This window comes from Lissotriton helveticus, chromosome 5_1 (genome assembly GCF_964261635.1).
Source record: "Lissotriton helveticus chromosome 5_1, aLisHel1.1, whole genome shotgun sequence".
NCBI classification, from domain to species: domain Eukaryota; kingdom Metazoa; phylum Chordata; class Amphibia; order Caudata; family Salamandridae; genus Lissotriton; species Lissotriton helveticus.
The window spans coordinates 232,205,650-232,277,738 of NC_136065.1; positions in this window are offsets into that span (position 1 = coordinate 232,205,650).

A 72,089-nucleotide genomic window follows, 5' to 3' on the forward strand; every position below is an offset into this window, starting at 1 on the left:
AGAATATACGATTTTGGGTTTTGTAAAAACATAAGATTAATGGAACAATAGTGAGGAATTGCCTGGACCCTGAATATACATTTTTTTAAATAAGGGTAGTGTAACACCATATAAGAAAGCTGGTGTCATGTTGTAGATAGGCTTGCCTAATTTGAGGTATTTCCAATAAACACAGTTTTTTTAATAATAAATTCAAAGTCCGGTACAAACATTGGAGTAAATATATAGAATCTAGTATAATATCAAATACATATGTAATTATATGAACACACGTGAGCTATATGAGATTAATTGTATGTATTTATTTTTAGATTTATTTTATGAAGATTCGATGTTTTTATTGTTCTGTCCTGAGGAAGGTGTTTGTACATACGAAAAAGACACCGAAACGCGTCGACATAAGGACCAAGTTTTTATATTGCTGTGATTGTATTTGATTTATTTGAACTGTAATAATTATGTTACCTAGGAGTTTGTGAAACGAACATTATTTGATGTATTTTGGAAAAGAAGATATTAGCTGTGTTTCACTTATATGAAATATTTTCATGTAAAAAATGTTTACTTTTGGAATAGTATAAACATATAGATGTTTTTAATTGCACCAAGTAAAATGTGTTGGACTATATCCAAATCAAATCATGTTTTTTAAAATAAAATAATGGAAGGATATGATTCCACGTGTTGAGACATATGTATTTCTATAACTAGATTTCTAATGGTTTATTGTATATTGTTGTGATCAATCATACCATAATTGAACAACACAGAAAGGAAAAATGTTGTTTATTACTATCTGTAAAGGGACCACTCTTTCTGTTTCCGACTCTTGTTTTATATTAATTATTATTTGTAGGGACCAGAGGTCACTACCTTCACTCTGCAATACCTCAAATCCTTCTACTTGCTTAAAGTACCAAGCATTTATAAAAGCATAATCGACGGGAATAGCACACTCCTTGAACTGTGTATTAAGGTGAGTACAGTGAATGGATATGAACCACGACAATGTGAATCAGACCCACCCTGAAATGTATAAGACTCTGAATCGAAGGTCTACGGACACAGCGAATTGTGTGTTTCACACATGCTGAAAACCACCTCACCCTAGCAGCCAATCACAATGCATTACAATGAAGCTGCAGAGTTCATAATTGAAACTGGCTCAGCTTTGAGCTAGTCACAAATCAGACATGGTTTTCAATGTAAGAAGTACCTAATTAAAATGTGGGTGTTGAAGGAAGCACAAATTATAATAAAGGTGACTGTCCATCTAAATATTTTACAGATTACATGTTGCATGCAAAATTTGCATTTTGTGAAGTTTGAAACACACCTACATTTCATTCTATGTATAATAAAGCTGCAACATTCTCCTGCTTTTCCTCCACCTATGCCCATAGTTTTCTCTCACAAGTGTTAGTTGGCACTAGTGTCTCACAGGAATTTTGTATGCGAGTGAGCATACTTTTCCTCAGAAACTATTTTGCGTTGGTATCTCAAGAGTATTTGCACACTAGTGTGTTCCATGCTTAGTTTTTCCTATTGAGTAACTCAAGATAAATTACACTTCCATTCCAACTATTTGCAAAAGAGGCAACTTTCAAGTAGATGCACTCCTGCACAAAGAAAAAGCTACTCCAAGTGGTTTGAGTGAGGAAAAAATACGCAACCCCGCACACCCCTAGTGGAAAGGAACAAAAATTATTTTATGAGGGGGATAGGGGAGTAGGTTGTTTGGCTCAAGAAAATACTGGCTGCCATTATTACTTTGCGAGAAACAATATATGCAAGGACACTGGAGTAAGCTGATTGGCTCAAGTGAATACTGGCTCAAAACTTCCTAGAAAAGTGCAAGGTTAGACTGAGGATAAGACATTAAACTATTGTCAGTTTTCTGATATTTTCTAAGTTTGTTTAGTTTTGCAAATCGTATTGTCAGAATCTGGATACTATTAAAGAGATTATTTGTGTATATTTGATGCATATTAGGCAATGCATTGCATAGAGATGGTTACTCATTACAAATGACTTCGTAGTCAAATACTTTTCACATCTAATTCCATGTAATCTTTCTAACATTGTATATTGTAAAGAGAAAAGCCCACCTGCTAGAAAAGGTATTGTTCCTTAAGGCAGGGACTTATCAATCTTGTTTACAGACTTAAGGCAACAAAATTATAAACAACTATGATTTCAACAATTGATAACATACCAACATAGATGAAAGGAGAATCAACTGTATATGGATATATTTTACAAAATAGACATCATTTTTAATGATGATAATATGAGAACAATCATTTTATTAAAATGACAGGGTCCAATACAAACTCAATCATTCATCTTCATTCATACGACAAAGAAACTAGTGTACGTGAAAATGTGCAACTTTTCTACATTTCAAATAATTGCAATGATAATAATTCCAAATTTGAATGAGGAAAAGGCAGCGTGGCACACTTGTAATAATCTCTTGCATTTGTCGTGCGTTTCGGCACTGAGCTGTGCCTCCGTCAGGATAATGGGCCACAGTAGATCAAGGTTGGTTTCTTGTATCTAATAATTTGGCGATTAATGCGATCCTTTTTGATGCTGATGGCTGTAAGGCACTTCTTGCCTGATGTTCAGAGTTAAAAATATACTCACATGGCCATTGCAGTGTTCGGAGGAACCCTCTATTTGGAAACAGAATCTGACACACAAATAAATGTGTGCATTTTCGGATACACATATCAGAATTCATATAAAGGACATTATCTTCAGTGGATTCCAGGTCTGTCCGTAATCAGGGACACAAAGTTAGAAAATATAAATTGCAGAACAACACCTTGCTCCAGAATATTTTCAACTCAGTATATTTTTCATTTTCCATTTTCATTTTCCACTCTTCCAACATTGCCTGAAAAGCGGGGAAATTCCAGAATCTTGGCGAGGGAGTGTGGTGGTTCCCCTCTTAAAAAACAGGCCCAAGAATGAATCCTGCAAATTATAGACAAATAGCTCTTGTCGACGCCACTGTTAATATCTTTGCTGCTTGCGTTTTGGAACACTTAAAAGACTGGGCTTTTTCGAGAAAAGTGATACCCATGCATCAGGCTGGGTTTCGCCCAAAGCATTCTACATTGGACAATAATGCTGTGTTCCAAACAGTGCTTGATAAGTTTGTTAAGTAAAATGCTCAAATTTTATATTGTGCTTTTATTGATTTTTCAACGGCGTTCGATAGTGTAGATAGATTGACACTATGGAGGAAATTGGCTAATATGGGGATTCCCAAAGATATCTTAACAATATTAATCTCCTATTAACACATCAACATGGTGCAGAGTCCAAATGGGGGGAGAAAAAGGCCTAACCAAACCTATCCCTTCGCGGAACTGGCTGAAACAGGGATGCTTATTAGCTCCCCTACTATTCTCCATCTACATTAGCGATCTCCAGGGGTGTCTTTCTCAAGTTAAATATTACCCTCCTAAATTAGCTCAAGTTGATATACTCTATTTGATGCATGCCGATGATATTGTTATACTCGATCAGACCCGATAGGCCTGCAAAGAACCCTGAATTAATTAAATCATTATGCAACTGAAATTTTCTGGTGCCAAATATTACGAAAACTAAAGCACTCCCGTTCAGTGGCAGAACAAAGCCTTTACCTTATATTTGGTCTTTAGGAGGCAAACTGATAGAGACAGTAAGAGAGTATGTTTATTTGGGTTGTATTTTTACTTCTAATCTACAAGATACAGCCCACCTCCAACACCTGAGTCGGAAGGCAGAATCTCACATTGGGGTTTTACAGAGACTGTACCTCTCCACGGGAAATAGACACTTTACACCAATGTTGGCGGTTTATGGCGTGAAAATCCCTCCTATTTTATCAAATGCCATGGAATACACACAAATTAAAACATGGCAATCTATAAAGGCAAAGGAAGGGCCCATACTCCAAAAATTGTTAAAAGTGTCACAGTCGGTACCAGTTCAAGCCCTACATCTTGAGCTATCGGTAACGGGAATCTCAGCCAGAGTAATTTCAAATATTTTTAGGTGGGCGTAAAATTTATTACATGCAGCGCCAGACACCTTAAGACATCTGTTAAAATTGGAGACTTTTAGAGAGGAAGCGTCTGGGTATACTTTTAATAGGAATATGGTAAAAGCCTTTGAGGTTTCTCGATGCACGGTTGCACCTTTACAGGAGTGGTCCCCAGCACACTTGAAATTGTTTTTAAAACATCTGGCCCCTAGAATCAATTATGAATCCGATAAAGAACATTGCATTCAATTGAAGCGTTCTAAAGTGTCTTCAGAACAAATAGAATTTAAAACCTATGCTCCCTATCTGCGTTTTCATCGGAGTAAGGCGCTGTATCCTACTCTTATGTTTGAGTATACTCCCTTTAGCAATATTTTTAGCTAGCTAGGAAGGTACAAATAACCCCAAAGGCTTATTTGAATTATGCAAAGGTGGCCAGCAAGATTTGCTTCACATTTTACTAATATGTCCCAATGTGAGTATAGTAGCGGCACGACAACGTTATATAATTCCAATCCAATTAAAGTATTATGCATTCTTGGCCCAATATCTAATTACATTGTGCAACTCTCCTGTTAATTAATTTGTTTGCCATAACTTGTTTAAGATTTCAAAAAGCTTTCTGGAGCTGTTCTATGTTAAAATCAGAAGATTTTATCTTATCTTATCTTTATTGAATGTTGTATGGGTAGGTGATAGAATATTGCTACTGTACCATCTTATAGTGGGTTTTAAAAGCAAGTTTTTCATCTTAATAATTTTAAGATTATTAATAATAATTGTAATTCTGTATTTGTTGATCTCAGTTGAAGTCTGGATCAAAATAATTTTTTTTACTGATTTGTTTTTTTATACATATGCTAAATGTTTGTTTAGAAATGGTTTTAGAATGTTTGTTTCATGGAAATTACAAATAAACTTTTTATTTATTGGCTTACCTGAAAAGCCAACTGAAGATATCAATTTCAATTTTAGATGGAATGGATTTGAAAACCCCAAAAATAACTTTTGCAAAGCATTCCAAGAACAGGTTAAACACAGTTCAACTGATTGCTTAACTGTATAACAATTGTGTCAAAAGAAGCTAAAGAGTTTGTGGGACAACTTTGCCAAAAGGAACTCTATCTCAAGCACACAGAATGGAACATGCCCGCTAAGAGATTATGTTTTGATTGAGTTTTATTTATTATAGCCCCACCTGGTTTGTCATGGAAGTTGCCAGTGCGCCTTCACAACACTCCATAGTGCGTCCAAACATCCATGATTACCTTGTAGTGTCTACACCTCCTCCATCAGTAAGCCTGCAACAGAACATTAAGAAGCGCCTGATATGTCACTGCAATTAATAGGATGGCAAGGAGAATATTCTTTATTTCTTCTTGGCTTCTTGAACGACAAGAAGCTGGTAATGAGCACATTTAACTTTTTCTATCCTTTTTTACCCACAGCATTGTAACTAGAGGTGGACTAAGTCATCAGCATCTCATGAGTCACACTCACATTTGTCACACTGGACATTGCCCCACTACATATGTTATACATCTGTGTCTTGGATGCTAGCCCAACGAAAGAATACCTAGAGCCTCCTACCTGGATGGTCTACCACTACCAGAAACGCTTAAAATGTCTGCCTGTCAATCACTGATTTCCCTCCAGGGTTTCCCCTTCAGCTTCACAATGAATTTCTGCCATTCTGCCACTTACGTTCTTTCACTTTAAATGAAGCTATTCTTTTTCTGATTGTAGGTCGTCATTAATGCCTCCTGTTAGACCTGTCAGCCCTTTGGGTGGTCCCTCCTATTTATTTATTTATATTTGTCCCCTTTTTGCCTTCCAATTCCTTTCATTTTTATGTCCACTTGACTTTTTTGGTGTTGTCCTAGGGGTTAGGTGCGTCCTTGTCCCTCTCAATTCTTTTTAGGCCTAGATGTCCCCCTTTATCACGAAAATGTAGTCCTACAAAATGGTGGCTGGTAACTGCCACAACTGACTACCTCAGGAACTGGCGCCATAGGAAAGTATGGGAAAAGCTCCAGAACCTTCCAGCTGGTTCTAGCAGCCTGAGGCCAGCCTATATAAGGATCAGAAACAGGGCGGCCATTTTGAGGAGTGACCAGAGAGCCTTAGAGAACCTAGTGAGGAGTGAAGCATTAGTGTGGGGAGGCAAGTGCATTGTTAGGAGATAGACTGTCCCTTGGTTCAGCTGTCCTACCTTGCTGACGTAGCCCCCTATCTACTGACTGAGCCCTGGCAGCATTACATCGTTTATAGGCTCCTAAAGTCATTAAGCCTCCTTCTTTAGGACGAAGATAACTGGCTGGGGAAGACACAGGGGACAGGTCCTGACTTAAAAGGAGATTTTTCTGCCTTTGTTTTTCCCCCTTTCTTCTGAGTGACCCCGCCTGAACTTCTCGCTTTGAAATTGTGGAGTTAGAAACATCTTCGCTCCTTTTCTGAGAGACTACCTGGTCATAGGGAAATAGACCTACCCGGTAGCTATTGGGGTCAGCGGGGCGGTGAGCTTGGCAGCTAGCAGTGCGGAGAACAGCAAGGGCAGGCGAGCGGGTTTCCGGAAGGAGAGAGGCGTGTAATTGAAGGAGGCCGGCCTGCGTCGTTCCCACCCCATCTGACGAACGTGAGGAGGGCGGGACACGGAGCGGTGATCTGTGAGGAACGCCGAGAAGACGCGGCGCAGCTCCGACCCCATCAGTTGCTTGGCATCCTGCAGCGCTGGGGGCGGAATCAACACGGAGCCAGGATACCGGTGAATTGAGGCAGCAGGAACGAGTGTGAGACCGGGACAAGCCTCCAACCCCACGGTAAGACCGAGAAGTGGAGAGCGGGGCCCCCGGGTCTGAGAGGGCTTCATAACCGGCTTCAGAGAAGTGGAGGGAGGGGAGAGCCTGCCGAACCCGACTGTAAAGACCACATTCACTTCCTAACAGACAACGGGAAGGGCCAGTAAACCGTCAATGGGCTTGGGGCAATTTCTCTTCCCTCTGTTTTGGCAATTAAATAAACCAGACGCAATGAATATGTGACATCATAACTGTCCAGTCGTACCTACATGGAAAGGCTGCCTGTAGGAAAGCATTCCACGGGGTGAAGGGTAAATTGCAGTTTAAGGAGAACGGGGTTACTACTGTAAGGCCAAACAATTGGTGCTGACCAATGGAACTGTGAAATTCTGCACTTTCAGTCTGGACAGAGCAAACTAAAAGGCTGGTTGTGGACAAAAGAATATTCCGTTTGATGGTTTTCAGAGCTCCATCCCCATAAGTCCTGGTTTTACTGCACTATTCGTAGAACTGATGCCTGTAACTTCAGGCTCAATATTGCATTGAGATCACATGGTTAATAAACAGCCTAGCCTAATTGTAAGGGGGATCTAAACTTGCTGAATACCAGACCTATGAAATATATATATTTCTTGTTTAAGGTGAAGGTGTTGTTACAGAACTCACCTATCAAGGAGAAGGGGAGAGAAGTGTCATTAATGCTTTATGAAACTGTCCTGTTGTCAAGAATTATATGTGGAGCTATTTATGTGCTGAAACTAAAGTCTGCTAAGTAACAAAGAGAAAGTAGAGAATTTTTATAAAGCAAACCGTATTTTTCCAACCTGGTGTAGAGTCATTCTTTTTCTAGTGGATGTGCACTGAGTTACTGTTGATGGTGTGATGCAAGCTGTGTGCAATTTGCCTCTGAGTTTAGTCTTAACTACTCTGTGCTAAGCTAACCTATGTAGTCTGGTAACCCCAGGTCTAACACCTCCTCACTGTGTTTGTCAATTAGGAAACTGGCCTGGGGTGGAATTTCTTTTGGTGGAATACTATAGTAACTCCTTGCTTTCCTCCAAGTTGATCCTTCTGAATGCTGTGTTGGACATTAAAATGAAAGTAGGAAATTATTGATGTAACTGTACCAATTTTTGTAGAGGCTACTACGACACCGTATCAGACATCTCACTGACTCGTTCAAAGTCTAAGACTGGCAATAAAATTTTAAAAAAACTAGCATATCCTATTTCACCCACCAATTCTCTTAGCACTAATGTCTTGTTTACCAAAGGCTGAAAAATATCTATTGATCCTCCTTCCACCTCATAGAGCATGATTTTCGATGGTGGAAATACCCCCCTTCTTCCAAGATGAGCGTCTTCCCAATCTGACTTCTCTTTAATTAATCACAGTGCTTACAAGAAATTTGTAAACGGTATACCTCCAACACGCTGTGTAAGGGTTGGGTTGATAGATATTTCCTCTTATTCCACAGTGCAATAATAAAGCATTTTATAAAGCTCATTGTTACACCCAAACGATATGCCCACCGGAGACCTAACCTGACCAGAAAAGGAGGGGAACAAGAGGAATCACACTACTGGACTGTTTCAGCTGACTTAAACAAACATGTTTTACGTCCTCTATGAAAAGTCTATTCCACTGGTTTGACTCAGGTGCATTTGGAGGGAATTCTATGTCTTAGCCGCAAATTGGCTAAAAGAATAGGTCCCTAGCCTGACCCTCTGAACCGGAGGTACCCTCACTCATTGTTTTGCATATTAATTACTGCTCAAATGTAACATATTTTCTACTCTATTATGAACTTCAAAGAAATGTGTGTGTGTAGTAGGACCAGGTCAGTTGACAAATAACACAGTGTAACAGGGCATCAGTGAGTTGCTGTGGGCATCATTGTAAAAAAATAATTGAAATCACCCTTTCAACTATGATCACTTTAAGAGCTGTGTGTGAACCCTACTTACCCTCCCTTCATTGCTCTCTGCAGGCTTCCTTTCCAACATGTTATTTAGAAAGGAAGGTTAATTTCAAAGGTCTTCAAGCATTTACAAACAGCGCAAGTGATTATTATTATTTTATAAAATCCCTCTATTTTAGCTTCAGGTATAAAGTGTTAATATTTTGTGGGGTTGAGAATATCCAGAAAAAAAGGAATGAATTGTGACTACTGGTTTGGGAACAACTACAAGGCATGTGGTATGGTGGACACAGATGATCCGAACTGCCAGAGGTCATTAATGCTCAATACAGCATGCGGCCACCACTGGGGCCCCTCGGGGAGAAGATCCGTCCGGGAGACACTGACTTATGCTGATAGTTTGGGAGTGGCGATCCGGAGCAGAGCTACCGAGCGGCCATTCTGTGCGTGCGCCTTTCTGTGCTTGTTCAAAGCATGTGTTTCTGTGCATGGTTTAGTTGGAATGTATGTACGTTTCATTTCACTTGTTTTTTGGGTGTCACAAGTCATCGACTGTGTTCTGTAGTTGCCCTGATAAGTCTGTTTTGATTGCGGCTTATGTTTTACCTCATCTTTACCTTTGTTGAGTCATGTTATGCTTTTGTTGTTTCCTTTAGATGGAGGTCTACGTAAAAACATCGTCCTCAAGCTAAATGACACTTTAAGCACATGTCTCCCCTCTCGCTGGCACATGCCCTCCACGTTGAACCTCACAAACACCTAATGCAATCCCTGACATTTTAGTCTCCAGCACTTTGCATGATGGGATGTTTTGAGTCTCGGCTTACAAGTATAAAAGCGAAAAAGCATGTCTGGAACTGCAGTTTGCGATGTCTTAAAATTGGGACAGGTTGACGGTATTTCAGATAATGTCAGCCCACTAGACCGCTGTGCATTCTGAATCTAGCATCCTAGCCACCCATGGAGGCTGCCATTATGCCTTTCTTGGAAGCTCCTGACTCGCTCTGTTCCATCCTGCTCCTTCCTTGGGCCCTGGCACTCCTCCTTTTGCTCTTCTAAGCAGTTGTTGCCATTGCTCCCTAACAGCCCTGAATGCTCCTGTTTTGACTGGGTGGTCGATAATGTGGTGCCCAGTTGTATAGAAGGGATGCGTTAGTAGGCGCTGACTCATCTTTTTTTTTGTAATGGCCTTCTGGCATTTGTTTGGGGGGAAAACAGGTTTTATTTGTCATGGTTCACATTAAACTGCATAGCTCTGCATCCCGGAGACTACTGCACACATCAATTATGCAAAAAAGAGTGACATTGAAATTTCTGAAAATGAATGAACCACATTAGAACAAACCCCCTCCCCAAACCCCCCCCGATTGCGCTCACATCACCAGAGATAAGTAGAATACCTCAGGAGCAATACAACAAGCACTTCAGCCACCCAACACAGTCCGGAGTTCACACACCCATCAATCCGGCAAGCGAACATCCCCCTCCGGCGACGGATCTAAATCTAGTCCCCGGTAGTCTGCCCACCTTTTCCAAATTTTATAGTGCTTGCGGGGGCACCCCCTAGCAATGAAGACCAGTTGCTCGAGCCCCATACAAAAATCAATCCCGTTTCTCCAGGCAGCCAGTGACGGGGCCAGGGGTGCCTTCCAAACTCTGGCAATATCCCTTTTTGCCAACATGAGACCTAGTAACAGGAGGTGACGCTTATACCTATTGCCCCCAATTCCCTCTAGAACATGTAGCAGGGCCAGGCACGGCTGTAGGGAAGCTCCCAGCCCAATACCTCAGACAAGCAGGAGAACACCCCTCTCCCGAAGCGAGACAGTGAAGGGAAACTCCAGACTGTATGCAAAAGTGCACCCTCCTCCCGCCGACAGCGGAGACACTCGGGTGCTCCGATCATTCCTGCCCTCCACCACCGTACTCTGGTGAAATACACTATGTCCAGATATTTGAATTGTATCAACTGCAGGCGCGTGGCTATTGCCGCCTAGCGGGATTGCTAAAGCCTCTGCCCAGTCCTCCTCCTCCAGTTCACCTACATCCTCCTCCCATGCTGTCTTTAGCCTCTGCAGATTCGTGGAGCAGTGAATTACCAATGTCTGGTATATGCGAGATAACTTGCGGTCTGGTAGTTCCCCCATAAAGACCTTCGCTTCTATGGGGCTAAAATCGGGGAGAGACTCCAGACCCACCAGACTGGGTAACAGAGCATGTCGGAACTGCAAGTAGCGGAAGAACTGGGAATGTGGCATCCCATATTCGTCCTGCAACTCCTGGAACGATTTAAGTGTCAGGTCTGTCATAACGTCCCACAGGTCCGAAATACCTATAGAGTCCCATCCCCGGAAGCCCTGCAAGGCCGCCAACTAGGGCAAACGCCCATTGCCCCAAAGAGGAGTCTCCCGGGTGAAGACATTCCACCACCCCATCCTGCCCTGGACCTGCCTCCATATATGGAACACCACTTGTGTTGCCGGGGGCAGAAGCTTCCGAAGGGGTGCCGAATATAATAGCGTGTGCAGAGAGTTGGTGCCCATAAGCTGCCGTTCAACTGCATAGGCTGGGTCCCCACTGTCCCCGTACCACCACTCATTGAGGACCAACAAATGTGCAGCTTGGTAATAGGAGAGAACATCCGAGGTAGCAAGACTACCGGTGCAGGTAGATACAAAACAGCTACGTAGGGCCACCCTAACCGCGCCCCCTTCCCACAAGAACCCCTTCCAGTGTTGAGTTCACCTGCCGGAACCATCGAGGTGAAATCTGAAAGGGATGACTCTGTAATTGATATAGGAGACGGAGAAGCGCCACCATCTTGAAGATGGCCGACCTACCGTATATAGTCAAAGGCATGCGGGACCACACCTTAATGTCTTCCCGCGTTCCATCCCACACCGGGACCAGATTGCGTTCCCTGGACACTGCCAGTATGTCTGACAAAAAAAAGAAAATACTTTGGCCCCCCCGTCGCCAGTTGAAGGTATGAGGCCCATGATCCCACTCTCGATGCCCCCCCAGAACCCACAGCGTGGACTTGCATGGATTCATGTACAATCCAGAGGTCTTCCTGAAGATTTGTAGGATACGCAACAGCCGTGGCCCGACCTGTCCAGCGCAGTAAGAAAGAACAAGACATCATCTGCGTAAAGTACTATTTTCTCCGTGACGCCAGGCGCCCACTCAAACCCCCGAAGTTGGGCATCAATGCGCACCCAGGCCGCCAGCGGCTCCATGGCTAATGCAAAAAGATAAGGGGAGAGAGGGCAGGCCCTGGTGTGTGCCCCGCCGGATGGAGAACGAGCGAGAAATCGCCCCTCCCACCCGCACAGAAGCCGTTAGATCAGTGTAGAGCAGTTGCAAATAGGCCTGAAAGCGCGGGCCGAGATTAAGTTTCTTCAACAGAGCAAACAAGTACACCCAGCTCAGGAAATAGAAGGCTCTATCCATGTCGGCCAGCAGTAACGCTGCTGGCACCCCAAGCTGCCCACTGGCCGATACAGCAACATGTGCCAGGAAGCCAGTTGAAGTCAATCGACCATCCGATTGGTCAGCGTCATTAGAGCTGACCCGCCTCCTTCCCCATTTAAATGCCCCCTCAGCGCGGACGCGTGCAGCGAATCTCGGCAACACGATTGTCTTTTAAAACTGCAGCGCTAGTGCTTGGGGTACTGAATAGAATTGTACTGAGCTGACTAAGGAATTTTAAGAGTCAGCGTGTTTTTTTAAACTATTGCTTTTCTAGTTTTTAACTGTGACTGTGTTTACTTGCGTTTTGCACACTGCTCATCGTTCTGGTGCTGGTCCCCGGTCCGTCACGGTGTGTGCGGTTGAGCGGAGGGACAGGAAGCCAGTTGAAGTCAATCAACCATCCGATTGGCCAGCATCATTAGAGCTGACCCGCCTCCTTCCCCATTTAAATCCCCCTTCTGCGCGGATGAGCTCAGCGGCGCGCCGGCGGCGCGCCAAAGGCACGCCAAAGGCAAGCCCGTTTGTGCCCATCCGCGCCTGGACGCCACCCGCCGCCCGGACCCCCGCAAAAATTGTCTAAAAATATTAGGGTAAGTTGTCCTTCATAACAATGCTATGTTACATCGGTGATAAACTAAAATCTTTGAACACCTCAAAGACACCTTATATGGGGATGGCTGCCCAGATGATTCAGTCCTCTGACCACTGCCTCTAAGCCGGAGACTATCAATACACTGGCCATGGAAAGGAAGGAGAATGACAAACCATTCACTGCGGTATATCTTAATACACGATCCATACCCCAACACGCTCTTGAGTTATGGAGTTTTTTAGATGCCGAAAAATCTGACATTTGTGTCTTCACCGAGACGTGGTTCCATTGTCAGACCTCATCGGACATAGCAACCGCTTTCCCCCCAGAGTACTATTTAATTAGGTTGGATAGAGAAGTGAGCAGAGGCGAAGGCATAGCAGTAGTGGCCAAAGCCCCCATAGCGATTAAGTTGCTGGAATCTTTCTCCAACTCAATTGCTGAAATCATGATTGTTAATATCAAAACTTCCAGTACTGAAACATGGCGAGATGCCTTAGTTTACAGACTCCCTGGTCCGAAAACCAAATTTGTCAACCATCTTTTAGAAGTAATAGTTTCTCATGTATTAGCAACTGAAAATTTTATTTTGCTGGGGGATTTCAACTATCATGCCGAACTTCTGTCTGACCCCGAAACAAGCCATTTAATTGGAACAATGGAAACCTTAGGTTTGACCCAAAGGGTAATTGGCCCGACGCATCAAGCTGGTCATACATTAGATCTAATCTTCACTAATTCATCTAAAATGAGCAATGCGCTCCTCATGATATGGACGGACCATTATCTTTTAAAGTTCAGTCTCCCTAGACATGCCTTGGTCAAATCAGAAAGCAATAAAAGAGTACTCATACGACCATGGCGCAAACTGACTTCAGAAGTTTTTCTAACCCATTTTAAACCTCCAACAGATCAGGTGATTTCAGTGGAACAAATGGTAATTAACTTAGAAACCTCTATCCTACAAACCCTGGATGAGGTTATTCCTAAGACGAACGTTAATGTGAAAACCAATGCATCCCCATGGTTCACCGCTGCTCTAAAATTGATAAGCAATCTAGTCGAGCAGCCGAACGTCAATGGCGAAAAACTAAAAAGGAGGAGGATCAAAAGAATTATAAATTACTGCATTCACTTCATGTAAAAAATATCAAAACGGCCAAAAAGACCTATCTAACTTTGCGGATAAACAATGCAGCCCATTCAAGTAAAGAACTACATAAAATATTAAAAGAATTCACTTCGCTTCGGGCCGAACAGTCTCTTTTCGTCCCCACTCAAGAATGGGTTGAATCAATGTCTGTTTTCTTTGACAATAAAATTAAATCAATTTATTTCCTCCTTCCCGAACACTGACTCATGTCAACACCAGCAAAATAATAACTTACTGGTGAAACCTCTTCTGGCTGATCTTAAGGATACTCCCTGCTTAATTGAATTTGACCCTATAACTGTCACTGAAGTACTAAGGGCCTAAAAAAAAGAAAATGAGGCTCCCCTATGGACCCTTTCCCTTCCCGCCTCTGCACTAAAATTACGCCAGTACTGGCTAACTCTCTTATGAAAATTTTCAACACTTCACTAGAGCAAGCCATTGTACCGCCCAAATGGAAACATGCGCAAGTTAAGCCTATCTTAAAAAAAAACTCAAATGACCCTACCCTACCGGTCCATTACCGGCCTATTTCCTTACTGCCCTATTTAGGGAAAGTATTGGAATATTTATTTAATAAGCGGCTTAAATCCTTTATAGAGTCACACGGGATACTGGATCCTTCACAATCCGGTTTCCATGCTGCTCATGGTACAGAGACAGCGGTCATCGAGATTGTAGACCATTGTACGATGGGGGTTCGGCTCGTACACCCATCGTACATGGGGTACGGCTCGAACACCGATGGTACAATGGGGGTACGGCTTGTACACCGATCGTACATGGGGTACAGCTCATACACCGATCGTACAATGGGGGTACGGCTCGTACACCCATCGTACATGGGGTACGGCTCATACACCGATCGTACAATGGGGGTACGGCTCGTACACCCATCGTACAATGGGAGTACGGCTCGTACACGAGCCGTACACCGATTGTACAATGGGGGTACGGCTCGTACACCCCATGATCGCAGGGGTACGGTGCATACCCCTGCGATCATGGGGGATACGGACCGTACGGTGTGTATGTGTTTGTGTGCTTTTCCGTACAACTCGTCCTTACCTGACGTGGACCGTACGAATCGCGTCCTCATACCCCGGTCCGGATCGTACTCGTCGGGTCGTACGGCATGTGTACGAGTCGTACGGTATGTGTACGAGTCGTACGGTTCACGGTTTCAGCCTTGCAATACGTACGGATCGCAACGATTCAGACGGATTCACAGAATACGGATCGTACTTCGCGACTCGGACAGACGGGTACGATTCGTACGGAGAGGGCTCCGGATACAAATCGTATGGACGTTTTTTTCCCCGAATCGGAATCGACCCCTCTGTGTACAAGCCCCCTGGGGACAAATATGTAATCTAACCTTGAGAAGGAATTATGTGTCGTAGAGACGTCTCGCATTAGTTAAATGCAGAGCTATTGGCTTTGCAAATGGAAAAGTAATACAGCAGGCAAACAACTTTTGTCATTTAAATTATTTTTTTTTATTGACTATTGTAGTAATGGCAGCACACTGCACGGCGTTCCGCCATTGTTACAAAGGGGAAAACATGAAAAAATAAGTTGTGTAACCCAGAATGCAAAGAAAACCAGTCTGAATGTTGACAAGACACCTAATAAATTATTTTTTTTTTTAATTTTATTTGCCCTTTTTTAATAGATTTGAAGGTTAGGCCAGCAAAATCCTTTGTCTGAGTCGTTACTTTGTGATACTTCAAACGTCCATGGTAGGCGCCAAAATTATGTCTTGTTTCTAAGTCTATGATCGTCCTGGTTTTTGGTTCTAAATATCACCCTAATCTTGGTGCACTCGAGTACCAGTTAACACAAACAAAGTGAGTATACCTGTTTTTTCACTGCCTGGGTATGAGGTGCCTCTGTGGGTGGCCCTTGTCATCCACACAGAATACTAGAAAGTAGTGTTACAAAGTACAGCATATTATATAAAAATGATCCTCAAGTAATTTATCTACCACCTACGTTCTACAGGAGGATCCCCATCCAGTACTGCGCCTTTTATCATTACTGTTTAGTTATCAAATTGATTCATTAGTTATCTTCTGCATATCAAACATTTTCCTATCACTGTTATTAATGGGAATACCCTGGATACAATGTAGTATCCACCCCTTTAACCACTTACCCTCCCACCCCCCCCCGTAAAATGATTTTATCTAGTTATCTCAAAGGAGAGGATGTGGTGTAGTGGCCAGAGCTGCTGAATCGGGAGCTGGGGATCTCGGTTCAAGTCTTGGCATCAGCGCAACATCCTGTGATTCTGGGCAAATTGCTTAATCTCCCCGTGCCCACGGAGAGCGTCTGGACACTCTCACTGTTGATAAGCCGCACTATATAAATCTACAAACTTCCTGCCTACACAGTGATCCTGTTTTAGTTTGTCATAAATACTTGCAACGTGTATATTATTTATTCCTCATCTGCATGTATATACATTTTTTAATTTTGCTTAAAATGTATCAAACAAAAAAAGTAAGTCTCAGCTCATAAAAAAAACATCTACAGCCATACTACTTTGTGCCATCATTCTGTAGTGAAATGGTTCATTAAATATTCAAGCAAAACAATCTACCTACTTATTTTGAGAGATTTTTGAGAGTGGCTGTACGTCAACAATTAACTTACCACTCTGGCTGGGTTCAATTGACCAAAGTCTTCAAACACTAGGCAACAGTTTATTTTAATATACCACACCCATACCACACCCACAATATACATACAAATTCATACTCTATCATTCTCACTCATACCACATATATGAGCATAATAAAATAAATCTAGAAACATGCTAAAAATTCAAGTTCCCGAATGACATGGATATAAAACATGTTCGCCCCACAAAGATCTTAATCTCTGAGCTCACAAAATTCTAAGGCTTATTTTGCAGTATGCATTCAGAGATAAGGAGAAAACAACATGGATAGATGAATATTACATGTATAGATTAATAATTCTACTACAGTGGGGACAAAATAATCCAAGACCGGAACTTATTGCAGCGCCGACTGGCGTTTCGGTGAGACCACCCCTTCTCTGGGTATCACCTTCTTCAGGGCGCATGTGAACCTTTAGAAAAAAAATTGAGAATGGGATGTGTCTGAAATGGACATAACAAAAGTAAACAAAGATTTGTTTTTAAATGTAAATGACAGTTCCATAAGCATATAGGTACATATACAAAATATAAACATAATCAATTGCCTACACTTAAGAAGACAATGGTCAAATAGCACCGAGGGTACAAAATAGTGATAATAAGTAATGACAATGGAATTAAAATTGAGAACAAGTGCACACAGATAAAGATAACGTGGGGCACATACTCAGAAAAATAAATGAAGATTGCAAGTCTAACACAAATAAAGAACAAGTGAAATGAGAATGTGGTTGAAAACCCCTACACTTACTCCCCTCCAGATAGTAGCCCATGGAAAAGAGATTTGCAAACATTGCATACCTGTTTTTAAGAGCTAGAAATGCGATATGCCTTGAGGAGCCTCCTGATCCGAGAGAACAATAGAAACTAATCACCGATGATTCTGGCCTGAGTGGAGATATAAATAGATGTCAAAAATAGGCCTCATTGTTAAAGACAAAGTAATACTTAAAAAGACTTCAGGCGTAACGTCTATAGACTATGCTGATGCAGTGCTGAGATTCACCACAGCACTGCATCAGCACAGCACCACCTCAGAATCAGTGCTCCGCCACGAGCGCACCACCAGGCCCGGACTGGTCGTTGTGGGCACCGGGCAATCCCCCGGTCGGCGGGCCGGTTTTGGGCCCTGGGGGCCGTTTTTGTTGCAGAGCCGTTTTTGCAGCATAGCTGCAAAATCGGCCCTGTAACAAAATTGGCTGAAAAGCGGCCCTGGCAAAGCGCTCGCCCCCCTCCCGCCCGGGGGGCGGGGGGCCGGCCGAGCACTTTGCCAGGGCCGGTTTTGGTTCCCAGTCCGGCCCTGCGCACCACCACCTCCACAGCAACTGAGCGCCGACCCAGCACCACCTCAGCATCACTCATCACCGACTCAACATCCCTCAGCACTACCAGAGCATCATTCAGTACAACCTCAGCACCAGCGCAGCACCTCCATTGGTGACAGTGCAACTTGTAATTGGAAGAACAGTTTGCGCTCTGCAATTACTGTTCCCTTCAGTAGCCGTTACTCACTACTTTTGGTGTTAGAGGCATTTTTTTTGTTTGTTTTATATAGTGCTAAGTCATCACAAGGGCTTTGCAGCGTTTTACATGGGCACCAGTTAATTTATCCAAGGTTACATTAGTGTTTTTGTAGACACTGTGTAATTAAGGGCCACATGTATTAAGCAACTTTGCATTGGTAATACAAAAAAGGCTTTTCCCATGCATGAAACCCTATTTTGTTACCAAATCGCAAAATGGGTTTGCAATTCAGTATTTGGAAGGGGCCTGTTTAGGGCGTCTCTTCCAAATATCGAATCGTTACGATATGTATGAATGTTTTGTGACTCGTGAATGCAGTCACAAAACATGTGCATTTTACCACCTACTTCAAGTTGGTGGTAACCCATTCGCAAATAAAAAGGGGTCCCCAAGGGACCCATTCCACTTTGAGAATGGTCACGAAAATGTTTTTTATAGCAGGCAGTGGTCTCACGGACCACTGCCTGTTCCTAAAAAATGAAAAGAAAACTTTTCATTTTTCTTTTTTAAACGGAACCGGTTTTCTTTTAAGGAAAACGGTCTCCAATAAAAAATAAAAAAAAAGATTGTTTTATTTAACAGCTATCATGGACATGGTGGTCCAGCAGGCCACCATCCCCTTGATTTGAGCAATTCTTAGGGGGTCACAAATTGCGACCTACCTCATTAATATTCATGAAATGAGTCAATTTGTGACCCCATAGGAATTGCTAAACGAAACTCTTAAAGTTTCATAGCAATTATCTAATTGTGATTTGCAGAAATTCACAATTAGGTGATCGCTATTCCTAATGCTGATACATGTGGCCCGAAGTGTTTTTAAGGCCATTTCGCAATAGCCTTCTGAACTAACAAAATAACCCCTATTACAGGGTGTGCCATGCCATAAGCGCTCATAATTTAGCATTGGAGAGGCTTTTGGGTTATTTGCCTTTTTTTATGTCTCGGCTAGACAGCACTTGTACTAGCTCTTCGAAGCATGGTGTATCTACTTTGTTGCCTTCAGCTAGCCCATAGGCTTCCCATTTGTTGGCTCCATCATTGCTCTTATATTCTTTCTACCATTTTCCATGGCATGCATTTGTCATGCCTCTTCCTGGGCTTAGCTGTCCCCAAGAGCAGTGACCAAGTTCTAGTACCCCTCAACACCTCCCATCTTATGACCATTTCAGAAACTCCTTTTTAATTTCTGTAAGGCCCGTCCTCAGAAGCTCTTGTGTTTTCACTGGCTCCTAGGCTCTAAGCGCCGTTTCAGTAAGCAGGGCTGTAAATCATCTTATCTCGTCACGTTTGCTGAATATTTAAAGAGCAAGATAATCTGTTATCAGAGGGTGCCCTTCCTTCATTTTAACTTGGTATTTACTGACACCCAACACAACACAATTCCACAACACTCAATTCACCAGCACACAATTCCAATACACTAAATCTCACATAATTACTATCCACATAATTCCACCTAATACAACACTACATAATCCCACTACACACCACATATATCCACTATACCCTATAACACATGAGTAAAAAGCATTTAGAATGCCAATAGCTCTAACTCTCACAGATGAGAGACCTATTGCATTTCCAATGCTTGCTAATACACGTCACCCCTAGGGCAGGCTCTAAACAGCCCATAGGCCAGGATGCAGTATATTTCAAAAATGGCCATGTACTTTTTTTGACATGTAATGAAACACTCTTATATTGAGAGCAGGACATGTCTTGTTTCTAAAGATTTGTAATTTGAAAGATTTTTTATTAGTGAAGTCACATTTTAAGTCACTAGTCTGAAAATGCCACTTTTAGAAAGTTGGCATTTTCTTGCCCCTACTATTTGGTGCCTGTAGCCGGTATCCTGGGTCACACGTCTCGGTGTAGTTGGGAGTTGATCTTTTGTGTATTGCTCCCAGAGAGTGAGACAAAGGGAGACTAGGTGTTGGCAGGATGAGCCATCGCTATCTTGGCAGGGGGCTGAGCTGTCACCTTCCTCACTTGCACATAACAAAGACTCTGCCCAGGACACTCACAAAGGACTTCACAGTAGACTTTTGAGCCCCCAGACGACCTGGGGGTAGGGCAAGGAGGCAGGAAATTTGAGATACCTCTGCAGGGGGAGGATTGTAGACACTTCTCCCGCTTCAAAGCAGGCACCAGGTATAAATAGTGGACGCTCATACCCATATCTTCAGTAAGCCCAGGCGCAAATTTAAATATGCTGGTGTAATCAGAGGACTTTCATTAATTCTGAATTACTTTTAAATGCAAATTTACCAAAACGAACGCAATGTTAACTCGCTGCGTAATTGCGTGTAATTTGGGGGAAACAATCCTAACACAAATGCACATTTAGTGACCACAAGCGTCCGCTTGAGCTCGCTTACCACGTGTGAGCTGCTGCATTTAGCGCTATTTGTTAACACAAAATGCATGCTTGTCTGTGCATTTTGAGCTAAGAGAATAGAGTTAGACTCAGGCAGTAACTTGAGGGGAAAACTCTGCCCCAACAACACAGTTGGCACTATTTCTTAGCGCAACATGCCTTCTGGCAACATTTTTGGGAGTGGGACATTTTTTGGTCAGAAAATAGAGCTAAATACTGAAGGTAAATTGGGTGAAAATTCGTCCCTAAGAGCAGCGTTAGCAAGGGCAAGCCGCTGCTCACGCTTGCTATTTGCGTTCTGTTGCATTTAGCTCTATTTCTTAGCACAAAATGCATTCTTGTGCCCATTTTGGACGTGAGGAGGCATTTTTGCCTTAAAAAAGGAAGCTGAACTCAGAATTACTCTTCTTGGGTAATTAAGCTTAATCTCATGGAATTCTCAGGTAATACGCTGAATTGCGCAAGGTATGACCAACCCTACTATTCAATAAAGTTCTGGACCTGTAGAAAACTCAGAAGAAGAACTGCTGTGCTGCTGCAAGAAGGACAGCCCTATTGCCCTGCTACTTTGCTGCCCTGCTGCTCTGCCACCAAAGAGAGCAGGACTGGATCTGCATATTAAACCCAGGACCACCAGAGTGACTATGAGGGCTAGTCGGCTGGATTCCTGATCAGAACATTAGGGATAGTGAAGGCTTCAATCATCTGACGATTGCCCCTGGACACTGCCTGGTGTGAGTCCTAACCCCCCCAAGTAGTGTCCCTCCTGTCCCAGACACTTGGAAGTGGGGCTAAATGTGCTTTTCCATCCCAGATGTGGTCTCTACCAGAACCAATGCAGAGTGATGCAAACCCAATGCAACTCTTCACAGTGCCTCTTTGGAACCGAGGCAGTTTCACACAGACCTGATACAATCCCACTTCAAAGCTCTTGCAGCTCATCCGAACCACGGCTGCCCAATGCTATTTTCAACACGGACCTCACAGTTCTTCATCATACCCTACACAGACTGAAGCAACCTCGACACAAGCCCGCATTGCAGCCCTCGCAGCTCACCGGAACCGCCGAAGCATGAAGCATCCTCATAGCGGACCTTGCATCACTCCTTAGGACCGCCCATGCACAGCACAATACTCCGTATCCCAGAATTAAGGTATGTTACTCTGCAGAACTAACTTGGTCCCGTACCTGGCATTTGATCCATCGCGGTCGGCTCGAACATGCAACCAGAAAACTACAGTTGGCGCTTTGTGTTTTTAAGCATTATTTTTACCTAAAGCTTTAAAATGTCATATCTCGGGTTCTAATGATGGGAATTTTGTCATTTTGGGGTCAAATAATGTATTATATTTTACAGTATTGTTCTAAATTGGTGTAGGATTTTTTTGTGTGTGACATTTTCACTTTATTGCTATTTAAGTGCTGCATAAATACTTTACACATTGCCTCTAAGTTTAGCCTGACTGTCATTTGGCCACGCTCCCAGAGGGTTAAGGACAGGATAATTTGGGGTTTGCTTGTCTTACAGCCTGACAAGAATTGTGGTTGCTGCTTGAGAAGGGCTTCACACCACCCCCCAAACAATAACCCAATTTTTCACAATGAGTCATCCTGGCAGAAAGACTGTGTAGGAATCTGACACAAGGGCTGCCTACCTTTATCATCCCCAAAAAGTTTGGAGTCTTGAGATGGGGAGGGAAGAACTTTCCAGGCCCTCACGTGGGGGGCAGGACACAAAGTATGGCACCAGGTATAAATCTTATAGAGCTATTCCTTAGAACACTCCTCAACGAATGGACATGACAGAAGGTCTGCCTTGCTGCCACAAAAAAAACTGCCCTACAGCTTGAGGTTGGCCTTGATGCTTAAGTAAGAAGACTTGACCTGCTTACCTTCATCTCAGGCTAACCTGAGTGAGTCCAAGGATCAGTTGACTGACCCTGTGTGAGTTACAGGGGCACAACAAGTCCCAGGGGCCTCTCTGCCACTGCCCAACTAAACTTCTGCAACAGAACCTGCCTGGACCTACAACTGCACCTGCCCCAACCCTGGTGGCCTCTGCAAGAGTGGCTTCCTAAACCCCAAGAGATGCACCCAGGGCCTGGACCCTTGGCAGGCATCAGTTTGAGCTCCTCCCAAAAATAAAGTGCCATCCTGAAGTTTCTGCTCTTTGCAACTGTGAACGGAAAGTTTGTGCCAAAACTCTGCTGCACGCAATGACAGCCAATGCAAAGCTCTAGAGAGACCTACTGTTTGCGCAACAGTGGCTGCCAGCAATGACCAGCATGCAAGAACTGCACTCCACGCTAAATCAATGATACCCTGCTGTGACTGCGAACATGAGGCTCCAATATTGACTGTCCGCAAAACCTGACTTGGTTTTTGCACTACAGAAATGACCGTGTACAATGCAAAGCTTTCGCTTCATGCTACAGCAACGACTATCTACGACACTCCCCCTGCTTCTCAAGATCCACCATCATGGCGAATGGAACTCTTTGCGCTGGATTTTCATAGGTAACTTTTCAGCTGAACTAACCTACTTTCTGTATCCGACCCATGCTCCTTTTCGATTGGTCTGAACTTGTGACTTGTCCCCAGGTCTAGCATGAGCACATGACGATGAGTGGGCCTGTGTGGTTTTATGTGCTTTTTTCTTTGAAAATTTTGAAAATGCATATCTCTAACTCTACAAACTGGATTGTTGTTGTTCTGGTATAATTGTATCTATTACACTTTACTATAGGCATCCACCCCTCTCAACGATTAACCATTTCTTACACTATGCTAATACATGCCTGTCCTGGATATGAATGTTATTTATGAAAAATATTTTATATTCACAAAATGATGCATATGTTTCTTCCTATGCTCATGAAATCTCATCCTTTGTAATTAATTACTTTTAATGTATGTCGGTATGTTTTAGAAATTGGGTGTCTAGTTTTCAAAGGTATGCACACTGTCCAAGCAGGAACCACAATCCTAGTCAACGTAAGTCATAAACACACCCTATATTAACCTGTGCTCACCATCTGGTAGCATGACACTGAGCAGTCAGGCTTAACTTAAGAGGCAATGTGTAAAGCATTTGTGCAACATGTCAAACAGTAAAACAATGAAAACACCACGCAAAAAGATTCCACACCAAGTTAGAACAATGTCTCTTAATTCAATAAATAAAACAAGATCAAAACAACAAAAACACAATAATTTGAAGTTGAAATATGAAGTATTAAAGATTAAATGTAAACATAGCACTTAAAAACATTAGGTGCGTTTTGAGATATCTGGTAGTGCTGGTCCAGAACATAGTCAAAGGTTCAGGCCGACCGTGATGGAGCGCAGGCCGGATAGAGGGATCCACAAAGCCAGCTGAACAAAAGTACCTTGATATTTGTTGTGCAGCTGAGTGAAGCATTTCTGTTAATTTTCTCCATGCAATGATGGTGATGTGCCAGTTGGAAGATAAAATGCCGGTTCCGAGATGCGATGGTTCCAATGCTGATGTGCTGGGTTTTTCCACGCATTTGAGGGGTTGCGCTTGATCTCTCTGCAGTGGCAGCGATACTGTGGTTCTGGAGCACTGGTTCCGATGGTGATGTGCTGGGTCCAAGTGTGATACGCCAGTCCTGGTCCCGCAGCAGCAGTGATGCACCAATTCTGGTCTTGAAGCAGAGTATGCGTTGGTCCTGCTGGGTCAAGCACCTGTGTCCAGCTCTAATGGACCAGGCACAGGCGCAGGGTGGAAGACAGTTATGTCCCTGACTCTTCAAATCTGGAGGCTAGTTAGCTAACCCTTGGAGTAAATCTAGGTTCAGGTGATGTGGATACAATCTTTATCCAGTCAGACAGAGCAGCAGACAGCAGGGTGGCAATCCTTAAGCACAACATTTATTTTTCTTGGCTGAGGTTTCAGGTCCAGAATTGTACTGCGTTGTTAGCGTCAGAAGTATAATACTTTTATTGAAATGTGTATTTGAAGTAGGGGTGACTTCAAAAAATGGTCTTTAAAATGCACAGAGGTCCTCCCTTCCTTAACCCTGGACGTAGTGGGCGTAGCGGGGCTACGCGGAGGTCCATGGAGTTACAAACAAACTCTGTGGAACTCCGTGGGCTATGCTACCCCGCCCGCCTCCACCCCCTATTAAGAAGTAAGTTAACAGTAATTAAAAATAAACTCAAAACCACTTACCTCTTTACTGTGGCATCCCCGGGCTGCCCTCCTCCTCTTCCTTGCTGTACCGTTAATGCTTAAGAGAAATGTGCATGTTCCTTTTGTATGTGACTGACTAGTGGGAATACAGGAAATCTAGCTGTCACCCAGCCCAGCCAGTAAACACAGACAGGCAACAAGCAGAATAATGCCTAACTTTCTAAAAGTGACAAGTTTGTAATAGCAACACAATAATCCAACTTTGCAGTTAAATAGGATTTATCGTTACCATTCCAGATGTACTAAACATGACAGATCCACCTTCTCTCTATTAGGAATTGCAGCTTTTTAAATGTAATAAGCATTCTCCAATGATAAACTATGAGAGGGGCAGACCCCTCTGTAGTGAGAAATGGAGTTTGGGAGTGTTCACTATCAAAACAGGTAAAACTTAAAAGTATATAGCTTTTGATTACCTGGCACCCTGCCCCTTGTGCTACCTAGAGCCAACCTTTGAAATAATGACGTATATGTAATAAATGGGGAGTTGCAGGCTTGGCAAAGGCTTTTCACCCCTTGATCGCGGCGCAAATTCCGCCGTGGTGCTGGGAATATAATGAGTGGGCGGGGTATGGACGGGCGGGGGCTGTCCTCCGCACACACCCGTTGTGACGTCCAACGCATGCAAGTGGTTAAATACCAAGTTGAAGTTGCAGTGCAAAATGCACACAGGCTCTGTAATGCCAGGCCTCAGACATGTTTAAGGGCTACTTGAGTGGGTGATGCCAGCAGTGCTGCAGCCTTTCTAGTAACTTTTAGTATACAGGCCCTGGGCACATGTAGTGCACTTTACTTGGGACTTATAATTAAATTAAATGTGACAATTGTGGATACTTCAGTCAAACCATGTTTAGGAAAGGGAGCACATTCTCTTTAGCACAGGTTAGTAGTGGTAAAGTGCTAAGAGTGCTAAAGCCAACAAAGAGGAATCACTAAAATATCAGACAAGTCAAGCACAAAGTTTGATGGAGGACTACCCTAAGGCGGTCAGGTCTAACAGTATGTATGTATTTTTCATGCTTGTGTTCCTCATTTTATTCATTTCTCATTGTGATTCCATTTGTTAAGTTTAGTCATATACCACCATAATATTGTTGGAGGAAAATTCATGGGTATGGCGTGTTCTGGATGAAAAAGAAGATCTGTGCCTGAAACAAAAGAACATTTGATCAAGGGATAGTCAAGTTCAAGAACAATCTCGGACTTAAGATTCCGCTTTTTTTTGGGCTGGACCAGGGGTGGGCAGAGTTTGTGGAGTACAAGGAAAAGCCTTGGACTGGATCATCTCGTTCCTCGCCGGAAGAACCCAGAGAGTCCGACTCCCCCCATTCAAATCAGAGGCCACCGAAGTCATCTGCGGAGTCCCACAAAGATCATCCCTCAGTCCCACCCTCTTCAACGTTTACATGAGTCCCCTCGCACCCATCGCGCGACAACATAACCTCAACATTATCTCCTACGCCGACGACACCCAGCTGATCCTTTCCCTCACCAAAGACCCTAACACCGCCAAAACCAATCTTCATGAAGGCATGAAAGAAGTAGCCGAATGGATGAAAAACAGCCGCCTAAAACTTAACTCAGACAAAACGGAAGTTCTCATCCTAGGATCTTCACATTCTGCCTGGGATGACTCTTGGTGGCCATTGGCCCTGGGCACTGCACCCATACCCACAGACCACGCACGCAACCTGGGCGTCATCCTAGACTCCTCCCTCTCGATGACCAGACAAGCTAACGCCGTCTCATCCTCTTGCTTCAACGTACTCCGCATGCTCAAAAAAATCTTCCGTTGGATCCCCAACGAAACAAGAAAGACGGTCACCCACGCACTGGTCACTAGCCGACTGGACTATGGAAACACCCTCTACGCCGGAACCACAGCCAAATTACAGAAAAAACTCCAACGCATCCAAAACGCATCTGCCAGACTCATACTAGACATCCCACGCCAAGCTCACATTACCGGCCACTTGAAAGACCTCCACTGGCTTCCCGTCAACAAGAGAATAACGTTCCGTCTCCTCACCCACGCTCACAAGGCCCTCTACAAACTAGGACCCGAATGCCTCAACACACGACTGACCTTCTACACACCCACCCGCCAACTAAGATCCTCCAACCAAGCGCTTGCCACAGTTCCGCGCATCCACAAATCCACCATGGGAGGAAGATCCTTCTCCTACCTGGCAGCCAAGACCTAGAACTCTCTCCCCACTCACCTCCGCCTCACACAGAACCACATTTCCTTCAGAAAGGAACTTAAAACCTGGCTATTCGATAAATAATGCACCCCCTCCCACGAGCGCCTTGAGACCCTATGGGTGAGTAGTGCGCTATACAAATTTCTGAACTTGAACTTGAACTTGAGTTGCACTACACTGAATTCTGTGGAGTTGCCTAAAAACTCAGTGGAATTCTATGGAGGTTTGCTCTGCCTACGTGTAACACTGAGCTTCGACCCCGCTTTTTGCACTCACCTCTCAGTGTTGCCTCCTCTCCTGAAAGGGGTGCCTCACTGGCCAAGAAGATGGATGCAGGTGGTTCAGTGCTACATCGGGCTCTCGGACCCAAGGGACCCACTTCCACTGCCCCCTGCGGGGCTCCCCAATGATTACCAACTGCTACGTACCTTTTCCCTCCTGAGGCGGAAGCCGGGAGGTCTCCCTTCTTTTCTTTGCCACTTTTTTAGCTGTGTGTATTTTACTTTGTGTTTCAGTGATTTTAATACTGTGTGCATTTTAGGAGCGCGCCTGATGTACTAGCGTGCTGCTCCTTTCAGTGAGACTTCCTAGCGCTTTTAAGTGGTTCGCCTGATCCCTTCTTCTTGCCTGGGTTGTCAGACCGCCCTCGGCCGAGTATTGACGCCGAGGGCTGGGATCTGTTTTGGGCCGCCATCTTGGGGGTAGGACTCTCCGCCCTCGCGCTCTAGTAGCGCTACAAAAGGGATTCCTGCCTTTCAGTCGGGGATTACCAACCGCTACGTACCTTTTCCCTCCTGAGGCGGAAGCCGGGAGGTCTCCCTTCTTTTCTTTGCCACTTTTTTAGCTGTGTGTATTTTACTTTGTGTTTCAGTGATTTTAATACTGTGTGCATTTTAGCAGCGCGCCTGATGTACTAGCGTGCTGCTCCTTTCAGTGAGACTTCCTAGCGCTTTTAAGCGCTTCGCCTGCTCCCTTCTTCTTGCCTGGGTTGTCAGACCGCCCTCGGCCGAGTATTGACGCCGAGGGCTGGGATCTGTTTCGGGCCGCCATCTTGGGGGTAGGACTCTCCGCCCTCGCGCTCTAGTAGCGCTACATAAAGCTCCTCCTTCCCTCCACGCAGCGGACGCGTACTGCGGACGCGCCGGATCTGCGCCTGAGTCGCGCCAGAGTCCTGCCCGTCTGCGCCCGTCAGCAGCCCGGAGGCGTGTGGCGTGGCAGGTTCTCTTGGTCGCTACTTCTCTCTCCCCTGCATTAATATGCTGTCGTACACATCCAAGGAGCTCCACTCCTTGCGCTCTGTCGAGGTCTCCTGCCACTCTGTTTTTCCTGGTCGTTACAGGGGCAAACATAAATGCCCAGGCTGTAAGTGGCATCTTACCAGTGTGCTCCCTACCACTTCCCACACGAAGGAGTGTAGCACTAAACATCTTTGTTTACTCCTCAATACTAGGTCGTTGCACAGACATACTCAGGAGATTTTTGATCTCCTTTCTACAAACAACCCCACTTGTCTTATGCTCACTGAGACTTGGCTTAATGATACATCGCATCCGGACATAGCGGCAGCCATTCCATCTGAGTACATCATGTATAGACAAGATAGAGCTAAGGGAAGAGGGGGAGGAGTCGCCCTGGTCGTAAAAAAATCTTTCACGTGTGCAGTCGTGCCCACGCAGACCATCACGGGTGCCGAATCCCTTGCCTTTACCCTGTCATTATCACCTCAACAAACTGTGAAGGGTCTCGTAGTATATAGGCCTCCGGGTCCTGTGGGGTCTTTTTTTGAGGATCTCCAGCAGGTCTTGTCTATACTAGTCCTGAGATCGGAACAGTGCTTACTGGCGGGAGATTTTAACTTCCACATGGAAGATCAGCAGGCTCAGGATGTCGTTAAGTTGCTAGATATTACGTCTGCTCTGGGCCTGCTCCCCTATCTCTCCGGCCCGACCCATGACAAAGGTCACACATTAGATCAGGTTTTCTCCACCTCACCAATTGTGGTTACTGCTCTCTTGCCGGTACTGTGGTCCGATCACCATCTAGCTCATTTTCAAATATCTGGCACTGAGAAACCATCTATTAGGGCCTCCAGACAATTGGGAAGTAATTACAGGGCGTATCATCGGGTATCTCCCGACATGTTAGCTCAGGCCCTGGTGAACCATCCTCCTTCCGTCACGGGTGATCTGGAGCTTGACCTGGATACCCTGCAGTCCTGGCTCTTAGCTAGATTGAATGAGCTAGCCCCTTTACAGCCACCTAGATCTGATACCAATCGGTCCTCGGCCCCCTGGTTTACGGCAGAGGTCGCCCATTCCCGCAGACAATGTAAAGTCGCCGAACGCGCATGGAGGGCCCAATATGACGCTGAGGCAAAACGGACCTACAAATCCATGATGAAATCTTATCATGCTTTAATTGTGCAGGTTAAGAAGTGCTACTTTGCTAAAAAAAATTGAGGAAGCAGCTAACTCCTGTAAGGAAATCTTTTTGATCGTGCGAGAATTTACTACCCCGTGTCCGATCTCAGATCAGGAGGCTCCGGATGAGAACTGGGCGGACACTATTGCTAATTTTTTCACGACCAAAATTAGACAGATTCAGGATTCCTTTTCTCCGAGACCGACAGCGGATCCTTTGATCCTGTCTAATGAGATAGCTCACCAGCCTATCTCTGGTCCGGCTCTGGTGGACTTCCCGCCTCTTACAATTGCTTCATCTTTAGCTTTGATGAGGAACCTGAAATCTGGCTCACCATGTGATCCCTGCCCGGCAAATTTTTTAGCTAGAATGGCAGATGTTGTGAACCCTTTAGCCAATCCTATTCTCAACCTTTCCCTTAGTCAGGGAGTTCTGCCACTTTCCTGGAAACAGGCTATGGTGATTCCTCTCCTCAAAAAGCCCAACCTTGCCCTAGAAGTCCCGTCCAACTATCGACCAATTTCGCTCCTTCCAGCACTGACTAAAATCCTGGAGAAGCACGTCCATAGCGTGCTTTCCAACTTCCTGGAGTCAAATGAGCTTCTCCACGCGTCTCAATCGGGCTTTCGACCCAACTTAAGTACCGAGACGGCGCTTTTGGAAGTCTCAGAGATTGTAAAGGAGGTGCTGGATGACGGAGGCAGGGTGATGTTAGTCATGTTAGACCTGTCGGCGGCTTTTGACACCGTCCCCCATGAGGATCTCCTCATAAGACTTCATGACATCGGTCTTGGGGGGACGGTGCCCAATTGGTTTTGCTCCTTCTTAGCCAACCGCCGACAAACGGTCTGGGCCCCTCCTGGATCTGCCGAAATGCCGCCATTGGGAGTCGGAGTTCCTCAGGGCTCAGTACTGAGCCCTACTTTATTTAACATCCTCATGACCCCTCTGGCGACTTTGGTGGAGTCCTACGGGGCCCAGATCGTCTCATATGCTGACGACACCCAGCTTCTCTTCTCCTGCCGTAAGAGCGAAGAATTCGATGGGGAAAGTATCCGTGAGTGCCTTGGGGCTGTTTTCAACTGGTTCCATCTGAACAGCCTCAAGTGCAACTCGGATAAATCAGAGATACTTTTCTTTGGATGTCCCTTGGAACCGGACTGGCATGGTTGGTGGCCTGCCGACAAGTTCCCTCCAGGTCAGGCTTCTAATTGGGCTAAGAACCTGGGAATCAAAATCGACAATGAGCTTACGCTCAAATCCCAGGTGGCAACCCTTACAGGAACTTGTTTTGGCATCCTCCGGATGCTTCGAAAGTTTTTCCCTTTGTTGTCCCAGGAACACCGGAGAATAGTTGTACAGGCCCTCATTGGATCCAGATTGGATTATGCTAACATTCTGTATCTGGGTCTCCCAGAATACCTTTTACAGCGTATGCAGGTGACCCAGAATGCTGCAGCACGAGCTATTTTTGGCCTGCATCGCCGAGCCAGTGCCTCAAACCTGCTGCAATCCCTCCATTGGCTTCCCATACGGAAGAGGATAATGTTCAAGGCTTTGACATTAGCCCACAAAGCACTGCATGCCACGGGTGCAAAATACCTACAGAAGAGGCTGGACTTTTACCGGCCGACGCGATCCTTAAGATCGGAGTCCCTAGCACTGGCGGCAGTTCCACGTATAAAGAGGGCACGTCTGGGAGGGCGGTCCTTTAGATTCCTGGCCCCTCAGTTGTGGAATTCATTACCCTTGTCTTTACGGTCCACATCCAATCTGCTGGCCTTTAGGAAGGGTCTTAAGACTTGGTTATTCTCTGATTAGAGCTCTGCTATCCTTATCCTCTGTTTTAGCTTTCTGTGTTGTTATGTTTTTCAGTCTCTTTTCTGGGTCTGGAGCACAAAGCGCCGGGACACTCCTTTGGAGTAGCCGTTGCGCTATACAAGACACATTAATAACATAACATAACATAACATGCGTGGGGTACAGTGCTTGACATGGTGCAAGCAGCAGGAGAAGCAGCCGCACACACTCGCTAATCTACTAGGGCACAGCATGCACAATACACATCACTCACCCAGCAACCACCACATTGCAGTCACATGTGCGGAAAGAAATTAGAGCAGCCTGGTAGGCAGGTATGATGTCTGTTGGGGACAGGGGCTGGTACATTTTCGGTTTGGAGGGACCTGCCGAGGCACTTACAGAGGGCTATGTCCACTAGCTCTCACGGTCCTCAAAGCTCACCACCACGGCACACTGAACCAGTGAAGTGCCCTAAGACACCGGTATTTCAATGGCAGTTTTTTAAGCGTTTCCTTATTTTTTTTACCGGGTTTCTCATAAAGATACTGGAAATGTTAGTAGAACAGTGGCTGAGTGGGCATCCTTTAATGAGAAGAAGCCCGCTGCCAGCGGCCTTCAGGCCCTTCTGGAAGTCCACACTGAACATGTTGACCGCCTCGCGGCACATACCCAGCATGTCCTCGGAAATAAGTGTACTCAGGATGTCCCCAGTGAACTCTCAGGTCGTCACCTTGGCAGGGCCGAGCTGGGGGGCAGAGTTCACAGCCGTGGGGGCTGATTTCGTTCATGGAGACCTGCGGGTACTTCGAAATTATTACAGCAAAACAAATTTTGTTCAGTACACGCAGGATCCTAACAACGAAATCTGCCCTCAGGTCAGCGGCATTCCATAACGCCCGGTAGCCAGTCCGCCCTGCACCTTGGCATTGATCCTGGATGTTAAAACACCAAGTGCAGCACTTGGGACAATCGAGGCTTGGGCAGGCTGGGGGTGGGATCAGTGGAGGTATTTACTCTGTGAGATGCAGTTTATCTATGAACGAATGAGACCACTTAAATGTGCCCGAACCCTCTCTGGTGAGGGGGCGTACATTCCTGTTGTACTGAGAGCAGTACTGATCTGTCATAGGGACAGGTCTATTCCAAGTTAAGCACTGTTGCTCCTGTGATTTCAGAGTGCACACGCCTGTGAGCAGTGAAGATGGATAGATGCTCAAACAACAAATGCATGCCTTTCAACTCCGTAGACGCACTACCACCGAGAAACAGTTTCTTATTACAAAACCAGACATGTTGCACAAAATGCAGGCGAAGCAGCTTCAGTTGTGGCACCTTTGAAACTCTCACCCCTGGCGTCTGAGCAGAATGTATGCTAGATTTTCAGGTAAAAAGTAAATTGGCTGACGGGGTGTGATGGTTGCCCATTTGGAGGTCTCAGAGCGGTACTGACTCGAGCACTGGCTAGGTATCGGTGGTGCAGATTGTGTAGTGGTACCAGGGCCCAGAGGGCAGAGAGGCCCACTGAACCCTGATTACAGCTAAATTTGACTTCTCAAGCAAGCAGTTAGGGGTTAATTTCCATTGATTGCAACCAAGGTCATGGCACCCCATCGATGCCACTAGACTGGGAAGGAAGCCTGAGGGGACCGGCAACACAAGCAGGATGGTGATGCAGCGAGCCATGGTACCTGGTGACACAGCAGCAGAGGCTCGCAGCCTCGTGTTCCCACAGTGGAGCAGCACTGCAGTGCACCTAATACACCCCATTCCTTCTCCTGAAGCTGAGCTGCACTCTCAAAACCAGCTCTTCTAAAGGTGCGTCCTGACCTCAGCAGCTTTTGCGTTCTTGTTAAGAGTGAGCGGCGGGGGCAAACTCTGCCACCGGGCTGAATCAGAGTTTTTTCCTGAACCCCACGCTCTCTGCGGACGGTGGAGTTGGCAAAACTCTGCAAACTCCGCTGGCGCAGCGGAGTTCACTTCCCACCCATAGGGGCCGATTAGGATGGCGAAACGGACTTGCGTCCGTCCGCCATCCCAGAGGTGGAGGGACCGTCCGCATGGGCTGCGGCGGTCCCTCTGTGCAAATTAGGATGTGACCGCCACCCTGGCGGTCACATCCTGGATATTTAATATTGCGGCGGTTGCTGCTTCAAGCAGCACCCTCCGCAATGTTAAAAGTGCATGTTTTACATTTACATGCACAAAGCGGCAGGCACCGCGCGGTGCCTGCCGCTTTGTGCATGTAAATGCTGGGGGGTACCATAGGTACCCCCCATGTGCACCCCCCACCCGTCCACACCCTGGGGGCCCGCAACGGGCCCCCAAAATCAAAAGTACACATGCTTTTCCACGGCGGAAAAACCGCCGCGGAAAAGCATGTTTACAAATGTTTCCTAATTTGGCTGGCGGTGTCTGATAGACACTGCCAGCCAAATGAGAGCTTTTCGGCCGCGGTTGTAATCCGACCGCGGCGGAAAAGCAGCGGACAGAAACCAAGACCCACCAGCCATCGTAATGCGGCGGTGGGTCTTTGGTGACTCCGCAGAGGATTTTCCGCCTCCTCCGGGCCGGCGGTGGCTTCCGCCGGCCCGGAGGAGGCGGAAAATCCTCCATCCTAATCGGCCCCTTAGTCTGGACATGCAATGCTTCGGGAGAAGCCTTTCGCCACAGAATCAACACTAAAGTCTTCTGTACTGTTGCTTATCAATGTCCACTCTCTGACCTCTTGTGTCACAGCTGTTCTAAATGGCAGATGGACCAAGTACAGATGGCGCCACATGTTAAACCTCTGCCTCTGGTTAAGATATGAAGTGGATTATCTGTAGAGAATAGCTGAAGAGACTGACTTAAATATCTGTTATCTCACAGAACATCACATGAAGGTTTGTGTGGAATGACATCTTGGAAGGCCGGAGCCAGGCCCTGAACCACACAGAGAACAAAGGAGGACTTGTGCCCCTGCCAGTAGCTGGCAGTTATCAGATCAGATATGGCTAAGAAGAGCTGGATTACAAAGGAGACACTAGGTCAGAAGATAGCTACTGCTTCCTAGTTTATGGGCCTTCCTTTAGTGCTATTTAAGGTATCTTATATAAAGAAATAGGCTTGTTTCCAATAGAGTTGAGGAAGACACTTCTACTCAATAAAGTCTTTACTAAATAATGTCATACTCATTATAAATAAACTGTGCCGCCCCTGGCAACTTTGATGCGTACCTGTAAAAATATATACACCAATGGCCCTGAAGTCATTACTACCATCATCTAAAGACATTGTACAGTCAATTTGCATAGCGAACATTTCTCCGTTGCACTTCAACTGATCTATGCCTAAATCCCTCAGAATATGAAAGTCAATGGCAGTACTACCAACAATGCTAGAAAATATGTATAGGAAAGGTTTTAATCCAACTTCTAAGCACTTAGGTCCAGACGTTCTTAAAGACTGGTCGCAAAAAGTGGTAGCGAATTGCACATCGACATTTTTTAATTTTGCAATGTGACCGATATACTAATAGGTGGTATAGCAACATTTCTGGTCACATAGGGACAAAGTACAGCCTCTCTAAACAATAATAATTAGTCAGGTCACTATTTGCAAACACTTGTGATTGGCTTCAAGCTGGTGGCTGCAAAGAACAGCAGATCATCATCCTTTTGTTTACATTCCCAAACAGGAAACTTTTTTCATAGGAACTGCGTTCCTTAAAGGAACCGGGTCTGCTTTCACAAACGTCTGTTTGGGAAAACAAGGGAGGCAAATTGAATTAAAGATTTTTTGAGGGGTGGTAATCTCCCGAAGTGTCCTCCTAAAGCCTAAGCACGACTTCTTTGGCCGCAATAAGTCTACGCCCAGGAGTTGCCTTTACTAGGGTTACCAGTAACTTCTGGTCGCAGAGTTAACAGGAATTGCATATGGATCCGGGTGGTTCTCCTGTGGCATGAGTAACGATGAATAAAGCCAGTAATTCTGGGTCTGATTTCCCTGACAATGTCTCATTTCTCCTCCAGAACTTTACTCAAAGATGTGGGGTGCATTCAGCAGCCAGGGACCCAAGGTGAAAGTTACTAGGTCTGTGGATTTGCAATTAACCTTGTATTACCGACCCTTTCAGAGTTACAAGGCCCATTGATCAACAGGCCCTGCAAGTTTCACCTGAGAATTCAGGCAGCCGAATGCAGCTGACCTGTTTGGCTTGAATTCCAAGGGAAAATTAACAGGATGATCGTACCCAGAACTACTGATTCTGTTGGTAAATCCACAAAAGAACCACAAGGGAACTTGTAATCGGCCCCTAAGAATCATAAACATGAACCTTACAGAGTGGCTGAAATATGGCATTCCTGATAATGGCTATAAGTAACAGTAAGGTGAACATCAAAATCTTGGAAACGAATACGAATATGAATAAAATGAATGTATATGCATTGCACTGGGGTGAACAGAATATCCTTGTAGAAAATAAGAATGAGAGTAAAATGAATGGATATGAGTCACAGTAAGGTGAATAGCACACTATATTTTAAATCAGTGCCATGGTGAGTGAAATGAATGTCTATGAACCACACTGATGTGAATAAGACATTTCCTAAAATGAATACTACGCTGAATGAAAGGTATATGGACCCGGTGAGTTATGTTTATAACACGTCGAAACGTGTGTGACCCTGGCAGCTAATCAATGTGCATTTCATTGAAGCTGCAGACCTCTTGTGGGAGGGTTGGATTGTGTAACAGTCTTGTGTTACACAATCCAACCCTCCCACAAGATATCTTTTCGGGACCTATAATTGCAGAGTGGGAAAACAGGGGAATCAGAACTATTGGAGATATAAAGGGGGATCAGGGTGTTCTCCAATTTAAAGATCTACAAGACAGATTCAATTTAGAAACTAGGCAATTTTTCAAATATCTCCAAATTAGGAGTTTTCTCCTGAATAAAAAAGGTGGCGATTTGGGATTTAGGCGTAACGCTATTATGGAAATTATTCAAAGGGGGCAGGATTGCACAATCAAAAGATTATATGCTGAACTGATTAAAGTAAAACAAGACGACCACCAAAAATGGAGCGAAAAATGGAAGGATAATCTTAAAATCAGCTCTGAAAGTTTTGGTATCTCCTTAGAAAAGGGGAATTCATTACTATGTTCAGCACCATTACAGGCTCAACACTACAAAACACTCTATCATCTGTATTATACACCGGCTAAAATAGCACAATGGGGAGGTTTAGCGGGCATTACGTGCTATAGGTGTGGAAGTTCGGATGCTGATTTGCAACATGTATTTGCTCTATGCCCCCGTCTAGATTTATTTAAAAAAGAAATTGAATGTTTTATAAACAAAATTTTAGAAAGCAAAATTGTATTAACCCCTGGAACTATTCTACTAGGAGTCAATGTTGAGGATGTACGGCCTTTTTGTGGGAGGGAATTTTTGTTTTTGTTTGTCGCTATGTCTATTATGAGATTATGTATAGCCTCTGCATGGATTGATCCTGTACCGCCTACCTTTCACAAATGGTTGGCTAAGTTACTAATAACATATAAAGTGGAGAAAGAGATATATGCAAGGAAGGGAAAAAGAGGAAGGAAGTTAGGTAAGATAATATGGGATCCCATAACACGATGGAAGGAGGAATAATTGTATGAAATATAGGCTTCCCTAAAGATAAGGAAATAATAATTTGGTGTAATTACAATATCAATATTACACAACATGAAAGTACACTATGCCCCAATTTATGCTATTTTTGTGTTCTAATTTGCTTGTTGTAATATCTACCTCGCCTGTTGATGATTTATTGATTGGTTTTTAGTTTGGTCTTTGAATGTTTTGTATATACTTTTTCCCTCGTTCTTTCTGTATTAATGAAGCCGTGCCTTGTATATAACTGCAAAATACTTTAATAAAAAAAAAAAAAAAAAAAAAAAGAAGCTGCAGACCTCAGATTTGAAAAAGAATAGGCTTGAGTTGGGCACAGATCAAGAAGAATGTCCAATGTAAGGAGTATTTTATGTGGGAACAAAAGGAAACACACATTATCTTACAGGTAATTGGCGCATTATTTTACAGATTGCATGTTGCAATGCAAACATATTTATTTTGTGAAGTGTAAAAGACAATCCATTCATTCTATGTAATATATAGCTTCAGAAATCTGCTTTTCCTCCACTGATGCTCTCACATGTTTTTTTTTCCGCTTAAGTGTTAGTTGGCGCTGGTATCTCGTGAGCATTTTGCATGGAAGTGAATACTGCCCTTTTACTCTGGAACTCTTTTATGTCGGTATCTCAAGGGCATTTTGCACTCGTGTGTGTGCCCTGCTTAGCATTTCCTAGTGAGTATCTCAACATAAATTACACATCCATTCAAATTATTTGCAAAAGTCACAACTTTAAAGCAGATGCACCCCTGAGCAAAACGAGAGAAAATTCAAATTATTTTAGTTGTTATTAATGAGAATTGCACATGCATTGCAAGGGAAAAATGTAGAACTTGAACTTCTCACACTCCAAGTGGAAAGGAACAAATCTTTTTTTTCTGAGGAAGGCTGGAGAACGTCAGCTCCTGATTGATAGGAACAAGATTATTCATGTACATTTGATGAATTTTAGGCAATATATTGCACATAAATGGTTACTGATTATAAATACCTTGGGGTTAATCTAATTCCACTTCATCTTTCTAAATATATACATTCATTTGCCCTTTTCACCCTTGATAATGAAATGTTTTTATAAAGTATGTTGATAGGGGTTTCGTTAGGGGTTTTGTTGTTTACTAATTCTAAATGTTTGCAACAACGTTTTTATGATGTTTGTCTAATGAAAATTATAAATGAACATTTTATTGACTGGCTTGCGTGAACAGTCAACTGAGAATATCATTTTAATTTTAATGGCATTAGGCCAGTCATTAGCTTTTGAGCATGGATTAAAAAAAACTAACTAAAAGTGTTTTTACAAAGAATTCCACGTTCAACTGCTTGTTTAACTGTATAACAGTTGTGCTAAAAACAGCTAAACATTAAGGGGTCCATTATGATATTGGGCGGATTGCTTCCGCCAGGCTGGCGGTAGCCACCGCCAGCCTGGCGGAGGCAATCCGCCCGATATCATAACCAGATTTCCCCCCCGCCATGTTAGGATGGCGGGTGAGACCACGGTGGATGGAAAGACCGTCTGCCACTTTTCCGCCCGGTCGCCTGGCGGCCGGGGCGGAAAAAGAATAATATGGTGGCGGTGTCTAATAGACACCGCCAGCCATATTATGATGTCTTGTTTTCAGTGCCAAGGCATGCGGTCTTCACTCTGGGGGCCCCATGCGGGCCCCCAGAGTGAAGTACAGGTGGGGGGTGCACATGGGGGGTACCTCTGGTACCCACTTCATTGTCATTTACAAAGCGGCAGGCACCGCGCGGTGCCTGCCGCTTTGTGAATGACAATGTGAAAGTGCATTTTCAGCAATGCTGAAAATGCAGGATGTGCCCGCCACTGTGGCGGGCACATCCTAATAGCACCCCCGGGACCCCCGCCCTTATGGCGGGCGGTCCCGATTTACGATGGGATGACGGGCGGGCAAAGTCCGCCCATCATCCTAATGAGGCCCTAAGTCGGCAATTTTACCAAGAGGAACTCTTTCTCAAGCACACACAGAGGCCCGGACTGGCTGTTGCGGGCACCGGGCAATCCCCCGGTGCACCGCAAGGGTGGGGGCCGTTTTTGTTACAGGGCCGTTTATGCAGCATAGATGCAAAATCGGCCCTGTAACAAAATCGGCCGAAAACCGGCCCCAGCAAAGAGCTCAGACCTCCCCTCGTGGGCCGGCCGAGCACTTTGCCGGGGCCGGTTTTGGTTCCCAGTCCGGCCCTGCACACACAGACCGGGACATGCCCTCTAAGAGATCGTGTTTTGATTTAGTTTGATTTATTGTAGCCTCAGAAGCAACTTTGCAAATAGTAATGCTTTCTCTTTAAGACACAGACTGGAGCATGCTCTAAAGGATTTTGTTCTGATAGTTTTAATCATCATAGTCCCTCCTGGGTAGTTATGGGGGTCGCTTTGCAACATGCCTTGCACAGCAGCACTATAGAGAATCGAAGTCATATAGGAATGCTTTGGAGTGTCTATCATTTCCCCCACCCTATAGGCCTACAACACAACAGTAGGAAGTTGCATGATGTGTCACTGCAATGGATTGATAGGCAAGGAGAATACTTGTAATTTCGTTTTGGCTACTTTAATCATTAGAAGCTGCTAAGGAGCACATACAACTTTCTCTAGCCTATTTTACCTGCAGCAGTGTAGCCAGATGTGGACCAAGTCTTCAGCATCTCCTGAGTCACACTAACATTTGTCACACTGGACATTGCCTCACTACCTGTGTTGTGTTGTACATATGTAACTTGAAAGCCAACGAATAACTATATCCATCTTCCTGGATTGTCTACCACATCCAGACACGTTTGAATGTCTTCCTGGTCATCAGTGATTTCTATCAAGGGTTTGCCCTTCAGCTTCAAAATGCATTCCTACCATCCTGCCATTCTGCCAATTGTTTTTTTTTCAGTATGTATGAAGCTATTCCTTTTCTGATGGTAATTAGCTACTAAAACCTACCCTTAGTATTAGTCAACATGGAATTTGGCTGAGGTGGAATTTCTTTTGGTGGTATAGTTTAGGATCTTATTACCCCCTTCAAAGCTGATCTTTCTCAATGCAGTGTCAAACTTCAAAATGGAAGTGGAAAATGCTCGATGTAGCTGTACCAGATGTCGGCGAAGCTTCTATGAGTCTGTTTCAGACGTATTACTGCTCGTTGCATTTCCCAGACTGACAATACCATTTCAGAAAGCTGACATATCTTACCCACCCATTCTTCTATCGATATTTCTTGTTTTCCAAAGGCTGGAAAATATCTGCCCTTCTTCCTTCTGCAATCTAGAGCATGGTTTTTTGAGGTGGGAATATTCCAGTTCCCTTTTTCCAAGATGAGCAATTTCCCATCTGACTTCTCTCTAATTGTTCACACTGTTCACATGAGCTTTGTAAAAGGTCTCCCTCAAAACTGCTTATTTAGTAAGGTCTGTAAAGAAGTTACTTTTCCATATATTTCCTACTATGCCACAATGCAAGCATTGTCCCGCTTACTTATTCTGTCAACCACCGCTGAAATAAAACAATTTTCTACTCTATTATAACCTTCAACAAAATGTGCCTGATGAAGGACTGGGTAGTAGACAGAAGCCCCAGTGAACCAGGGCATCCCTGAATTGCTCTTGTTATCATTGTACCCAGGAATAAAAGTTAGAAAAAAGGGTGAAACCCCCTTCCAGAGTTTTTATTTTTATTTTATATAGCGCAAACTTGACCTGAAGATATCAGAGGGCTTTACACAAGCACCAGTTGCCTTACAAAAGGACACATTTATTATGTTTCTTAGGCATGCGGAGATTAAGTGATTTGCCCGGAATCAAAGGATGTTGAGCTGTCCCTGTCGAGACTCGAACGGTTTCCCCAGCTTTGAGATCCACCGCCCCAGCCGTTAGGCCACATCCTCTCCCTTCTAGTCTTGATCAGTTTCAGAGTTGAGTGCCGACCTTAGTGGCCCTCACTTCATTGCTCTCTGGAGGCTTCCTTTCCCCACATGTCATTTAGAATTCAAGGTAAATGGAAAGGTACTGTTTTTTTTAACCTATCGAGTGTTAACCAACAATTGGATTGATGCTTAAAAAAACAAAACTATTTTTAGCTTAATTATAAAGTCTTATTAGGTTGTGGGAAGGGGCAAACCCACAGAACAATGAATTAAGTTCGACTACCATTTTGTAAACATCTAAAAGGGGCGTGGAGACACTGAAGACATCTATGGTGGTTACACCCTATGGACATTGATTAACTGTGAGTGGTCAATATTGCTCACAACCGCTTAGGACCATTGATGTTTATCAATACCTAGGTCCTTTAACGTCAGTAGCCTTTGGGGACATCAAACTTTAATATTGCCATCAGACATTAAATCTCAGTAATGCTGGGGCCACTGATGCTTCTTAATGCTATCTCAAATGATACTCATTACTTGGAGCCACTAAAGCTTATTACTGAACTAGGCTATTCATAAAATGGCTGGAAATATTGTCCCTCACTGCTAACTGGAGAAATGGATATTCATGGCTGTGGTCCATATAAATGTTTCTTACTGGCAGGTCAGGTCCATAATCTGTAATTCTTATTCATGCATGCAGACATTATGAATTACTCATAATGGCATATTCAGTTGACACAAAAGAGCAACAGAATTGACAGCAAATTCTTTGTTAAAGATGTAAGTAGGGTTGACAGATGTCTACTGGTTAAAACCTCAAAAAAGGTGGAAAGTTGACCTTAACTTGTAGCAGGGATTCCGCTCCTACACAGCACTGTGCATAGAGACTTAGGACCTCAGTGAATTAGGGTGTACCAAAACCCACCTTAGTACCCAAACCCCCTACCAGACTAGCAATCAGTGACTCATTGGGTCTTCGTCCTATAGCAAAAACACCAATGATTAGTCAACCCAGAACATGAGACTTAGGTTACCTCAGGTAAGGTGAATAACAAGAGCACTCTTTCGTTACAGTCTTACACCATTCCAAAACAAGGAGTAAATAGAGACACGTGCAAGTTTGAAATGTTTATTTCTAACGCCGTGTTCTCATGCGCAGTACCTTAGATAATACAAGCAAACATATTATCAGAAACAAGGTTTTCAGCATTGTTACTATTCCATAAAATACAAAAGGAGAAAGCATCTTATAATGCTAACGGGAAACAGTCTTAAAATATACCTATATTTCACCCTCCCTAGCTCGTGAGTTGGTTTATAACTAAAGAAGGTCTCATAGCATTATTAAACGTGCCAGTATCGGAGGTGGCCGCAGCTGCATATGTGTTATGTCTAGAACGTGCGAGGATCATTCCGAATAACACACACAGTGTCCAAGATAACCTTGACGGTCTCGGCTCTCTATGTGCAGACTAAACTAGTGAGGCAGTTTAGAAATGTAGCATAACAAGCTATTCTCATGTGAAGCAAAATACTCAGCCTTCCCTAGGCAATATCGCAAGTGCGTGTCATGTGCAAAGCAGAGCAGGAAAGCAAAAATGGCGTTTAAGCTTCTAATAAACCCATGCTAACTTAACACTGTGTGAATGTAAGGCTCGCCCCCACTACACCCTCCCTTGATCGAAGCACGTGATATAAACGTGGACGAATTAGGAACGCAGAGTCCAATCCTGAAAAGCAGAGTCAAGTTCAAACGTGTCAAACATAAAATTAATGGCTGTTTGATAGAATGCAGTAGCTAAAAAATAGAGAACAGGTATAAAAATAATAAGTCTCATTCCAACAGCGCATAAGCACAGTATGTTGCAACAGCCTCCAATAGGAAGTCATTGTCCTCATCTGAAAACATTTCAGCCATCCAATCCAATAGTGGGAACGAACATACATGTTCCTCAACGACCGGAGCCTCTAGTACCATCAGGGGAAAACTCGTATCGTCTTCAATGTAACTGCGTGCCAAGAAATTATGCGCCGCTGCAAAAACATTCCAACTTCCCATTATTCTATGCATCGCTGCTATGGCCATAATCCCGCTGCCAGAACAGAGCAAGTCATGAACCACGAAGTGGCTCATCAGCCGGTCATAATCCGCGTTGGGAAACACCATACTTCAGAGATACAAACCCAGGGCCCAGTCTAAATCGCAGCTCGGGCAATGGAAGACAGGCTGAACGCATGTGAAAAAGGAGAATCGAAATGATAATCCATAAATTGCACTCAATGTTGCTCGAGGCAGCGCTCCATAGAAACTAAACATTCGGTTGCGGAGCAGCAACAGCCGGGACATATTGTTGGCTGCCGCAGGATGGGCATCCATTTTTAAGCAAACAAATTAAGAGCAGCACACCAGCAACTAATGTGATCATTAAGGGAAATCCACCAAAAATGCTGGAAAAAATCGAATGAAAAAATGCGGGGAACACACCAAAAATAGTTTGAAAAGAAGTCACAAGACCACTGCTTATGACTTTGAAAAAGTGTGCTAACCCCGTAGTCGAGGACGCATTGAAGATAGTGTGAATTACCTCCCCAAAATGCAAGGGCAGGTCAGTATTTGATAACGCATGCACTTCAGTGCGGGTATTTGCCACTCGAAGGACAAATGTTTCTCTAGCAGATGTAAGAGCGACCTCTTTCTGAGACAATAGCGCTCTTATACGACTCATTTGGTTGAACTCTGCTTTCAAGGTCGGAATCGACGGCCAGATGGAAACATCCAGCTTCCCATGTGGAGGAGCAAACAGAACATTTTAACAGCAAATTACACGCTCAGTGACCATAACCACATAAGCGATACCGGACAACATCCCACAACAATCCGCATTATTTAACAGTAAATAACTCCCGTTTGCCAGTAAAGTGAATGTTGGTATGACAGCAGGTGTTGGAGTGCCTCTCAAAATACAGGCCAAATTAGGGGCCTCCTGATTACAAGAGCCATGCAATTGTATGTGTCTACAAATCACAGAATGGTCTGGCGCAGTTGTGCAATCCTCACAATTCAAATAAACTTCTTAACCCTCCCTTAGACACCTATAGGTAAATGGTAGTGACCAAGCTTCATGGAGATAAGTGCTGTCTAAGGGTTCATATCTGCCTATAGCATAGTATTTCATGCATGCTTCAAACTTAAACAGGCTGAAAGGTAATTTCGTGAATAAGCCACAGAGCAGAATTTGTTTCGGCCACAGAAAATGGTAAGGTTTCATGTTTTTCAACATGAAACATAGAAAACGTGGCATCTTTCATCGACATGAATTGTTGTTTGTCAGTCAAATTAAAAGGTGCAAATAGCGATGACGTATTCATGTAATCCCAAGGAACTCGTCCTGCCTTCAACGTTTGTAAGGTCCATGCAAACTGCATAATGGAACGCAATTGATTTTGACCATGGAACAGAACAGAAACATCTTCTTGCACTATATCAACAACAGACGACACAATATTATCTAAAGTGTAAATGCGGGAAGAAAGCGTATTAATGCTATTATCTACAACAGCAAGCACTTTTTCTAAATTAGCTTGATCTATAGCTCTCAACTTTGAAGCAGCCTCAATCTGGGACAGTGTCCAAACTTCGTTGTAAATAGCATATACCCATCTTTTGGATCTGCCAGGTGGGGGGGCCTTTAGTAAAGTCGTCAGGTCAACATCGTCAGTCAGTTTAGACAGGTGAAGTTTAACTGACGCTAAAGTGGAGTGTTTGAGCCAAGTCTGACATAGCTTGCCTACAGAATAAATAGTGACTCACAAAACGGGGATCCATCCTAACCTGTGTGTAGCCACGGGCCAAACCCAGAAACCGATGCTAGCAGGAATCAACACTTTTGTGCCACAACAACCAACCCTCAGGGTCCAAACTAGAGATGTTAAAAGTAGAATTCAGCATTAACGTTTGCAATTCTCTAATGGAGATTTTGGAGTTATTATCCCAGCCGGGATAGTCTTCCAACTCTGGAAAAGAAGGTGCATTTAATTTTTTAGGAGTTGCCAATCCAAAGCAGGTGGTTTGTGAAATAGTCGAATTCAAAAACAACAAATGGTTCAGGATGAGACATGCACAATGCAAAGCCCCTGTACCTTTCACTTGCCAGCTTTTAGAACCCCAAACAGATTTAAGATCAATGGTATCTTTCCACAGCTCATAGCCCCCCTAGAGCCAATTGGTCAAGAAAGGACTTAGAATATAATAATTTGGTGTGGGTCAGTCTAACTTTGGAAGAGGACTTTTCGGTCATTTTAAAATAAAACACATTAGGATTTGTTTGATTAAAATCAGTAAAATATGTTAATCTCTTTAAAAGAGATTTGGAGCTCCCTTCTATAGGAGCAGGGCAGTGTTCCCATTGGGTATAATTCACCATATTCCTTCTTGTATGCGCCTTGTGTAGGTAGTGATTTCCAAAGTGTTGGTAACAATACAAATCACTGTAGTTAGCAGAATTCAAATATAAATCTTCAGCATCAAAGGCAGCATAATATTTCAAATCTGAAAACAAAGCCTCAACTGCTTGAACATCCCAATCATCAGCTTGTATATTCTACTTAATTACATCCCCCATGGAAACCCTCAATACATTTGCAACATTAATGACTTCAGTCGGACCATGAATCTGGAACTTCACTGCATCCCAAACAATCTCATCTAAAACTGGCCAAGCAGTGATGTTAACATGCTCCAAGTCTCTCTTGATGTGGTGGGACAAGAAGTAGGGTGCCAATGTTCCATTAATTTGTCGAATAACTAATCGTTTCTCAACGTAGTGGCCATTCACCAAACAAAAGAAAAAAACTACAAATCCAATTGACATAAACAAAAAAATTGAAAAAAGTATCAACCAAATGTAAGTCCAAGGAGGAATTATAAAATTTTTTTGAACCATGTTGCAAATACTGAAATCTTCGAAGGGGACTTGGATGTGGAAGAGTTAGTGTCAAAGGAAAATCTGGACTCATTTGCCAATCTAGGTTGTGAATCAGGCAACGACAAGTCAGTGGGGTATGTATATTCAGTCTCAATAAGAGGATCTTGAGATGGAATATTCAATAAAGGACTTAATACAGCAGGCATCTCCAAGACAACGTCAGCAGGTCTGTTTCCAGGAGCCGGCACCAAAACAGAATTTCTCAGCATAGCCGGACAGGAGACCGCAGGTGTCATACTAAGAAGAATCGGCCACTCTGTGTAATTTCACATTGTCTATGGAGATGTACCTCTTTTCTTTACGACCTGGAAGTGGTGGTAAAATGACTGTTTTTGTGCCCTGCACTCCAAGTACAGGAACTGGTGCTCGATACGAGGGGCCAAATTCTTTCTTGTTCTTAATCTTATCACGGACCAGTTCTCCAACTCTGGGTAGCCAGCCATCTACTGGGATCTGCAACGCAGCATCAGATGTGGAGGGCAAGTGTACCTTTGCAAGACTGTCTCTCATCTTTTGTAGAGTCTGTAAAACATTACCATGTTCATCTATGGCAAAGGGTGCAGCAGACGCCGCAGAGTCTAGACCGTCAAGGTCCGGGACATACATTTTGATGCCAAAGAGCTTTTCCTATGGGGTCCGCCCTCCCAGAGACCTTCTAGGGAGATTATTGAGAGCACGCTGTATGCTATTGAGATGGGTTAGCCAATTCCTTCCAGTACCTATAACACGAGCTGTCAAAGACTGCTTTAAATCACGGTTCATTCGCTCCACAACACTGTTGCCCTCATGCCTGTATGGAGACGAAAATTTGATTTGAACCCCCAAAGACCTCATGGCATCCTTGTACGCCTCAGAGGTGAACGCTGGACCCTGGTCAGAATGGAAGATGCCACAGGCAAAAATTCCCACAAAGATACGCAAGTCTCTTATGACAGTTCGTGAATCAGCACTTCGGTGTGGCCATAACCAAACAAAGGGTGCAAGAGTCAACTGCAACTAAGATGTACTTATACACATTATCAGAAGAAAAAGGACTGCAGTGATCTAAGTAAACACAAACAAGAGGTTTATTAGAAATGTACAACTGTGTCTGGGGGGACGGGCAGCTGAAGAAGGCTTGATTTGCTGACTTATGCCACATTGAAGGACATAATTTCGCGTCTGTTTGTACAGTCCCCGCCACCAGTAACGCAGTTGAAGCTGAGATACAGTAGCTGAAACGCCTGCGTGCGCCGACGCAATACCTTCATGGGCAGCTGTCATCAGTGTGGGCCTGCGGTCCGCGTTGGGAATCAATCTGTCACCAACGTTGGGTATCTTCACATAAGGTACTTTATCGGGACTTAAGTGATAAGAGTACTTCGAAGGGAATCCAGTAGGATATTTCTCACCCTTCTCAGTAGCGGCAATTGCTGCCAAGATGTCATCATCTATTTTACTTTTGGAACGTGTAACTGCTGCAACCAAGTATGTAGCTACCGCTGACTTCGCGGCCTCATCGGCCAAAGAATTGCCAACAGCGTGAACTCCCAAACGCTGATGACCAAGAGTATGAATTACATACACGAGTGGCAATTGCTCTTTGAGTTCTGCCACTCGAACCCAGATCATTTTATGTTTTATTGTGCTACCCTTGGAATCACGATAATCGTTTTGAGTCCCAAAAACTAGATTGTCATTGTAAGACTGGACACAGTAGTAAGAATCACTCACAATAAGAGTAGTCACACCAGGATCTGTGTACTCCAATGCAAGCATCAGTGCACGTAGCTCTGCCAATTGGGCGGTACAGTCCCCTAATGTCTGAGTATGTACAACATCGGACTTGAACTCACCATTCACTATAGTACCAACCACAATAGCGCAGGCTGAGACACATGCATGCTTAGACCCATGAGCAACTTGCCCCGAACCGTCAGTGTAAATGACACAATGGAACTCCTCCAAAGGACGCATGGTCAGAGGAGCAGGATGAACAAACTCATACTGCAAGAACTCCTGTGTCTGTAAGGATGCGTCAAAGACAAACGTGACATCAGGAGAAGTCAAAGACGTAGCCCATTGTATTCACCGTGGGTGTAAGGCTTTTGAATTAGGTACACTGGCCTTCGTCACTGCTTCCAGGCCAGGATACGGGGTAACAACCAACATTCGTTTTCCCTGCAACAGTGCGTGTTCCTTCAGAATCGCCATTTGCACTGCTGTCAAAACTTTTTCCACAGTGGAAAATCACATTTCAGCCGAAGTGTACAAGTGTGACTTGTAAGCAATAGGTACTGTGTCTCCTTCATTAAAAGTAAGGTACGTGAAACCCACCGCCCCAGGTACGATTCTTATCACCAGGTTGGTGTGGTTATCACGAGTCTGCAAGAATTTAGATTCAAGAAGATCAGCCTGCAAGGATTGCAAGATGGCTGTATGCTCAAGCTGCCAGCACGATTTGGTTAATTTGGTTGTATCAAGGCATATAATGGCTTGATACGCTGGGCATGTTCGGGAATGTAAGTACGCCCAAAATTCAAAAATCCCGTAGTAGATGTGAGCTTGGATAGGCAGAGATTGCAGGGGGTCGCGGCGGCGGCCTCCCCTACACGGCTGCGGGCGATGATGGATGGGTTGGGGTGGGAAGATGCCTGGAGACACCTGCACGCCAGGGCGCGTGAATATACCTATGTGTCAGCGGTGCACGGCTCCTTCTCACGCCTGGATTGTGTATTTGTGCCAGGGGCCTTCCTTGACAGGGTGAAATGGGCTGCTATTCGGCCTCGGGGGCTGTCTGATCATTCCCCAGTAGCGGTACAGATTGACCTGCGCAAGACGCGCCAACCATTTCGGTGGCGGATGTCCTCATGGCATCTACAGCAAACGGCCTACACCCAACATATGCGCAGTGCGATTGTCCACTATTGGCAGGAGAATCTGGCGGGAGGGGTGGACGCGGTGACGGTGTGGGAAGCCATGAAACCCACTATGAGAAGTATTGACATTGCCTGGTGCGCTGCTGCCCGTCGTACTCGACAGGAGACCATCGTTGCAGCTGCGGAGCGGGTGGGGGTGCTGGAGGGCCGATGCCGGGGAGAGGGTGATGACGTTGCGCTGCGACTGCTGCTCCAGGCACAACAATCCTACGCCTCGGTGTTGCTCGATGAGGCTCATCAGGCGTGGCTGGCTACGCGGAGCAGGGTATACCAATGGGGGGACAAGTCCTGCACCATGCTACATAGGCTTTGTCAGCAGACGCTACAACCGATCACCCTACCGGGCCTCACTGACGGGGAAGGGACCACGATAACGGACCCGGCGACTCTTGTGACGAGCTTTGCGCGCTATTATACTGAGCAGTACGCGTCTCGGGAATGCCTCCCACCTGAAGCGATTGATGGGTTCCTCACGGATATTCCCCCTCGGGCAGTATCGGAAGAGGTGAGAGAGGCCCTAGACCTCCCCTTGACGGCGGAGGAGCTGGGTGATGCACTGGGCCAGCTCAATGCAGGCAAGGCGCCGGCTCCGAGTGGGTTCCCCAGTGAATTTTACAAGAAATTCCACCTGCAGCTTGGGCCGCATTATAGGCGGGCATTGGAATTGGCGCGGGAACGAGGTAGCCTGCCACCGGATTGGCGTCATGCCGAAATTGTGGTATTCCAGAAGCCGGGTAGGCCCCCCGACCGCCATGAGTCTTATCGCCCTATCTCCTTAATCAACTTTGAGGCCAAACTCCTGGCCAAGGCACTGGCGAACCGCCTACTCCCATATATTGCATATCTGGTCCACCCGGACCAAGCAGGCTTTATGCCGCACCGGGCGACGAGACACAACATTCGGCGTGCACAGGCAGCGGTAGATGCGGTGGGGACGACCGGGGATCGGGCAGCATTGTTGCTCGCAGACATTGACAGAGCGTTTGACTCGGTCAGCTGGACCTACCTCTTTGCCCTCCTGCCACTTCTCAATCTGGGACCGGTGTTCATCTCCTATGTGAGACTGCTATACACAGACATCACCGCCTCGGTGCGTATCGCAGGGGCGATCTCTGAGAAGTTCCCAATTGCTAGGGGTACCCGTCAGGGATGCCCCCTCTCTCCCTACCTCTTCGCGCTGGCCATGGAGCCATTGGCCGCGCGGGTGCGTCTCGATACACAGTATCGAGGTTTTGTGTGGGGGGCGGAACTCTCGGACTGCATCGCATTGTATGCGGATGATGTCCTCTTCTTTATGACCGATCTTCCCCGCTCTGGCCCTCGCATGCTGGATATAATGCGAATGTTTGGGGAGGTCTCGGGACTCTTCCTCAACCCGCGTAAATCGACCCTGTGGGTGCTGGGTGACGAGCCGGAGACATATCCCTGGGCCTCGACTCTGCAGGTGGCAGTCGGTGGTCTAAAATACCTAGGTGTCTTCCTGTCGGACTCTGCTGCTGTAGCATGGGAACGCAACGTGCTGCCGGTATGGGACAAGGTCCAATCGGACATCAAGACCTGGTCACGCATGCCCCTTAATATCTATGGCAGATCTGCCATCTTTAAGATGGTTGCCCTGCCACGGCTCCTGTATCAACTGCAGAACCACCCATACAGGATTGACCCACAGTGGTTCCGTCGGGTGAATTCAGTACTTGGCCGATTTTTGTGGGCTGGAGGTGCCTCCAGGGTAGCGCTGCGGACTTGCTTTCTTTCCACATACTGTGGCAGACTGGCTACCTCCGACCTTCTGTCCTACTACCAGGCTTCGCATCTACTGGTGCTTAATGAGTGGTGGTATGGTGACCACAGTCACCCGGCGTATGCGTTGGAACACTTTTTGATGGGAGATGCCACGCTACACACGCTGCTGTACTCGGCCAGACGGCGAAGGGCGCTGCCGCGGGTCACCCAGGTGGTCTTCATGATATGGACACAGGCGCTGCGCCGTGTGGGATGGTGGGGCCGGCTGACAGCCGAAACTCCGCTGTGGAAAAACGGACAGCTTCCAGCACTGGCCTCCCTATCGGGCTTTGGAGGCTGGGACGCCATCGGGATTTCCTCACTCGGCCATGTCCTCACAGGGACTACGCTCAAATCATTTCAAGACCTTAGCACCGAATTTAATATGCCCAAGACCCAATTTTTCAAGTACCTACAATTTTGTCATGCCCTCGCACCGAGCCTTGTGGGGATGGACCAGCTTCCCGAATTTAGCCCGGTTGAAGCCAAGCTTTTCATGGGGGACCTGGGGGATAAGAAGGTTTCCAAAATGTATCGAACGCTGGTTACTCACTGCTCTTCTTCTCTCCTGTCACTGAAGGCCTCCTGGGAGATGGACGTAGGCCCGTTGGATGAAGATGACTGGAGGGAGGCCCTTGAGTCCCCCCGCGGGGCTGCCATAGCTATACGCCTCAGGTTTATACAATTTAAATACATACATAGGGCATACTATACTAGGGAGCGATTGTGGAGAGCGGGCCTCATTGCCGCTCCGGAATGCTTGCGCTGTGGAACTGAAAGAGGAACGCTACTGCACACGGTATGGTCCTGTGTGGGTCTGACCCGGTTTTGGAATGGGGTGTGGAATTGTCTGTCGGAAATCCTGGGGTGGGACCTCCCTCGTACACCCAGACTGGGCCTCCTTCATGTTCTGGAGAATGTGGGGGGAAACATCTACAAACGCCACCTCCTGTTCCTGGGGTTGGTTGTAGCTAAACGGGATCTGGCGAGAGCCTGGAAGAGCGAACGTGCCCCCCCACTTAGCGCCTGGAAGGCGGGATTAGATTTTCTTATGGGGCTGGAATTACCTGTGTTTGAGGCCAGGGGGTGCCCCCGGAAACATTATAAGATCTGGAAGCGGTGGGCAGACTATAGAGGGCTGATGCTGGAACCCCCAGTCGATATAGATGATGTGCCACCACTGGATGGGGACCTTGGGACCTAGGACGTTATCTGACACCTGTCTTGCCTTACTCACGTAGTTGTTGAACTGTGAACACGTGCACGGGGCTAGGGTGGGATAAGGGGTGGGTAGCAGGGGAAGGAAGTTGGGGTTGGTTTTTTGGGGGTGGGGGGACATGGGATGGGGAGGGGGGTGCTTCTAAATTTAGGCCTGTTAGTCATTCTACGATGTGTATACTGTGGACAGTATCCTCCTGTTTGTGGAGAACTGTACTTATGCTTTGCCTAATCTTTCAATAAAAGCAGTTTTGAAAAAAAATTTATTCAAAAATCCCAGCAAAGATTGTAATTTTTTCAGAGTTGTAGGAGCGCGTAGTTGTGTGCATTTCTCCAAGAAGTGGGGAGCTAAGCCTCGGCCTTCATTGTTGAGCTCATAGCACAGAAACAACACTGTGTACTCTGCAATGTGTGACTTTGCAAAGTTGAATTTGTAACCAAAGTCTGCAAAACAACAAATTATGCAGTCAACGCGACACTGATGCGCCCAAATTTCGTCGTCTGTGAGATAGATGTCATCCACGTACGAACACGCTTCTGAGTCAACTCTCTCTAAAAGAGAGACAATACGGGCAGCAAACACGCCTGGACTATTCTTATAGCCCATAGGTAAACATTTGTATTGGCGTTGTTTGCCACCACTTGTAAAACTGGTCCATTGACTACATAAGCCGGACAAATTGTGGGCAAAAAAAACATTGGATATGTCAAGTGTGGTCTTAAACCTTTTATGCACGAGACCATCCACTAGAGCAGAGCCGTGGGTATTCTGTACTGCACGGGTATGGCGATGTGAGTTCAAATGCCGGTAATCCAATACCAAACGGTATGAACCGTCAGGTTTGGTCACAGTAAAAAGTGGGTTATTCATCGGAGATACACAAGTTTCAATTACACCTTGATATTCCAATTGCTCAAGGATTTCTGCCACGGAAGCCTTAGCTTCACGTCGCATGGGATATTGAGGTTGAGGATGTGGCATTGACCATAGGGGAATCTCGTGTCGGGGGAAAATTTATCCCAACCACAGTGAGTACGGTACAAAGCCGGAGCTAGGGCCTAAGCCCACTCTTCTGCAAAATTCAGCGCATGCTCTTTCGACACTGTGTGCGTGAAACTAGGGAGTATTACCTCCTCCCCTCTCAGCAGCGAGAACAAAAGGTGGGGGCCAGTCAGCCTCCGCTAACAAAATGTTATACGTTGTAGTTAGATTTTCCCAAAATACCCCTTTTATGATACGTTGTATGTCACCTTCAATTAAAAGTTGAATCTCAAAAAGCCTGTCAGGTGGAGCTACTCTAGTGTTAGCTGTCTCTACAACAACATAAGTGTCAGTCGCTGTCACCTTCAGTAGTGGACGGAGCGCCTCGCATACTATGGTAATCTCCGCCGCGCTGTCCAACAGCGTCAGTGCCCAAGTCTGATTCCGAAGCTGCGTTCTCACTATCTGTGGCATATCTCGCTGTTAATGCGGTGACTTTCTTTTTCTGAAACTGGGGTCTTCTCGGTGTAGACTCATCCTGCTTGCCTTTTCTGTCTTTTGGGTGGGGCTGGTCGCATCCCTGCTCGCCACCCCGACCTCTGCCGCCTCCTCCACCACCAATCGATGAGGCCGATGAGTCCTGGAAAGAACGAAGAGAGCGTTGTTCAGAAACCTGAAAACGATCAGGTGATTTTATCGTCGCTCGATCGCGCAAGTCATAAATGCATTCTGTAGACGTAGGCACGGGAGATGCAGGACGTGACTCCTGCTTCTGTTGTTATTTACCCTGTTTTTTGTTCTTAGACCAATTCTGCTTTTTAGATTTGGGCTGTTCATCTTTTTATGACTTCAGCCCTTGGGGTTTCTTTTTCTCTTTAGTAGAGAACGGCTTGACACCCAAACTATTACGGCCCATGGTCTTATATGCCGCCGCAATAATTCTCGGTAACTGTCGGGGTTTATCGGCATCCGGAACAGCCTGCAAAGCATTAGACAACTGAAAGCTTACCGCATCACCCTTTACATTCGCAAGTGCGAGATCAGAAACTACATCAAAAGTGCTGCATAGCCTCATTCCCAATTCAACCGCTACCTCTGGTCCGTGCTCATCTTGAAAACGCTAAATGACCGAGGGAAGGACAGTCATTGACGGAGTGCCGAAGCACCTCGTATACACTGCTGCAAAAATCTTACCCCATGACTCACAGTCAGCCGCGGCCCGTGGAGGGAGTTCAGTGGGGCAGGGAGGCGGTGCGGGGGAAGGGCAGGGTGGAGGGTGGTGAACAATGGAATATGGATAATTGCAGGTAAGTAAACAATTTAGTAAATAAAACGAATTTCGTAGCGCACCTTGCATCTCAAAATGCGTTGCAGCGCGCGCTGGGAAATTCATTTTTTTAATTAAATTGTTTACTTACCTGCAATTATCCATATTCCGTTGTTTACCACCCTCCACCCTGCTGCTCACAGTCACCAGCTTCCAGTATCAAGTCTTTAGGCAAACTAATTGTAAGAATCCTGTGTTTTTCAAGAGGAGTAGTGATAGGAAATACTGCTTGCAGCTGGTCAAATTTCTCGGCAAGCCAGAAAGGCATGCGACACAAGAAGGGTACAAAGTTCCCCAATAGGAATGTAGAGGACAGTGTATGTGTGTAGCGTAGAGGACGGAAAAAGGGGGGGAAGAATTCCTTTTAGAACTAAAACCCTCACACACCCAGCAAGCTAGGGTCCTCTCGCTACACACATACACTGTCCTCTACATTCCTATTGGGGAACTTTGTACCCTTCTTGTGTCACTAGTGGTTCGGACTTGTACACTGGACCCCATTAAAGATAGTCCGCCACGGTTCCCCCTTTTTGTTGATAAAGCCAGAAAGGCATATCATCCTTATCTTGGTGACGCTTGCCCATTACTGCATTAACCATTACAGGACTAAGTTTCATTCCGCTCGGTCCGGCTGGAAGCGTCACAACACCTGGGACCCCGCCCGGGAGATTGCGGGTAATGTATTGTACTAAGGACCTAATAACGCTAATCGTAACAGTATGTAGGCATCTTAGATCTGCAACGGGAACCGCTCCTGCTTGAGGATGCGGTGTAAATCCAGCCAAAACAGGCCAAGTAGCGCCTGGAATGGACAAAGGGCCTAATCTAGTTGTCGTTAAAGAGTGCGGAAGGGCGCCATTAAACCAAACTCAGTGCTGCCAAGCATTAATTGGAACTTCCTGTGTCCTATATCATATTCTGCGGGCACGGCTGTGTGAGTATATGTGTGGAACACACCAGTATTTGCGTTCACAGCAGGGAAGGTCACCCACGAATAAAAGATCTCAAAAGGGTAAGCTACTTCAGCACTCACAACTATGATTACTGCCATGCCCTCCAGTCCGACGTCATAAGTTTGCAAATGATTGTGAACCGCAATGCTACTATGCTGCGGTATGTCAACGTCACCCATAACGACACAGTAAGAAAGTGGTACAATGAAGAATCTATGTAGCACAACTGGGTAGTAATTCAAAAGGAAACCGGTTTGATAGATTCAAGCTTGAAAAGACCTATGTAACTATAGGTAGGTTTATCCGTCAGTACCGTTATCCGGAAACGATAGTGAGTGGGTTAAGGACTGATATAAGCACTACTCAAGCGCCTTGTAAATACGCCCAAACCACGTTGGGCGCCATGTAGCAGTGATTCTGCTCCTACACAGAACTGCGCATAGAGACTTAGGACCTCAGTGAATTAGGGTGTACCAAAACCCACCTTAGTACCCAAACCCCCTTCCAGACTAGCAATCAGTGACTCATTGGGTCTTCGTCCTATAGCAAAAACACCAATGATTAGTCAACCCAGAACATGTGACTTAGGTTACCTCAGGTAAGGTGGCTAACAAGAGCACTCTTTCGTTACAGTCTTACACCAGTCAAAAACAAGGAGTAAATAGAGACACGTGCAAGTTTGAAATGTTTATTTCTAACGCCGTGTTCTCATGCTCAGTACCTTAGATAATACAAGCAAACATATTATCAGAAACAAGGTTGTCAGCATTGTTACTATCCGAAATATAAAGAGGTTCCTTTGAGATGAGTTACTAACAGGATCTCATAAATATGCTATTCTGTGCAAAGGGTTCATAGATATATAACACAAACTCATAACAGTTAAAAAGTAATTTATTGTGAATACAAACACATAACATTAAAACCAATAGTTCTGACTAGCTAATCTAATAAGCTAATATAAAAAAACATAAATACATGACAATCAATTATGACCTGCACAATTGAAATGAGAGACAGAAGTGTAAAACATAAAGTTGTTAAATACAAGTTGTACATTCGGGCTCCTTTATGGTTTCATCGATCTTATGTTACTATAATATCTGTGAATCAACATCGATGCCGGAGTCTTGAATTGTACCAGGGATGGCGTCGACGCGTTTCGGTGGGATAAATAGATGAGTGCCACCTTTATCAAGACTTTCTGTATGTCTGTCGCAATATGGAATTGGTTGAATCTCCCTTAAAAAATATATACACACAATTAGAATAGAACAATATTCTGGTTTATGTATACATGATAATACACAATAGGGACATAGGTACATGGTTTACTTCCCTTTCTAAGGTCTATCATGTTTTAAACAAATTAACATGGAACTGACATTTATTGGAGAGACAGACTGTTGTTAATCTCTATGTTGCAACAATAGAAAATAATGCAGATGATAGTTCCACAAAAGTATATACGGAAAGAGGCCATAGTCCCTCTTATGGCTAAACAAGTCATTAAGCAAGATGTCAAGTACTCAGTCGGTATGGGCCGCCAAGGATCCTATATTACATAAGCACATTTCTATAAGGAGACAATTATAATTCTCGAAAGAGTCCTATGCTAAATCACAGGCTTCACGGGGAGCTACATTGTAACACCCAAGTGTGGTCTTTTAACTGCTCTTGTTCTTTATGCTGGAAGGCGTGATAACCTCAAAATTCTAAATTTAGAAGATGCTTACCCTAGTGTAACTGACAGCTGGTATTTAGATGTCCAAGTCTGCAGCTTGTATTTATTACAACAGTGAACTGAAATGTGCTCGATTTTCTTTCCTAAATGGAGAGTATAAACCGATTAAAATGAATACATATAGCTCATAACCTTGTCGTATATTATAGAAAATGATTAAAAGCCTACCTATTTGAGCTTTTGCGAATAATTTGCGGTTGTTCCAATTTTATGCCACTATTCAATTGCTGGAAGGATTATTCAAAAAGATGTGACCACTGTTTAAAAGGTTTCACGGAACCTGACGGGGGAATAGAAAGAGAATGGAAGAACCGAATTATTTTAAACGATAAGAACTCTATTATTTGTTTTTTATCCTTCCAACTGTCTAGTGAGGGTTATCTGGGAGCATACCTGCAGCGTTGTGAGTCTAGGCACAGAGTCTCCCTGGTATAATGGTTGATGATGGGTCAAATCCGTCTCCCTCACTGGCTATCTCAACAGGATACTAGTAGTTACCCTGTGAAATGATAAACAGAGTACCATATAAGTCAAAAAAACTTATTAGCTGCTGCATATATTGCAGCCTACTCGAGCATTGCCCTAATGTTGCTCAGCTCGTTCAGGGAAGAATCTTACCTGCTGATCGCCTAGTAGTCTCGGATAGTTCAGGGGTTCCGCAGTAAATGCACGGAAAGACTCGCCGACCTTGTTTATATGCCTGTCTGTTAACTGTGATTGGTCTATAGTTACACTCCCTACGAGCCTATAGAAATCTGGCTCTCAAAGCTGAGCAATATGCATATCTAGGAGGCTTGGAAATGCTAGCTTCTGATTCGTCCTTACCGCATAACTGCTCCTCCCCGTTTCTCAAAGGATGGAGTTCTCTATCTGGTCCGTGTCTGACTTAAAGGGAAAGGCGGGTAATGATACCATGCCTTTCGATTGGTCGTATATGCGTAACTATTCACTGCCCGTGATATGGCATGTGTGAGAAAAAGGTAAAATAAATATTGAGAAAGCCCTGTCTGTTTTAAAGGGCCCTTCGGGTTGGAAATGTGGTTGTATTAAAAATTTAACTATTTTGTAATGTTAAACTTGCAGGGTATATAAGGGCTATGTTTAGCTATTGGGAATCACAAAGAATAGTAATTTAGGCTCTCACCATAGGGCGAAGCTGCCATTTTCCTGGAATTACTCAAAGCGGGGAGGCTATATTCAAAAGACATCAATACCGCGCATGCGTCGTGGGGCTGCTTTCAGGGTACAGTAATCGTGGAGATAGAGATAATGCATTAAAAAAATCTATATACTATGGATATCACCCTAAATAAACGGTAGCGGACAGTTGATCTAGTCAAGGAAGGCTACTTTCTTTAATGTCATGGTCAGGGTAAAAAACCCTGGAAAGTGGCACTCTCGATGTTGGTTTACAGATTAAACCAAAGGGCTTCCTTTGATATCGGGAGTCTGCCCTTGTTCTCTGTTACAGACATTTGGCCCAATCTTCTCTCGTTTTGAGGCCTTTCAAGACGTTGTTGAGATGGCAAAAATACCATTGCTCCCTTATTTTTCTCATTTTGTCTGTATCTCCACCACGTCGATTAATCCTAATTTTTTTCAAGGATGAATCATCTAAGGTCATCACAGGAGTGGTTTAAGGATTTAAAGTGTTCAGTCAAAGGTGCATTGCTTTTATTGGTACGAATAGCTGATTTATGCTCTAATACCCTGATACGTAGTTCTCGGCTAGTTTCCCCTACGTACCCTAGATTACAAGGGCAAAGGAGTAAGTATACCACATTCTGGCTCCGGCAGTTATTGAAAGTTGTGGGAGTTAACTTTTTGCCATTGTATTCTATATCTTTACTGGTAATGCAGTGGGGACATATGGAACATGTCCCGCATTTATAGTTGGCAGATGCTACATTTCCAGTCAAAGTAAGTTGGGTATCTTTTAAAGGCTTGTAGGTATACACTAGGCAGTTTCTGATAGTCTTATTTCTACGAAAAGAAAATAAAGGTTTATTGAGTTGTGTATCCGCATTAAAGTTTAAAATTTTCCAATGTCTGTTGACTATATTTTTAATTTGATTACTCACATGTGAGAACTGCGTCACAAACACCACTCTATCCAGAGCGGCGTTGTTCCTGTTAGTGTTTTTGTTTTGGTCTAACAAACTGTCTCTATCGTAAAAACGTGCACGTTTAAGTGCATGTTTTATCAATTTGTTAGGATATCCCCGTGCTTTCAGTTTAGATTTAGTATTCTCGGCATGTTTATAAAAATCCTCCAAGTTGGAGCAATTTCTCCTTAATCTAAGGAACTCGCCAAATGGCACATTATCTTTTTGGGCTTTGGGATGGTTACTCGAGTAAAGGAGCAAAGAATTTTTGTCAGTAGGTTTAGTATATAGCTCAACTTTAAAGATACCATCCTCCTCCTTAATACTGATATCCAGGAATTGTACCTTGTCATTGCTGTACTGTCCTGTAAATTTGAAATTTGGGTCGCCCAGATTGAGCCATTCCAAGAAGGCTTCCAAATCCTCGCTGGCACCGCTCCAGATGAAAATGATATCATCAATGTAGCGGTGCCAGCAGGAGATGTTCTCATAAAAGGGGGCAATCTCGTTAAAGATGTGTTTATTCTCAAAATTGGACACATAGAGGCAAGCCAGACTTGGGGCACAAGTGGCCCCCATGCTGGTCCCCTTGACTTGTAGGTATAATACTTCCTTAAAAAGAAAAAAAAAATTCTTCACAATCAAATAGATACAGGACATTATAAAATTATTGTTACCGTGTCTCAAATCTTCCATCTCTAGAATTGAGGCTATGACTTCTATGGTATCGTTTTGCGGTATGTTCGTATAGAGGGCCTGAATGTCTAGGACGACCTAAAATTGGGTCGCCCTATTGAACCCTCTACCCTCAAAAGTGGTAATCGCTTGTGAGGTGTCTTTTAAATAGGACCTCTGTTTCTTGGCTATTGGTTGCAGAAAATAATCCACATAGCGGCTGAGTGGCTCAAGGATAGACCAAAATCCGCTAATAATGGGCCTCATTGGTGGATCTACTGTATTTTTGTGTATTTTAGGCAGCCCATAAATGGCTGGAATGACTGGATGCATATTAAGAAGAAATCTGTATTCATTATCATTGATGGAGCCTTCCTCTTTACCCCTCTGTAGACAGTTGGAAGGATAAAAAACAAATAATAGAGTTCTTATCGTTTAAAATAATTTGGTTCTTCCATTCTCTTTCTATTCCCCCATCAGGTTCCGTGAAACCTTTTAAACAGTGGTCACATCTTTTTGAATAATCCTTCCAGCAATTGAATAGTGGCATAAAATTGCAACACCGCAAATTATTCGCAAAAGCTCAAATAGGTAGGCTTTTCATCATTTTCTATAATATACGACAAGGTTATGAGCTAAATGTATTCATTTTAATCGGTGTATACTCTCCATTTAGGAAAGAAAATCGACCACATTTCAGTTCACTGTTGTAATAAATACAAGCTGCAGACTTGGACATCTAATTACCAGCTGTCAGTTAAACTAGGGTAAGCGTCTTCTAAATTTAGAATTTTGAGGTCATCACGCCTTCCAGCATAAAGAACAAGAGCAGTTAAAAGACCACACTTGGGCGTTACAATGTAGCTCCCCGTGAAGCCTGTGATTTAGCATAGGACTCTTTCGAGAATTATAACTGTCTCCTTATGGAAATTTGCCTATGTATTATATGATCCTAGGAGGCCCATACCGACTGAATACTTGACATCTTGCTTAATGACTTGTTTAGCCATAAGAGGGACTATGGCCTCTTTCCGTATATACTTTTGTGGAACTATCATCTGCATTATTTTCTATAGTTGCAACATAGAGATTAACAACAGTCTGTCTCTCCAATAAATGTCAGTTCCATGTTAATTTGTTTAAAACATGATAGACCTGAGAAAGGGAAGTAAACCATGTACCTATGTCCCTATTGTGTATTATCATGTATACATATACCAGAATATTGTTCTATTCTAATTGTGTGTATATATATTTTAGGGAGATTCAACTAATTCCCTATTGCGACAGACATACAGAAAGTCTTGATAAAGGTGGTACTCATCTATTTATCCCACCGAAACGCGTCAACGCCATCCCTGGTACAATTCAAGACTCTGGCGGCATCGATGTTGATTCACAGATATTATAGTAACATAAGATCGATGAAACCATAAAGGAGTCCAAATGTACAGCTTGTATTTAACAACTTTATGTTTTACACTTCTGTCTCTCATTTCAATTGTGCAGGTCATAATTGATTGTCATGTATTTATGTTTTTTTATATTAGCTCATTAGATTAGCTAGTCAGAACTATTGGTTTTAATGTTATGTGTTTGTATTCACAATAAATGACTTTTTAACTGTTATAAGTTTGTGTTATATATGTATGAACCCTTTGCACAGAATAGCATATTTATGAGATCCTGTTAGTAACTCATCTCAAGGGAACCTCTTTATATTTTGGGTTGGATAACCCCATTTCCCTTGACTAGATTAAGGGGTACCTCTCTCTTATCACACAGCATTGTTACTATTCCATAAAATACAAAAGGAGAAAGCATCTTATAATGCTAAGGGGAAACAGTCTTAAAATATACCTATATTTCACCCTCCCTAGCTCGTGAGTTGGTTTATAACTAAAGAAGGTCTCATAGGATTACTTGGGTGGCCCCATACCTCTGATACTCAGCAGTAGTGGATCACATCGAGTTCTGCACAAGCTGTCAGGATACGAAGGTTCTCCAAGTGTGTCCTATCATGCCTGCACAGTGCATTATTAAACGCGCTAGTATCAGAGGTGGCCACAGCTGCATATGTGTTATGTCTAGAACGTGCGAGGATCATTCCGAATAACAGACACAGTGTCCAAGATAACCTTGATGGTCTCAGCTCTCTATGTGCAGACTAAACTAGCGAGGCAGTGTAGAAATGTAGCATAACAAGCTATTCTCATGTGAAGCAAAATACTCAGCCTTCTCTAAACAATATCGCAAGTGCGTGTCATCTGCAAAGAAGAGCAGGAAAGCAAAAATGACGTTTAAGCTTCTAATAAACCCATGCTAACTTAACACTGTGTGAATGTAAGGCTCGCCCCCACTACAAACTCTCACTTCTACCGTTATATCTGAAAGTAGGTAAGTACATTACAATATAACTCTGAGGGGGAATTTAGGTTTTTGCAGCTGGCCTGCAGACTTAACAGGTCAGTGAAATGTGTGACCTTTTTCACCGAATTAAGGATTTCTTGCTACATTTAGAAATCTGTGCCGGCATAGAGGGGTTCTCAGGCATGGCAATATATGGAGGACCACAATAATCAGGACAAATGCCCTAATGTATGACAGATGGTGACTCTGTGGGTGATGAATCACAGCCTTTGATTGGCAGTGACTCCACCTGGAGTCAATCAGTGGCTCCCTTACTGTAAATTGGGTTGGGGAGCAGAGAGTGTGGTATACTACAAGAATTACTGATTTACTTCTGAATGTGTAGTTACGCATGTAACACTTTCAGTGATTGATGCATGGAGTTGATGTAGTCACAAATTAATCAAATTGGTAACTATATAATTGGATGTCTGTCCTGGGTACAAATGTTATTTACTAAAAATATGTAATATTGGGAAAAAGATCCATATGTGAAATCTCATTCTTTGTTTTAATTACTTTTAGTGTATGTCAGTATGTATGCATTTTGGGTGTTGCATGTCGGTGTTCCACATTTTAGTCACTTCTTAGTGTGATTCTAATTATTTGTGAAGATTGGTCATGATAGTTTACTGATGAAATAATGTTTAAGAAAAGTTAGATGGCATGGCAGGGTTCTGGATGAAAAAGAGGATCGGCGGCTGAACCAGAAGAACATTCAATCACTGCTAAGTTTGCTAAAAGTAAAATAATGGTATCACAATTCAACAGCACCGTCAATGTGGGATGACCCCTCTGGAAGAATTACACGTTAATACAAAACTGAGTATAGGTAAGGTATAGTCAACAATTGTGACCTCTTATGTCTCTAGTGTTAACTGGTAGACGGACCAACTACAGATGGCGCCGGAAGTTAAACATCTGCTTGTCATTATTAGATTTGCAGTTGATTATGTGTAGAAAATAGCCGTCCAGGCCAGTGCTTAATTTGAGCGGGTAGTTGCTGGCACTCAGCACCAGCACTTATTTAGTTTCCTGGGCTTGGCACCGGCACTTAATTGTCATTACTACACTTATGAAACTCTGCCACATGGTGGCGCTGCTCATCTAATTTAGAGATAAGCAAAACAACAGTTGTTAAAAAAATACTAATACCTGCCTGCCCAGCCATTCCTTTTGCTCTGGGGACCTGAAAGGCGAGAGAGATAGTTAGTAGTTGTTTTGGTACCGTCATTGGCAGCGATGAAGAGGCAATGGGTGGTGCAAGATGCAGTGGCCACTAGTCAGGATCATTGCACTTATTATTTTACAAATTAAAAACTGGTCCAGGCCGATTTGAACATCATATATCTCCAAGAACGTCCTATGAAGGTTTGCGTGGAATGACACATTGCAAGGCAAAGAGCCAGGTCTTGAACCAGACAGTGAACAAGGGTAGACCTGTGCCCCTACCAGCAGCTGGCAGTTATCAAATGTGGCTAAGAAGTGCTGGATTACAAAGGAGACACCATGTCAGAAGACGGTCACTGCATCCTTGTTTCTGGCACATTCATTGGTGATTTTAAAGGTATCCAAATTGAGGACCATGCTTGTTTCCAATAGAGTTGAGCAAAACACTTCTACTCAATAAATGTTTCAACTAAATCTTGTAAAATTCGTTAGAAATATTGTGCTGGCTTCTTTTTTGCTCGGCTGTAAAAAGATACCCACCAAAAGCCCTAAAGCAAAGATCTACAATCTGTGGGACGCACCCCCTAGGGGGGCTGTGGAGTCCTGGGAAGGGCGTTTCGTATTTCCTAGCCTGTAATCCAAAACGTTTGCTTTCATTTTGGAAAACGATAGCTATTGATCTGTAAAATTCTTCAGCTGAGTCTCCTGTGCTGTGGAATCTTTGGTGCCAGGGTACCTGGTCGCCTCAAAGAAATGCAAATGTGCACTATTAGTTAATCTGGAAGTATAAAGGGTGCTTGGGACTGGGTGAATCACTCCGAGCTTTCTGATGACAAAGATTTGTTTTTTTTTGAGTGGCAGTACAACTAGTTAACAACTGCGCTGTGAAGTGCTTGCTTTTATTCTTAACTGTATTTACACAGCCCTTAGTACCCCTAAGGAGGTGTTGAAGGGACTGTTATGTAAAAACAAAATTGCATTACATACACCCTGGTATTACTGAAATCTACATTTTGGAAGCCCCATTTTATTGTAAAACCTTTTACATATTTTTTATATGTCTAACTTATACTAATGGGTTATGCAATGTAAGTATAAAATAATGACTTACATATTCACAGGGCTTTTTGTCACTAGCACTAAAAATACACAAGTCACTATTCTCCACTGCACCAACCAATATTTAATGCTGTGGCTCTCTGGTTACAACATGAACAACAAACAAACTTAGAGGTCTAAATCAGAAACCTGATCTGAATATCTTTCAAAATACCTTCATGTCTAAAAAAGTACATCAAGATAAAGAAGTGGCTAACAACTATGAACAACAGACCAGATCGCCAAACAATGGGCCACCTGTAATTGCAAACCATTAGGGATTCCCATCAATGTCTTGTATAGATCAATGTTTTCATTTGGTAATCCTGCCAGGGTATTCTGTCTCTTGATCATTGAGACATACGGCATACCCCCATCGTTGGCATGGGGTAATGACCTACAATCACTAGATTAGACCAAATGATGATGATCTGATGGGAGAGTGCAGTGCAAAAAATATAAAGATGAATGTGATAGTTAAAACAGGATAGGGCGCTTTAACAAAAATTACTTTATTGGGCATAAGCCCCTTCCTTGTTAAAAACAAGAACAGTGCAACAACATAATCGCAGTTTAAACAAATAGCTGAGAGAGGACCAATATGTTTCAGCCTATTATGGGAAGGGACCCTAGGCTTTCGTCAGGGCCTCTGTTCTCAAGGGATGCTACTGAGTCAGGGGGGGGCATCGTTTGGGACAACGACGGACAGAGCGGGGTCTCACATTACCTGAGCCAGGTCCAGGAAGAGGTGAGGTCCTTTCCCCGGGCACACTGGATCACACCAGGTGCCAAGGAGGAATTGAAACAAATGTAGGAGAAATATATCCTTTACTGTTGTTAATTCACTTGTGTGTGTTTTTTACTATAATTTTTTCACACATTTATCACTTAATTGGCAGTGCCATCCCTTGAGAACAGAGGCCCTGATGAAAGCCTAGGGTCCCTTCCCATAATAGGCTGAAACATGTTGTAGCTTGCCTTGTCAGTCCCCTACCCATTTCCCACTCCTGTTTGGTGGTTTTCCCCCTCCAGTCCCACCAGAAAAAAATGACCCAGAAGTCAAGCCAAAGGGTTTCAAGACGCTACAAAAATGCAGACAGCGCTGTGCTTCCTACTCTGCATGCCCGTTTTGAAAATGCCTTCATGCAGGGTCAACACAGTGAACTTCAGCTTGAAGGTAAGATAATTAAACAAGTACGTTTTTTCCTTCAGTGCCTTTTAATGTTCGACATGCCACTGAAATCTCTGAATTTCTCCTTAGTGAATCAATTGACATTGTGTTCCTCATGGAGCATGCTTGATCTACTCTCCCCCCGGATACTCAGTCCTCAGAAAAGACAGACCTGACAGAGTAGGGGGGAGGCCTGGCCATAATCTTCAAAAACGAACTTCAGCGCTGCCTTGTTAACAACTCTGGCCACTCCACTTTGGAATACCTTGAAGCTGAACCTAAAGTTCAACATACCCACCCTATTCCTTTACATACTACCTACCACCCTCTTGGTGATCCACACCCCTTTATTGATGAACGTTCTGACTTGATGACACAATCCTCAACATCCAACTCAAAAAATCTCTTCCTTGGAGACCTCAACCTCCACTTGAATGACACCAATGATCCCACTACCACCGTCTTCACCAACCTTCTCGAGATTAATGACCTCAAACAAATATGTCAGTCCCCCACCCACATCAAAGGAGCCATCCTGGATGCCATCATTACCAACAATGACTTCGCCTTCCTTACCAACATCATCCCCATTGAATGGTCCAACCACCACCTCATATTGTTCTCCATTACTATCACGCCCCTTCCCTCCCCACTAAACAAATGAAAATGTATCCCTCCTGATGAGCTTGAGTCCAAACTCCAAGCTCAACTGATCCTCACTCCTTTCTCACAATGAGTTTGCTTATCACTTTAATAAAGCTGTCACGGATGGCCCCTGCTAAACTTAAAACTCTAAGAACTATCCCTTCCAAATCATGGTTTAACCTAGAACTTAACAACGAGAGGAGCTCATTAACACTGATGGAAACAACCTGGAGACAGCATCTCTCCCACTCAAACCTGACACTCCTCAGATCAGCTAGATACAAAAACCAAATTTTTAACGAAAAGGCATCCTTCATCCGTACACAACTTGATCGGGCCAAAAACAGATCTAGAGAACTGTTCTACATTATCCGTCATCAAACCTCCTCAGCTCCGCCTAATCCAACGGCCTCAACCGCTAGATGTGAAGAAATTGCCCTCTTCCTCTCTGAAGAAAATCACCAAAATAGATCAATCCTTTCTCTCAAAGCACATCCCAACCAAGCCCCTACTTACTCCTGACATCACCTCTGAATCACACACCACACTCCTGACGCCCCCTGGTCCCCCTTCATACTCACCGCTTCCTCACCTTACCCTAACCCCTCCTTACACATTCCTTCTTCTATTACCACCCTTAACTATCCCCTACACCTTCCCACCACTACTCCTCTCGTACCCAACCACCAAAAATCACGATACCAAAACAATGCTGCCTTGCAAAATTTCCTCCCTGTAACTGAGCGTGAAGTCCACAGCATCATTGCTCAACTAAAATCATTCTCCCATCCTCCCTTCTAACCTTGTCCAAGACCGAAAGCACCTCATTGTCCCATCCTGGACCATAATCATCAACACCTCCCTTGCTACTGGAAATGTCCCTAGCTCCGTTCAACTTGGTCAAATCTCCCCCATTTTTAAAAACACTAATGCTGATCCTAATGACTTAAACTATCTCCACCCGATCACTATCCTCCCCCTTCTTTCTAAAGCCCTTGAAAAATATGTCTTGCTCCAATTAGACAAACACATCGAAAAATTCAACCTTCTGGACTCCTTACAATCAGGCTTCAGAAAAGGCTGCAGCACTGAAACTGCCATAGTAAACATTGTTGACTAAGTATGGGTGCAAAATCCGTTCCGCTCGTGAAATGTGCGAATTTTCGGCAATTTCTTTTTTTTTTTGTTGGCCAGCTCACTCAAGGGACTAAAGTTACAGGCACACACAGTCACTGGAGGCAAATCTTCCGGCCCTTTACGCAGCTGCAGTGTAGGAAAAGCACTATACATTTACCCAACGAGGTAGCACTTACTGATTAGCCAGTAGAAAGTACTCCAGTTGAGTAGAGGAAAATCCACAAATTCATGGATTTTTTTGCGATTTCGCGTGAATTCGCGGACCGCAGATCTGCAAAATTCGCCCATACTTATTGTTGACAACAACCACCACTCCCTTTTTTTTTTTTTAAACAAATTTTATTGGGTTTTATTCACACAGCAAATAATAGCAATTACATGACCCGCACTGTCTTAACCCCTCTGAAAAAAAAAACCCCCAGATAACAGATACAGGGAGTGGATCAGGAAAAACTAGTGCAAGCCCGTGAGTCTTAATAAATTGACTCCCAATGAAACCCCAATCCTGAACTCTATGCAGTCCCCAATATCCCACCCTCCTCCTCGGATCCCCCATCATCGATATCCGCATCCGGTGTCAGTTAAGGTGATTTGTATGCACAGGAGCTGGTGATGATTGGTCAATGTAGTGTGCCTGTCATGTCCCGGGGATGGTCACCCCTAATGTTGCTGTTCTTCCGTGTCATCCCGGGCGATATGATCCCGCAGTGATTGTACTAAAGCGTCCCACGCCTGAGCTGTTTCCAGTGCCTTATCCTTGCCATGTCGTCGCGCATTTTGAAATCTCAGCGCACTTTCACTATTAGCCCACTTAAGGAACTCATTTCCCCACGGACACTGTTAGGGCCCCCCGCTGCTTTCCAGTGCCGTGTGATTTCTCGCTTAGCCAATACGAGCCCCATATCTATAAACTTGCTTGTGACTTTGTGACTTTGTACCTGGGGGTATGGGGAAACCAGTGTAGGACGCCCACAGGACGCCCACAGCCAAATCAAACACTAAGTCCCTTTCAGTTATCGCATTGAGAGTGTCGCCTACCTCCTTCCAATAGAGCGCCAGGTTAGGCCAGGTTAGGCCATGTCCAAAGCATATGATCCAACTCTACCCCTATCTGCAGACAGCGAGGGCATGCTGCAGTGTCCATATGGAAGTACTTTTGGATTTTGCCTGGTGTTAAATATGCCCGGTGGAGGATGTAAAAATGTACCAGTTGGAATCTGGCGTTGCGCGTGCTCTTCCAAGCCCTCCGCAATAATTGTGCCCACTTTGTGTCGGGGATTTCCTTGTCTATATCTGTTTCCCACCGTTGCTTTAGCGTCTCCAGTGGTGGTAGCCCTTCATTAATCAATCTAGAGTAGAGGCACGTGACTGCCTTGCAGGTCCCCGCCGCCATCTACAATCTGCTTGGTGAGCTGAAAAGGAACTCCCGCCCTGACCCAGATTAAAGCGCCCCTCGGGAACGCTGAGTATGTGGTGTTAAATACCTGGCCCCTCCATCTTCGCTGTAGCGCTGTCCCCTCTGTCTTTGTCAAGTGTGTTTCTTGAAGAAGGGCGACCTGAATCCCTCTCTGTGTCAGATAGGCATGAACTTAATGGCGACGTGACATGGTATGTAGCCCCCTCACATTCCAGGTTATACATTGCACATTAGCCATTTCACCCATTGTTCCATATTGTCCAGTGCAGTCCACCCCTGCCGCCCCCCAGGAGCCACGAGTGTGGTAATTCTGTGACATTGATGATGAGCCCTCCCTCCAACATCCCATAACATCCCTTACCCCCCCCCCCAGAACAGGACCTAGCAATGTCCATCTAGTTCCCGTCCAAACATCCCAACTGAGCAACATTTTGATTAACCCCAACAGTAGTCACCGTTTGTACGCCTTAAGGGCGGTAAGGCGAGGGCCGGTCGCCAACGGGCAGCCACCCAAACAACAGAGTCTAATCCGCATGATCGAGCCATAGGTAAAGAAACATTTCAATGGCCACCCTCTCTCCCACAATTAAGCAAACACTCCCTCCCCACAGCATATAGGGCGTCCCAACAAAGTCCGCGTATCGAACTCATACAGCTCACCGGGTGCCTCTAACCTTCGTCCAACATTTCCTCAGCCGTCGCCGGAATGACCACAGGTAATGGCATACTGTCTGTCTCGGACCTTTCCGCGTCCGATTGTTCCTCTCCTTTGTCTGACCCCGCTTCGTCTTGCGACGGAGCTCCCCGTTGACCTGTCAGGGCATCCATCGCCTCCAAGACTCCCTGTCGCTCCGCCGCCGTTTCTTAGAGCGATGGCCTCCTTAGCCCTCGTTGCCGATTGCGAAGTTGCCGCGATTGCCGCTGTGGTAGCCCTGTTGATTCCAGCCTCGGTCGGGGGGCAAGGACATCTTTGCCGGATTTGCACAGTTCAAGCCAGGCGCAGGCATCATCTGGCGTGTCAAAAAACCTAGTGGTATTGTCCACAACCACACGGAGCCTAGCCAGGAAAAGTAAGGAATATTGGATTCCCTCCGCTCTCAGGTCAAAATGTTGACCTTGCTGTTCTCCACCTGGTATGGACCGTTATCTCGAGCCTTCTGGAGTAGTAGATCCCTGTCCCGGTAGTGTAGTAGTCTAGCCACCACTGGACGTGGGGGGCGACCCTGCTGTGGCGGTTTGGCCGGTACTCTATGCGCCCGCTCCAGCGTGTAGAATGATGACAGTCCTTCCGGCGCCACCACCGTTTGAAGCCACTCTTCGAGGTAGTGAACCATGTCTCCCCCCTCCACTTTCTCCGGCAGGCCCACTATCCGGACGTTGTTCCGGCGGTTACGCCCTTCTGCCTCCTCAGCTCTCCTCTCCAGCACGTCCACGCGATTCAGCATGTCAGTCAGTGTGGATTTAAGGTCTTTTTGCGTCGGTTCCAGGGTTTGGAGTGAGGTCTCTACCAGCTTGACCTTGTCCGACAGTTTGCCATGGTCGGCCCGCAGAAGTCCTAGCCCTGTAGCCACCTGCGCGATGTCCTGCTGCAACACCGTGCGGGTATCCGCTATTGCTGTCAGTATTTTGTCAAGTTGCTGATGCAGTTGGGGGTCCCGTGAATGGCCAGGGTCAGTATGATCACCTTTGTCCGACGCCTCTGTGTCCGATGTGGTTGGAGCACCACCTTTGCTTCCTTTAGGTTGACCCATGGCAACGCTGCGCCGCACAACACTCAAGTAGGAAAAGATTGCGCAAGGCCAAGGCTCTCCGCGCGATCAACTCTCCAGGGGCCGTTGCTCAGCAGCTGTCTCAAGCGCCGATCGGGTGCGCCGCACTCACTCGTCCCCAGAAGCAGTGCTGCAAAGCAGCCACAGATGGCGGCAGGCCAAATCCCACTTCCCTGGTCGCAGTCCCAGCAAGGCAGGGCAAGCCATTCCCCAGCAGACCATCCGGACCCTAGCAGCAGACTAGGTTAGCGTGGTGGAGTGGACAGTCCAGCACCGCATATCGGGTCACCAGTTGGCCAGCCACAGGTGCAGTGTTCCATCCGGGTTGGTCCCTCCGCAGGTCAGGTCGTACGCACCTCCCATGGGCTGCTCGGCATTTCGCGGTCCCTCGCGGCAGTTGCCATTAGGGGCCTGCACCGCCGTGTCGCGTGGCGCTCTCACTCCCAGGGGGTCCCAGAGGGAGCCAATTGCAACGTGCTTGAAGGGGGCGGCAAGGGGGCCCCAGTATGTGCGGCCCGGCATCAGGAAAGCCAGCTCCCAGTGCCCGCCAGCGGGGGTCCGCCGTAGACTTATCTGCGTGCACCCTCCCAAAAAGCCCCCTCACAGAAGGGGGCATTCAGGGGGTACCGCCGTGACTCATACCTCTGTGCTGCACCAGTTGGGATCCTCGGGGTGTCATGTGGTGCTTCACACCCAAGGCCCCACTGCATGCTCGTACCTCCGTACCTCTGCTGAGTCGTGTGGTCCCCCCGTGTCTCCGCCTATGAGCTCGCCCTCCGTAGTCTGCCATGCAGTTACCGCCACCTCTATGTTCCGCTCCGGTGCGTGGCCCCTGTTGCAGAGCACCGTGACCTCAGTGGTAAGCCCCAGCAGGAGCGATTGTCACGGCCCGGCCCCAGATCCCCAGGTGCCGTCTCCACGTTCGGCGGCGGATTCCGCCCCGTGAGGCTCGCCGATGTCACAGATGGCAGCTTCCCCCATGCGTCACTACACCCCCCTGGTGCCGCTGCAGTTCGGCGATAATTCAGGGGGGGGGGTCTTCTAAGGGCTCCCGCGGAGGTCCGCAGCACTGGTCTCTCCAATAGCCCAGCCGGAGCCCCGATCTGCTCGTCGCTATGCCAGAATGGATCCCGGGGGGAGAGCGCTCTAATTACGCCCCGTTCCGCTACCCAGGATGTCGAGTGAAGCCGGCACCAGGGAAGGAGGCCCTCGTTGGTGATATTTGCGCTCCGCTCAGAGAGTGACACAGTCCTCCGCTTATCAGCGATCCCAGTGTGAGGGGTCCAGTCGCACTGCTCCCCGGATGATCTCGCACCACGTCTCCGGCCGGCCCGCAGTGATAGGGCCGCCGGTCCGGTTCTCTGCTTTTCTGAGTGCAGCACCCCACTCGAGCTGCACCGCTCCACTTCCACTCCTCCTGCCAGCTACAAAGACGAAGCAATTCATGCAGCGCTGAGCGTCCCGCTGCCTCAGACAGTCCTGGTTTCACTTCTCCTCATGGCCGCCATCTTGGTGCCCGGCATCAGAGCCCCCCGGGAGCCGCGCCGACGTGTAGTACCAGGTTTGTGGGGATATACGAGCCCCCTCTTGTAGATCCGCAGTGTGGAAGCCCCTCCTCCCAGGTGGCAAAGTGGGGGGGGATCGATTGTTTAGGATAATTGAAGGCTCGATCTCGGAGCCCAGCGTCTAGGCGGCCTCCACCATCGGCGTCCAAGCCACGCCCCTCATCCACCACTCCCTTGATATCGGTGAGACATGTCTACTTATGCTCCTTAATATCTCCGCAGCTTTTGACACTGTTAACCACTTTGCCCTACTT